This window comes from Podarcis liolepis, assembly GCF_965112155.1.
Source record: "Podarcis liolepis genome assembly, chromosome: 3".
NCBI classification, from domain to species: Eukaryota; Metazoa; Chordata; class Lepidosauria; order Squamata; family Lacertidae; genus Podarcis; species Podarcis liolepis.
The window spans coordinates 27130370-27201773 of NC_139557.1; the positions used below are offsets into that span (position 1 = coordinate 27130370).

Genomic DNA, 71404 nt, shown 5'->3' on the forward strand with positions numbered 1-71404 from the left:
AGCCTAGGACTTGCTGATCAGAAGGTTGTCAGTTCGAATCCCCACGACGGGGTGAGCTCCCGTTGCTCGGTCCCTGCTCCTGCCTACCTAGCAGTTCAAAAGCACGTCAAAGTGCAAGTAGATAAATAGGTACCGCTCTGGCAGGAAGTAAACGCCGTTTCTGTGCGCTGCTCTGGTTTGCCAGAAGTGGCTTAGTCATGCTGGCCACAAGTACACCGGCTCCCTCGGCCAATAAAGCAAGATGAGCACCGCAACCCCAGAGTCAGCTATGACTGGACCTAATGCTCAGGGGTCCCTTTACCTTTATCTTACAGAGAGGGAAAGGGAGATTTTGTGCTTACATGAGTCTCTACCGAACTAAGCCTAGGACCAGCATGGACTGCAATGTACAAAGATGAACTCCAGATTCATTTTACGGTAGCTTATATGTTCCTTTTGAAGCTGCTTTATATTGAATTACTGTGCTCTCCATTTTTGCTTTATAAACCATTTTATCCTAGAAGTCAGAATTGTTTCAAATAAATAAAACCTGCAGGTCTTCCCCAGCATGTTGTCTACATGGCTGGTTGTGCTCTATAGCTCATATAGCTCTTTATGGTTGACGGGGAAGAGTGGCAAGATGTAGGAGGGCAAAGCTACATAGCTCACCCTGAGTTCCCCAAGCTAGACTGCTGACCTCAGCTGCTGTGGAGGACACTGTCCCATTGCCAGTATTTAAATCAGACTCACTTGCCAATGTGAGTGGCTTTTGTACATGGAATGGAGGCAGAATTGTTCTTTGCTTCTAGCAGCAAAATGGCTCGGACTGGCCCGGAACCCAGACTGCGTCAGTCACACTTTAATCTGAGCAATCATATCTGCTGCTATGGAAGTATCCACTTGGGCGCCATTTTGTGGAATGTACCCACGGAACAAGGTGGGATTAGCTTCTAAGTAAATATGAGTAGAAAAGTAAAAAGTAGAGACATCACCTTGCCAACAAAGGTCCATATAGTAAAAGCTATGGTTTTCCCAGTAGTGATGTATGGAAGTGAAAGCTGGACCATAAAGAAGGCTGATCGCCAAAGAATTGATGCTTTTGAATTATGGTGCTGGAGGAGACTCTTGAGAGTCCCACATGGACTGCAAGAAGATCAAACCTCTCCATTCTTAAGGAAATCAGCCCTGAGTGCTCACTGGAAAGACAGATCCTGAAGCTGAGGCTCCAATACTTTGGCCACCTCACGAGAAGAGAAGACTCCCTGGAAAAGACCCTGATGCTGGGAAAGATGGAAGGCACAAGGAGAAGGGGACGACAGAGGACGAGATGGTTGGATAGTGTTCTCGAAGCTACCAGCATGAGTTTGACCAAACTGCAGAAGGCAGTGGAAGACAGAAGTGCCTGGAGTGCTCTGGTCCATGGGGTCATGAAGAGTTGGACACGACTAAACGACTAAACAACAACAAAATATGAGCGGGCTGTTAGTACGGATCCAACCCAGTGCGCTTATCCTCAGAAACCTCCAGGTAGAGACTGACGCACTAGAACGACACTTTGCTGCACTATCTCCATGACTGGTGAAGCTCTAGCATTAATAAACACAGATTCACCTAAAAATTAAGGACTTCACAGTTAAGGAGAAGGTGTACTCAAGCAGAATGTGCCATCAGTTGGGCGGAGGGAAGGATTGGTGTGAAAGAGATATTCCTCTCAAGGCATGCTGTCATTCCAGCACATGCATGGAAATGGCTACTTCCTGTTTAGCCATCCATGTTACAACAAAGCATACCTATGGTGTTTCATAGATAGCAGCCTGGTTCACACACCACAGTAATCCATACCTCGACTCAGCTGCCATGCTGGCCTAAAAGGAAAGTGGAAGAACAAATTTGTTTGCAACTATTTGGGAGTCAGCGCGGTCCTGGCACTCCATAATTTGGTTTACCATGCAGTTTGAATGAGACCAGATGAACCTCAAAACTGATTATTAACCCCTTAGCATTTATTTTTCTTAATGCAAAAGTGTTCCAAGGCAACAGAATTCTGCAGCAGTGCCACAGAGGGCCAAAAGTGAGCAAATAGCCTGTGATTCTCTAGCCTGGATTGCTCAGTTGGTTAGAGCGTGAGGCTGATAACAAGGTTGCAGGTTTGATCCCCGTATATTCCTGCATTGCAGATGATCCCCTTTCAACTCTACAATTCCATGATGCTATGAATGCCTCTCTTACTCTGTTACAGAGGACTGGTGCTATTTTAAAATCCTGCAGATAAAACAAAGGATGGTTTATCCCTTCAAACACCACACCGCTCACTTAAATATTATCTTCACTGCTGCCGCTGCTTCTGCAGATCAAGGACAATGCCTTTTGGAAAGCAACAACCAGTCATTTATATAACAACACTTGCTGAAAAGAATCCTTGGTCGACAAAAGAAGGCACACACTTGAGAATAAACTTTCCAGATGTCCACATCTTATAGCAAAAATCCGATGTGATGAAATGTATAAGAACTAAAACCCTGAGAGGCACAATCTAGCTAAACGAAGCACATGTTAGCAGGTGCCCAGACCTCTTTGAGAGAGCCTGTGTGGTAGGGCTAGGACTGGGGACAATTATGTTGTCATGAAGCTCCTTTGGTAACCTTGGGCCAGTCATTATCTCTGAACCTGGCCTCCCCTCTCAGGATTTTATGCAGGTGAGGATAAATTTGTGGAAAGAAGCATGTATGCAACCTTGTGGTCCTTGGAGAAGTAGGATATAAATGCAAATGTAATAAATAAAATAAAAATGGAAATCAGTGGGATTAACAGTGCTTCACTTTGGCTAGAGTATGGGACAGAGGAAGGAAGGGGGAATACATGTTTTTTTTGGGGGGAAGGGCAGGGTTGTTATTTTAGCAGGAACTCAGGGGAACTGAGTTCTCTTGCATTTTTTAAAATCAAATAATTTGGGTTTTTGTCTGGGTGTGTGTGTGTGCGTGTGCTGGAACAGATATAGTTACAGGGAACCAGGCAGAGGGCCTTCTCGGTAGTGGCACCCACCCTGTGGAACGCCCTCCCACCAGATGTCAAAGAGAAAAATAACTACCAAACTTTTAGAAGACATCTAAAGGCAGCCCTGTTTAGGGAAGCTTTTAATGTTTAATAGATTATTGTATTTTAGTGTTTTGTTGGAAGCCGCCCAGAGTGGCTGGGGAAACCCAGCCAGATGGGCGGGGTATAAATAATAAATTTTATTATTATTATTATTATTATTATTATTATTATTATTATTATTATATACACCCAGTGCCTGAGCCACCATATATATATATATATAATCAATAAAGTTGTGGCCCTTTCTAATTCATATCATTGTCTGCTTGAGTTTATTAAGCACATCTTACATTTAGCCACTGTCCAGGGAAGTGGGATGGCACTGTGACTGGGCCAGCAATAAATTAACTAACCAACTTCGTGGTGAGTTCCCCCTCCTTTTTCCAGAAGAAAAAAAAGCACTGGGAAAGAGTATGACATATCTGTCATTCAAAACTAAAAACCTTAGGCCTTATCTTAACGCCGTACAGAAGGGCAATAGCTCAGACAGGCTACTGGCACAGACAAAATGGTGACTTCTAACTTGAAAGCTAAAAGTCACCAGATGAACAGAATGCAAACGGTTACTTCAGGGATACAAAATGCTAGGAAATGAAACTTGGGTTATGGAGCTAACATATGCTGGCAAGGATTAGGTGTTCCGAGCATGAGAAATTTAAAAACCAAGCTAAACTTGACAAGGGGGTCAGTTACATGCGGATATCTGATGAGAAAGATCCTGTTACTACTAAAGCAAATGGTAACACCATCCATTGCTTTGGACACACGGAGACACTTTTTTGGACGTTAGTCCAAGGCCTAATGAAGCCAACAAAAAAGCCTTCAGAAAGGTCCCTTAAGGTTAGTGGATCCATGGCATCCTGTTTATAGCCCAAGGCAAACTCTTCTTGTTGTATGTAATACATGGATATTTGATGGCCCAGATTTGAAGTTAATTAAACACACATATACAAAGTAAATGACCCGCAACACTTAAGTAAGTGACCCGCAGAACTTTTGTCAAGCTTTTCTAGGTCTGTTTGTCAGAGCCTGATGGATGACAAGCAACCAATTAAGAGTTAAAAAATGATGGCTTGCATTTTGTAACGCAACGTGGGAGTTTGTTTTAGAAATCAAGTATGAGGGAAATAGATTAGGTGAACCAATGCACAAAGGATGTGCTAAAGAAATCAGTCTACATGTAACACGAGAATTGTGTGTGTGTGTGTATAATGGGACTATATTTCATTCAGGTTTTTTTTTTAAAAAAAAAAAACCCAACCACCACCAATGAAGCACATGCATTTAGTATTTTAAAGGGAGACCATTCTGAAACAAGCATTACAAGAAAAAGTTCTAATTCTGGATGGACTTGCTGACCAAACTTTCAAAACTGCACCACTTGCCATAGCAATGATGACACAAGCATAACTGGCCAAGGAAAAATGATGTATGTTCTTGTACCGCCCCACTTTAAAACACTGCTTTCTATTATTGTATTTTTAATACAGTGGTACCTCGGGCTAAGTACTTAATTCGTTCCGGAGGTCCGTACTTAACCTGAAACTGTTCTTAACCTGAGGTACCACTTTAGCTAATGGGGCCTCCCGCTGCTGCCGCGCCACCGGAGCACGATTTCTGTTCTCATCCTGAAGCAAAGTTCTTAACCTGAAGCACTATTTCTGGGTTAGTGGAGTCTGTAACCTGAAGCATATGTAACCTGAAGCGTATGTAACCCGAGGTACCACTGTAAGTCAATAACTTACCTTCTCTAGAAACCCTAACATTTGCCAAAATATTTGCCCCAAGGCTAGGCTGCAGTTGAAGCCATTTCCAAATCAGAGACTTCACAACACAAACTTTTCATGATTTACTCTCTCATTTCATTGTGTTTGAAGAATATGAAACAAAAGCTACCCAATTTTTACCCTGTTTACGTAGAGGAGCAAGCACTCGGACCCACACATGCAGACAAGCAGAACACATATTTAGGACTTTGATGAGCCTTTCCTTGCCTACGGAACACATGGTCCTCCTGGAGTAGCTATCACTAGTGATTAAATATATACATATACCCTGCAAGTATACAAAAACAAAAAAAAGGTTCACAATCCCCAAAGGAGATGGAGATGGGGCTCCATGACTTTTTTAACAGTTCAGTTGAAAGACCATCAACTTTGGGCTGCTGTTCTTCTCCTTGAAATATTTCAGTCCCTGCCGATCATTTACAATAATTCTTGTACATGAAACAGTGGCTGAATTTGCTTCTCCTCTTCCCTCCCAACTCCCTTTTCTTTTGTGTCATGTCTTTTACATTGTTAAGCTTGAGAGCTGGGACATTTGGAAGATTTTCCTGCAGCCTCTTTTAGTTGAAGAACGAGATAAAAAATGCTTTACAATAAGTAATAATAATGTACAAACTTACTAGTTAATCAAGTTTTTGTTCTACAGGAATGTATAATATCTATGGGCTTCTGGAAATACCCAAATTCCGAATTTTATAGCAATCAACACATCTCGGGTTCTTTGTGTGCTGAATTTCAACTTCCTGGGAGACTTGCATACCATAACCATTTGGGGATAACATTTTGGGTGTCCTGTTATAAGTGAGAGGTATATACAAGGGACTCATTCTTCTGGCAGTCAGGTAGCCAAAGAAAACCACTTGGGTCTAGTTTATTGGGATTTACTCTTAACAAGTTCAGTGCTCCTGTCAGTCAGCAAGTGGGATTCAGTCATATGCATGGAGAAATGAATTTAAAATAAAATTAAAAACCCTCCCCATTTACCCAATGGTAAAATGTGTAAATATATATTATTTATTCATTTAATAAATTTATACATTGCTTGAATGTAAAAAATCTCAAAGCAGTTTACAAAAAGATAAAAACATTATTTGTCTAGTGTTGCAGCTAATGTGGAAACTGCAGGGTGATATTCTGCTGAGCAGCAATATACAGAGCTGAACAACCTGCCCCACAGACACCCATAACATCCGAGCAAATCCTTTCCCAAGGAAAGCTTAAAACTTTGGCTGCCATTCACCTGTGAAAGGAAAAACTGAAACAACGAATGGTAAAGTAAACTACAATCGACAGGCTGATTCTGAATTGCATTATTAAAAGGAATATACAATTCCTTAATGTCCTCCCTCTGAGAATTTCTAAGGAAAAATAAAATATGATAAACACTTGGTTTATACTCAAAATATGCCTGAGTACTACCAGAGGAGGCAAAAAAAGGGGGGTCACACTATATAGAAGATGGGGAGTAAACAAGGCATTTATAGGAGTTAGAATGGGTCAAATAACCAGGGGTAACCAGTTCTACGGATAGGAAAAAAGACCACAAGTTTAATGATGCTTGTCTTTGGTATGTAATGAAAGCTAGACTTCTCCAGTGTGGTGTAGTGGTTAAGAGCGGTAGACTCGTAATCTGGTGAACCGGGTTCGTGTCTCCGCTCTTCCACATGCAGCTGCTGGGTGACCTTGGGCTAGTCACACTTCTCTGAAGTCTCTCAGTTACACTTCCCAGAAGTCTCTCAGTCTCACAGAGTGTTTGTTGTGGGGGAGGAAGGGAAAGGAGAATGTTAGCCGCTTTGAGACTCTTTCGGGTAATGATAAAGTGGGATATCAAATCCAAACTCCTCACATATTTTTCTAGTTACTGGTTAAGGTCCTCTTTGGATGGTATGAAAGAGGAGAAAACCAGGAGGCACAGCAGGACTTCACCACTTTGACTTATGGATCTTCAATTGTGTACTGGGGCTTCCAGTGGAACGTCAAACCTCTGGAATCCAAGGAGCCACCTATGCTCATGAAAGTGAGCAGCCTAAATACTTAGTTTGCCAAGGAACTGCTAACTTCAGGGCTAAGTCATCACACATGACAAAAAACCCTGCCCTCTCTCTCTCTCTCTCTCTCTCTCTTTATTCACCATGACTCTCCTGGAGCAAGTCACAGACAAGGGTGGTGATGGTGAAACAGCCAGAAGACAAATTCAAAACATGGAATGGCTTTGTAAACGTTGTGCACACTGTAAATGCTTGTTGGTTTTAAGAGAATGCCGAAGAATTCCAATTGGCAAGATTTTTATTTAAAGATTTTATTCGACATTATTAATGACAAGTGTTAAATACAAAGCACACAACATTCAATCTAGCATCCCTGATGCAGCTCGTTGCGATTAGGCTCCATGATTTCACCCATTTACAAATAAGTTACAAAAAAATATTAAAACACAATTTTTCTGAAAATATTAAATTAAAAACAAAATCTGTAAAAAATACAGGGCTTGATCCCGCAGAAAGAAGGCACACGCCCGCTCACAAGGAGGAGCTGAATAAGGCTCAACAGAACCAGAGGGTAAGGCAGGACAGTGAAGCACTGAAAGGAATGAGAAGCCCATGTGCACCTCCCTTATCCACAGCCTAGCCCAGGGGTCTGCAACCCGCGGCTCCGGAGCCGCATGTGGCTCTTTTACACCTTTGCCGCGGCTCTGGGGTGGATACTAGCGAGGGGAGGAGGCGCATTGTGCGCCCCGACACTCCCCACTGTGGCGGGCGCTGTACTGGCTGTGACGTCGCATGGGGGCGGTGCGTGCGTTAGTCCCGACGTCACCTTCCCGCCCGCTGTCAGATTGCAGCTCTGGAGATATATTTGTTTTAAATGTCGCAATGGTTTTGCGGCTCCCAGTTTTTTTTCCCTTCGGAAACGGGTCCAAGTGGCTCTTTTTGTCTTAAAGGTTGCAGACCCCTGGCCTAGCCCTTCCAAGGTGCATCAATGGGCAACAGAGATGGCACGCACAATTCTCTCATTCTCTGCAATATCTGCATGTACACCTGGGAGGGGAAGGGCAAGGACAGGTAAACAGGGCTCCCTATGGCATTTCTCTGCTTTGGCCAACACGCAACTGGATCAAGCCAAATATTTGTAAGTATTAATTTTTTGTTGCATATTTAAGAGCTAGTAGTTAAGACAAAAAGGGCAAGGCCGCCTGAATGTGCTTTAATTCATGGTCACATAATTAGCAGGGAAAATGCCAGTCCTGCCTTGCAAACTTCCTTCCCACCAATCAAACTGTGAATCAGTTTTCGTCGTGATCTTGATCCTATCGCCCGCGTTGAAAGTCAAGTCGCCTGGCTGCTGTCCTTCAAACGGATATAGCGCTGTAACAAATGTAGGACTGGTGGCCTTTGAGTTTCCTAAGAAACAGAAGAAGTAGAAGACGACAGTTCAGGACCTGGGTTTCATCTTGAACGATAAATTTCACAGAGTGCTGAAGTCCAGCTTGCCTTGACAACAAGTGAGCTGCCACAAAGTACAACATAAATCACCCCAAACCAAGACCAAATCCTGTTACGAGTTAAACAGGAAGTCAAGCGTTTTCATGCATGATTCTACTCCAAGCCTTCTGGTCCAACTTCATTGTACAAAGGACGGTCTACTCAGCATGTATAATATGTTGAAGATTGGAGCAACTGAGGGGAGGGAGAAAAGGGGAATGTGGCACAGAGTAAGATATGGGGGAAGGTCTACACAGATCTTACTATGTTGTTAGAGGTACACATCCAAGATCTGTTGAGTTTCGTAAAATTCCGATACATATTGCATAAGACACAGATACAGTTTACAGAGATGGAGAGAGATAAAGTGTTCAGAGGCCATGGAATGCGATAGGCAACCAATCCATAACTTGCTATCTGAACAACTACTAAAAGAGGATGGCGGCCCATTTTCTTCAATCCCTTCTTGTATTTGGCTGGCTATTTCTGGGCAAGGGGGACCTTTGGTCTGAACCAACACTATAAGACTCTTCTTGCATTCTCAAGATCTAGCAACATTTGTCTACCAAAATACTTCCTGTGAACAAAATATTCAAGGCACCTCCTATTGGCAGACTCAACATCTAAAAGAGGAAAATGTTGGCGTTGAATGGTTTGGGCAGTTCCTACTTGTGTTGCAGGCAAAAGGTGCTAAACAGTAAAAAAAAACAACCCCAAAAACCCACACTGAAGCACTAGAAAGTTGAAATCTAAAGTCCTGCAGGAACTTAGATCTGAGCTATCTACCAGCTCAAGCATAACCAAAATATTTTTTAATTGGTGTGCAAGTAAGCTGTGAGGTTTTCTTCACAGCTTGCAGGAGAGAAGATATTCAACCCATTTCGCTCATACGAGAGCTTACACACATCTTACCTTACAGTTGAGGAAGCCAGAGTGAAGGCAAAAACTAAATAAAATACTGCAAACTTACAGGGCAAATTAGCCAAAGAATTGTGCACCTTCAGTTCCAAACTAGAGTTGGTAAACCTATAGCTGGTTGTGTGTGGCATCTGTTTATATTTAAGAAATTTACAAAAGCAGCATCTCCCTTTTGAAAATACCCAACAACGATTTGTTTGCCTTTAGAGTATTTTAAGGAAGGTTTGTGGGAAACAAGGCCATGTAGTTGTTACGTAAGTTGTTACATTGCAACTGTATTTCAAAAAGATTTAAAAAATGCTCCATCTACACAAGATGGTGCTACAGTGCTACACTCAAATGACGAAAACGCTATTGAGCCCTGTTCATCTGTTAATAGCAAACTCGTAGACCAAACATTTGATGATAATCTTGTCTTGTGTTTTTGTTATGCTATATCCATGTAGAATGGAGGAAGATGTTTGCTACTGAGAAAGTTCCTGGGAGCTGGGAGGGGGTGGGAAGGCCTTCAACACATCTAGCAAATTTTTATCTTGGGAAACTGGCCAAGGTGCTTGCTCAAGAATGGCTATCCGTTCAACATTAAGCCACTTGTAGCTTAGTTTTGTAGGAGCGGGAAGCCCAGCAGATCAGCTTGTTGTGTTATGTGGCAATCCGAAATGACTGTTGCTCTGTTTGCTGCCTTGGGCACGTTGTGGGAAAATCCGATTTCTGGGCTTGGATCCATACAAAAAAGCCCTGCTGAATGATGCCAAGGTCCAGCACTCTCTTTTCACAGTGGCCAACCAGAGGCAACCACACCAATGTGAGCATTAAAGCTGTTGAGAAGGGGGGGGGGGGACGACGACGACGACCATCATCTGAGTTCACGTTCCTCATGCAGTGGGAGCCAAGGCAGAGAGAGAATTTCCCATGCAACCAGGAACCATGATTGTGCAGGTTCTCAACCATGTCCATTAGACATACAGGGGGCGGAGCTGGGGAAACTGTGTGGTGCGTTTGTGTGCAGGCACACAGGCTTCCTTGCATCCATGTATGTGCAAGTGTGTGAGAAAGGGGTGGGACACAGCTGTACTATCCCACAGGTATTCATGGACACCCCTTCATGAAACAACATAGGGGAGAGTTTTCATATTTTACTTCACTTCCATCAAAGGTGGAGATAGTTACCAGGTTTTTGCAACTACTGCTGAATTCTAAGAGAGCCCTGCACTTACAAAACAGAGAGCTACCCAGAGCTTTAAAGGCCCACTGTTTCCTGAGAAAGACGCGTACACCATCATTTGCTTGCCCGTTGCGGGTAGCGCTGTGGTCTAAACCACAGAGTCTAGGGCTTGCTGATCGGAAGGTCAGCGGTTCGAATCCCCGTGACGGGGTGAGCTCCCGTTGTTCAGTCCCAGCTCCTGCCCACCTAACAGTTTGAAAGCACCTCAAAATGCAAGTAGATAAATAGGTACCACTCCAGTGGGAAGGTAAACGGCGTTTCTGTGCGCTGCTTTGGTTTTGCCAGAAGTGGCTTAGTCATGCTGGCCACATGACCTGGAAGCTGTCTGTGGACAAACGCCAGCTCCCTCGACCTATAGAGCGAGATGAGCGCCGCAACCCCAGAGTCGTCTGCGACTGGACCTAACGGTCAGGGGTACCTTTACCCTTACACTCTTGTAGATTACTCTTTTAATGCAGCTCTGCAGTAGGGCAAGATTGCACATGACTTACGGAGAAGCATTGCAGAGAAGGGGTACGGTTGCGAAAGAAGCAAAATTCGCACTAACTAGTTTGGGGGTAAAGGCATCTATTATTAAGGGAGAGGCTCAAAGCACCAACATTGCCAATTACCCATTCCGCAGTTTCTATTAAGGAGACATGCCTAAATTTTTGTGGCTTGCTCTGCACAATGGGTTGGCTCAGTCTAACACATCTTCATGCATTTATTTACTAAGAAATGATTGTGAGAGTCAAGAACTAGAAGTGAGAGGTGCCCTTTCTCTATCCATTATTACTCATCCAGCTTTGGTAAGAACACTTTGCCTCTGTTTCAAGCAATGCAACATTATTTAGGGAAAACGGTGTTCTGAGGCTCCTATGCATGCCACAGACATTTTCCTGCGCCACACTACAACAAATGCTGATATAGCCTGCTTACGTTGAGAAGTGACCTATAGTAAACCCAAAACATAAGCTTTGTCAAAGACCACATTTCTCTCCCTTTACCCTCTTATGAAACAGATGTTCGGAGAGAGGTTTAAACGGCCAGCAACGGTGACCTGGCAACTCCATGGCTATTAATCCAATTCATATACAAAAGTATCATTTTTTTATTGCTGTCTGTACTGGGAAAGTCTTACAGCGTCTGCCATAACCGATCTGTCATAATCTCTAATCACGCTTCCCCCTCCGTCAGAGGGCTGGGGGGAAGGTTGTAGGGGTGGTAATATAATGCTCAGATCATCTCCCACAGGATATTCGCTCCACAATAATAGCCTGCAACAAGGGGCTATTAGACCAACTCTCCCAGATTGCAAAAGTTTGCTTATGGGCAGTTAATTATCCACCACTCTGTTAGATACCAAGGTATAGAATCAAGTTTTGAAACTAAAATTAGGATTGGGGCGGCAGCGGACTGCTTGCGTGCACCTAGAAGCAAGCAGTCCGCTGCCGCCGCAAGCCTCGCGCACCCGGTGGGACCTCCTGCCGGGTGCGCCAGGCTTGGGGCGGCAGCGGACTGCTTGCGCGCACCTAGAAGCAAGCAGTCCGCTGCCGCCGCAAGCCTCGCGCACCCGGTGGGACCTCCTGCCGGGTGCGCCAGGCTTAGGGCGGCAGCGGACTGCTAGCTTCTAGGTGCGCGCAAGCAGTCCGCTGCCGCCCCAAGCCTTGCTCACCCGGTGGGACCTCCTGCCGGGTGCGCCAGGCTTGGGGCGGCAGCGGACTGCTTGCGCGCACCTAGAAGCTAGCAGTCCGCTGCCGCCCCAAGCCTCGCGCACCCGGCGGGACCTCCTGCCGGGTGCGCCAGGCTTGGGGCGGCAGCGGACTGCTTGCGCGCACCTAGAAGCTTGGGGCGCGCTGAGCTCAGCACGCCCCAAGCTCCTGGTATAGCGCAGCGATCCGCTAGCCCTGGGAGAGCCGCGCGGCTCTCCCAGGGCTAGCGGACTGCTTGCCGGCACGCAGAAGCTTGGGGCGCGCTGACCTCAGCTTGCCCCAAGCTTCTGGATTAGCGCAGGAGTCCGCTAGCCCTGGGAGAGGCGCCCGGCTCTCCCACGCTAGCGGAGACCTTGCCTGCACGCAGAAGCTTGGGGCGCGCTGAGCTCCGCACGCCCCAAGCTCCTGGTGTAGCGCAGCGCACCTGGGGGGGAAATAAATTTTTTTTCCTTTATTTCCCCCCCAAAAATCTAGGTGCGTCTTATGGGCCGGTGCGTCTTATGGGGCGAAAAATACGGTAAATACAACTGGATTTTGTATAGATTGATTCTTCTTACAAGTTCTTTCCAAAAAGCAAAATGAATTATATGCCTTTGTTCCTTGCCTCAAGCCTGGGGTGCTATTGGATGGAGAAGGCTTAACTTTTTTTTATTAAAAAAATCAGCCTTTAATTACTGCCAAAAAACCTCCATTGTACACTAAATATCATTTGTTTCCTCTGTGAAAATGGCATAGTTGCCATGTTAAGGATACTAAAAAGGTAGACGCTCTTAGTGGCTGCCTATTACTCAAGTTAGTTTTTAACAAAATGGCATTGACCCAAAACACACATAAAACAAAGACCTCAATTTTCTAGTCCTAGCATGCACTGACCTCAATCTTTATGTGCCTTTGTAATCAGCTGGCTCAGCAGCAGGAGATGGAGGTCCCCCCCCCCTACAATCAGAATTCCACATAGTATTCTCTCTCTCTCTCTATTTTTGCTTGTTTCATGACAGTATAAGCCAAAAAAAGAAGTTCGATTTAAAATGATGGCACAAAAGTGCCAGAAATAATATTATAATAGCAGAGCAATTTCAGAAATAGGAATTGTTTCCTGGGATTTCCTGTTTAATGATGAGCATTAAGACAGTTTATAACAACAGAGGGAGGTAAGCTGCTAGATGGATGTTTATTTTAGATGGAAGTAAGCTACAAGCGTGACTAGAGAAAGAGAACCACAAAAATAGGACTATGCTGCCTTAAACCTTTTAAAAGGGAGAGAGAATTCACTCTAATGTTTCCAAAGTCTCATACGTCACCATGGCTTACGAATTTACAGAAACACATTATTCTCTTGCTTAAAGATCTGTTCATACAAATATCCATTAGTTAACCCTGATCTCATTTGCTGCTTTTTACAGTTTATAATCTGCTAAAGGTTTCTCTGTAGAGACCATTACACACTGCAGCTCAGCCTAGGCTCTTGCTGCCATTGCAGACATCTCCCTTCCCTGCTTAAAAAGAAAAAATACTTCAAGTCTTGCTTTAGTCTTGAGTTAACAACAACCAGCCATTACACATGCAAACGGTTTACATGCATGCTCATTATTATTTCTGTTACCAAAGAAATAGTCAAATATTCATTTCACTACTAAGTGGTGCTATCTCACCATCTACAATAATCTTTTCTGAAGTCTCTTGAGAAAACAATCAATGGTTTCAATTTTCTCCCGAGATATGCCATGCTATGTGCAGCAAGGCATTGCAATGCAGTCTTATCCATGTTTACTCATAAGTAGGCCCCATGGTGTTCAGTGGTTCTTAATTCCTAGTATACATGCACGTATGACTGCAGCCCAAATAGCAAATTCCATGCTAGGGACTATTAGGAAAGTAACTGAAAAGCTGATGTCGTATACAAATCCATGGTGCAATCACCTTCGGAATACAGTTCTGCTTGCCTCAATTCAAAAAGGTTATAGACTGTTAAGAAAGTTTCAGGAATGGCAACAAAAAATTAAAAAAGAAAGGGGGTGGAGCAACTCCGGTACGAGGAAAGATTGCAGCATTTGGCTTTTTTAAAAAATAAGTCAAGTAAGAGGAGACATGATAGAAATTTATAAAAAATTATGCACGGCGTGAAGAAAGCAAAAAGGAGAAAAGTTTTCTCTTGATCTTTCATAGCACTGGAACTCATGAACAGCAACAAAGCTGAAAGTTGAAAGATTAAAGGACAGTTTTAAAAGTACTTTTTTTGCGCAGTGTGCAGTCAAACTATGGAACTCGGTCCCATGGGAGGCAGTGATGGGCGCCATTTTGGATGGCTTAAAAAGAGGATCAGTAAAAGGCTATCAATGGCTACTAGCCACAATAGTTAAGTTGTGCCTTCACTGCTAAGAGGCGGTATGTCTCTGAATACCAGTCGCTGGGAATTGCAGGTGGGCAGAGTGCTAGTGCCCTGCTTGTGGTCATCCCATGGGCATCTGGTGTGAGAATAGGATGAGCCATTGGCTTGCTTCAGCAGACTCTTCTTGTTCTTCTGTTTTAGGACAAACTACCACATTACCATGGGGACGTGGGTGGCGCTGTGGGTTAAACCAGAGCCTACGGCTTGCCGATCAGAAGGTCGGCAGTTCGAATTCCTGCGACGGGTTGAGCTCCCGTTGCTCGGTCCCTCCTCCTGCCAACCTAGCAGTTTGAAAGCACATCAAAGTGCAAGTAGATAAATAGGTACCACTCCGGTGGGAAGGTAAATGGCATTTCTGTGCGCTGCTCTGGTTTGCCAGAAGCGGCTTAGTCATGCTGGCCACATGACCCAGAAGCTGTATGCCGGCTCCCTCGGCCAATAAAGCGAGATGAGCACCGCAACCCCAGAGTTGGTCACGACTGGACCTAATGGTCAGGGGTCCCTTTACCTTTACCACATTACCATTGCAGGGTAGGAGCCTGTTCCATGTGGTGAAGTCCTGTTTTGCCTCAGAATGTATAGACATTCGGGAACTAGCCATGCACATGCACACACAGCCATTCCTCACTCAGATCTGCAAAAGTGGAGATAATCTCCCTTGGAGCATTGACACTAATGGGATAATGTTCAAGTGTCTTCCTAACAAGTACTAGCAAGAACCACGATTGCTTAACTTGGTGTAGCTTGATCGGTGAGCTAACAAAACCCAGTGCAATGAATTTATCTTTTTTTGGATGCAGGACCTTTCAACAACAAGAAGTGAACACAACATTACATTAGCCTGTTTCTTGGAGCTGGCCTACAAAAGTTAAGTCTTGTAAGCTTTATTCAAGCCATGTTAGGTACACTGTAAATTCTCCCTAAACATCGGAACCAAAATCGGAACCAAAATAAGGAGAGATGGAAACTCGTGCATACTTTCAAGGAGGAGACATACTTTCAAGGAGTAGTGGCCCAATTTGGATTGTTAAGGATCAAGATTCAGTCTCATCAAGAGATTTTGTGAATTCTCAAATGCTACTTTGACATTGATGATGAATGATATTACAACAATATCAACACTCACCCACTGCGGCAGAATAGCTGGGAAGTTCAGGGTAAAGTCTGGTTGGTGTCGGTGTTCTTACAGCTGCAGAGGAATTCAGAATGTATTTTATTAGTTTAATATGGCCATTTACAGTGGTGCCCCGCAAAACGAATGCCTCGCAAGACGAAAAACTCGCTAGACGAAAGGGTTTTCTCTTTTTGCGTTGCTTCGCTAGACGAATTTCCCTATGGGCTTGCTTCGCAAGACGAAAACGTCTTGCGCTTTTTTTTAAAGCCGCTTGAAGAGGCGCAGTTGCGACGGACTGTGCTTCGCAAGACGAAAAACATCGCAAGACGAAAAGACTCGCGGAACGAATTCTTTTCGTCTTGCAAGGCACCACTGTAATATCTTCTTTAACAATCTCAGTTTGATTATCATGAAGCTATAGTTGCTTTTTCCAGAAATGACAGTCATAATTAAGCAGACCAAGAGAGAACAAATAATGACCAAAAAATCATAATAATAGTGAAAACAACACCGTATTTTTCCGTGTATAACACACACCCGTGTATAAGACGACCCCAATTTTTGGGGACCCCAAATTAAGGAAATGGGGGGAGATTGCCCAGAGTTGTCTGCCCGCTCGCCAATTGACCGCAAAATTGCAGCAGCCAATCACTACCACGCCTTGATGCAGTCAGAAATCATCCGCACAATTGCCGTTGCAGCAGCAAATTAGCACCACGCTTTGCCAATGCCAACAATCACCCGACCAATCACCACTGAATCTCCTGCTCGTGGCTGTCAACAATCACACGTCTCACCTCTGCACTATCCATGTATAAGATGACCCCCAATTTTTAACATTTTTCTACAATATAAAAAAGCTTGTCTCATACATGGAAAAATATGGTACCTCTGAGAAGACCTGCATAAGATCAGGGTTGAAGTGCCAGTGTTCAGCAGCGTGGCCCTTTCCCCTATGTATATCCCTTTATATACAGCTATGCCTCCCCAACCCTCCCCTCCTTGAAGTAAACAAGGAATGCACCATGGACAGAAGAGCTCTTTAGGTACAGGTGGCAGGTGATGCAACAATGAGACAACCCAAGAACAAGGCAAAATCCTACCTATACAAGACTTATCCACATACACAGAATCACACACACATCTCATGCTGGCAGTCAAGAAACTTACCAATTTATGGAGGAAAAACAGATCCCAGGGCACATAAAATCAGAATGTTTCGGGGGGGGGGGGTTACTGCAAAAAGATAAAGCTGATAGTTATACAATACCTTCCGGTGTGGTTTGCGCCGGAGTCCTGCGTGATTGTCGCTTCGACGGTTGCTCGTTAACCTGGCAGGGGAGGGGGAAGAGAGATGTCAATATTTTTTACCTTCTGTTACAAGTGCAAGAAACTCAAAGGTTGTGAGACTATTTCTTTTTTAAAAAACACACCTTCCATGTTGACTGAAGCACTCATATGCCGAACCATTCGGCTCAAAGCAGTGCCGTAATTGTTGTGCGTTGCTCTTCAAATGCCCACACCTGGCTGGAAAAGTGGTCCTGATCTGTGCAATTGCCCCTCGCATGTGAAGAAACCACCAGCTTGCATGTGGCTGGGATGCCATAGCGAGAATTGTCTCCATTGCCCCCCCCGCCACACTTTTTGCCTTTAGCCCTCCCCCCATGCCCCCCACTATTGCAAGGGCAAGGGTTCTTCCCCACTATATTGCAAGGGCAAGGGCGCCTTGTTCTTGGCTCTTCAGAAATACAGTGGTACCTTGGGTTACAAACGCTTCATGTTACAGACTCCACTAACCCAGAAATAGTACCTCGGATTAAGAACTTTGCTTCAGGATGAGAACAGAAATCGCGCGGCGGCAGCGGGAGGCCCCATTAGCTAAAGTGGTGCTTCAGGTTAAGAACAGTTTCAGGTTAAGAACAGACCTCCAGAACGAATTACTGTATTTTTCGCTCTACAACACACACCCGACCATAACACGCATGTAGTTTTTAGAGGAGGAAAATCCGTAGGCATGCCACCCATAGGCATTCCCTCCATAACACGCAGAGACATTTCCCCTTACTTTCTAGGAGGAAAAAAGTGAGTGTTATGGTGCAAAAAATACGGTAAGTTCTTATCCCGAGGTACCACTGTAGAGCCAAGCAGATTTCGCATGAGCCTGCCCCACACCTTCTTGGGTTCCCTTGTTACTGCCGTCCAGCTTCTCCCCTCCTGAGTTTCATACTGCAGAGTGAAAGACTCAAGGATGTCATAGAGGTCCTGCGCCAGAGGAGGAGGAGGGATGTCACCGTACAAAATGGCACTAGCACGGATGTCCCGACCGTAGAACCTGGGGAAAGATGTGTTTCATGTTTAGCCTGCTAGGCGGAGAAGAGGGATTTCATGCAGTACCCTCACCAGGGGTAGGCAACCGTCTTGAAGTTGAGGACTACCTACTAGCAGTAAAGGTAAAGGGACCCCTGACCATTAGGTCCGGTTGTGACCGACTCTGGGATTGCGGTGCTCATCTCGCTTTATTGGCCGAGGGAGCCGGCGTACAGCTTCCGGGTCATGTGGCCAGCATGACTAAGCCGCTTCTGGTGAACCAGAGCAGGCCACAGAAATGCCGTTTACCTTCCCGCCGGAGTGGTACCTATTTATCTACTTGCACTCTGAGGTGCTTTCGAACTGCTAGGTTGGCAGGAGCAGGGACTGAGCAATGGGAGCTCACCCCGTCGCGGGGATTCGAACCGCCGCAAGTCCTAGACTCTGTGGTTTAACCCACAGTGCCACCCACGTCCCCTACGTAGGTGAGGCCAAAGCCAAAAGTGGGTGGGGCATTCATTTCCCACCCCTCCACCCATTAATTCTCTTTTTCACAGACGCAGAACCACCCCACCCACCCTTCTACACACAAGCACATCTACTACACCCATCTATTATTATTAATTATTATTATTATCATTATCATTATTAATTCAATTTATATAACGCTCTTTTATCAGAAGAACCGAGGGCACTGCACAACATTTAAAACACATTACAGAAAATCAGTGATAAAAACCTAATAGAAACACAGTAAGAAACATACTGACAGACAGCCTAATAATAAAACAGTTATCATAATAACAGTCCACCCCCCCACACACACTTTCACAGGCCGTAGATGATTATAATAGGCCTGGGTAAAGACGAATGTTTTTGGCTGGCGACTAAAGACATGTAGTGATGGCGCCAGGCGAGCCTCTCTGGGGAGAGCATTCCACAATCGGGGAGCCACCACAGAAAAGGCCCATTCTCTATGTCTCTCTTCCTGGCCCACATATGCATGCAGAAATGTGTGTCTGCCTCTTCAGCTGTAGGAATAGTAGTAAGGAGCAGGAGATGCCCTGAACTAGAAAGCCATAGGCTGCTATCTCTATGCTCAGTTTTTATCTCTATGCTCTGAAGGCAATGTGTGCTTGATTCTCTTGCTTGCCAGACTGAGTGTGAAACATCCTTGCCTGAAATCCTGGAGGAAGATGGGGCCTTCCTATGTTCTACAAGGTGTTCTATGTTCTTTCTTCATTTACAGCATGCCTGTTATTCCAAAGAGCTTACGGGAGAGTCCACAGTTCCTCCTCCCTCTATTTTATCCTCACAAAGACCTTGTGTGGTAGGTTAGAGAGAGATCATGACCTGCCCAAGGTTAGGGCGAGCTCCCTGGACGGGTGGGAATTTGAACATGGGTCTGCCCTGTCTCAATCAGACACTCTAGCCACTACAACTCCAATTATATTATTTCATAAATGTATACCCTGCCCTGTCACAGTGTTCTGACAACAGGAGCTAAATTTTGAGAAGAATGATCTCAACTGCCCAGCTACTTACTTGCCGTTCGTCTCCTTCCTTTCAATTAAGCAGCTTCCTTCTAAAGACACCCCGGCAAACAGCCCTCGAGATTTGCAGTACGTATAGACAGCGGCAGAGCTTCTCAAGGCAACGTCACCTTCGAGATTTCTAAGTGGGAGGAAAAAGCAGAGGGTGGGATCCAGCTCAGGAGTCTCATCAGCGGAAGCCCTGTGCGAGGACTTGCGCTTGTGCAATGGGGCTTCCCCTTCTCTTCGGAGTGGGGGTGGGGCAGGAGAATCCCCGAGGGGTCCTCGCCACGGGATCACATTCACCCGGTGCTATACCAGCTGCACTGGCTCCCGGTGGAGTACAGGATCAGGTTTAAGGTACTGGTTTTAACCTTTAAAGTCCTATACGGCCTAGGATCCTTGTACCTACGGGACTGCCTCTCCTGGTATGTCCCACGGAAGACCTTACAGTCTTCAAACAAAAGCATCTTGGAGGTCCCGGGCCACAGAGAGGTTAGGCTGGCCTCAACCAGAGCCAGGGCTTTTTCGGATGTGGCCCCGATCTGGTGGAACGCTCTGTCACAAGAGACTAGGGCCCTGCGGGACTTGACATCTTTCCGCAGGGCCTGCAAGACAGAGCTGTTCCACCAGGCCTTTGGCCAAGGCACAGTCTGACCCCCTCCTTTGGTGATCCTCGTAGAACTCTGGCTCAGTGGTTGCCATTTGATTTTGAATTGATTTTAGAATGCTGTGTTTCTTTTATTGTTGTTAGCTGCTCTGAGCCCAGCTCTGGCTGGGGAGGGCAGGATATAAATAAATAAATAAATTATTATTATTATTATTATTATTATTATTATTATTATTATTATTAGGGCGGAGCTGGAAGGGAGAGAGAGGCAACTGTTCTGTCTGCCAAGCTGAAATGATTGCTCCAATGGAACAATTGCCTTAGTGCAACATAGAATTCCTCCTATAACCACAGAATCATAGACTTGGGAGAGTTGGAAGGGACCACGTGGGTAATCCAGTCCAACTCCCTGCAATGCAGGAATCTTTTTGCCCAACATAGGGCTTGAACTGAGACTGAGAGTCTCATCCTCTATCTGAGCTATCTCATCTCATGATCTGTTCTCAGCTTGGGATACGTTTCCACATTTCACCACTACTTGAGTTCGTGTGTGTGTGTGTGTGTGTGTGTGTGTTTGCATTTCCACATTTTCCCTCTTTTGAATAAGGCTGGCAGAACTGCCAGTGGTGCCCCACTCCTTGGTGGTAATAGTAAGTCAACTACTCTATATAAGAATAAACCACATAGTGCTATTAAGAATCTTTAGGGATTCTGCAAAACAGTGCAATCCCCATGAAACAACTCTTGCTAAACAGAGTGCGCGTCCCCTCTCTTTGCTTAGGAGCCAGGGAAGAAAGACCTGAAGGATCTCCAGCTGTTTTGGGACTACAACTCCCATCATCCCTAAACTAGCAGGCCCAGTGGTCAGGGATGATGGGAATTGTAGTCCCCAAAACAGCCGGAGACCCAGGTTTGGGAAACTCCACCCTAGAGAAAGCGTGCCCATGTATCCCTTTGAATTCTCTTTTTTTGGAACTAAAGGGAGAGAAAGGAAGTGGAAATCAGAGACATGAGTCACATAAGTGGGTGGAAAGCAACAATCTACAGGATCTGGCCCAAAGGCTTCCTTGCACAGCACCCATTATTGTCAGGAGCGCTTAGTGCTGTTCCTGACGTGCTGATGTTTTGTGTTAACTGTCTTGGAGAAAAGCCCTGCCAAAATCTTCCTGCCACTCTGCCAGTAGGCGGTCTCCAGAGACTGGTTTTGATATCAGGAAACAAACATTCAGACAGCTGACTCCTCGAGGCACCATGAACTAGAACAAGTCCCTGGAGACTCTCCCTCCACTCCACTCTTATTGGAGGATCAATAACACCGTTTTCAGCTTACTGAAGATAAATAAAGCTGTACGGTAACAGCTTTTGAGAGCTCAGTATCCTTTAGCATTTCAGTGACACTCACCTCCCCAAAGGCCCAATTGCTACTGTAAAATTTCCTCCCAGAGTAAGATTGCCACCTTTTGCAAAAGCTTCAACAGCTCTCTCATGGTTCAGTATTACCACAAGGTCTGACACCTGGAGAGAGAAAATTAAAAAGCAGAATGTTGAATCTATTTCCAGAAGGAAAGAACTCAAATTGTTTCATTTGCCTACAAGCAGGATAACATAGAAATAGAGGCCCCATCGAAAGACTACAAGCTGAACCAACAAATTTAGTAATCCCGGTGAATGTCTATCCTGGGGAACAAGAACTGAAGGTAGCTATTTATTTGTCTGACCAGGGCACACTGAAAGAGGTGGAAGGACAGCCTGCAGGCTGCCCATCACCCCATTGGTAGATTTTTATTTTAAATAAAGGTAAAAGGTAAAGGGACCCCTGACCGTTAGGTCCAGTCGTGGCCGACTCTGGGGTTGCGGCACTCATCTCGCTTTACTGGCCGAGGGAGCCAGTGTAAAGCTTCCGGGTCATGTGGCCACCATGACTAAGCCACTTCTGGCGAACCAGAGCAACGCACGGAAACGCCATTTACCTTCCCGCCGGAGCGGTACCTATTTATCTACTTGTACTTTGGTGTGCTTTTGAACTGCTAGGTTGGCAGCAGCAGGGACCGAGCAATGGGAGCTCACCCCGTTGCGGGGATTCAAACCGCCGACCTTCCGATCGGCAAGCCCTAGGCTCTGTGGTTTAACCCACAGCGCCACCCACTCTTTATTTTAAATAGGCAACTGTTTAATACACTCTTGCATGTGTACACAGGGCACCACAGTCACCCTCTTCTGAGCTATCCAAACAGATCAGCTCATGAGCGGGGAGTTATTGCCCAGCCACTGCTCATCAAATGATCAAACTGGGTATACTCCACGCCTTCTTCTTCTTTTTTGCTGCTGCAAAAACCAGTGGGATCTGGATAAATTGCTTTCAAGTCATGCTCAAGCCCCCAAACTTGGGTGTGGGTGAACCACACTTGAGCTACTATGCATAAGTTTTTTGGGTTTTTTTTTAAGTGCTCTTCCCCTCATTTAGCTTGATAAACCCCTTGATCATATGGGAGACTGAAGGGAGTTAAGTAGCTGTCATCTCAGAAGGAGCAAAAATGTAAACAAGCCCTTAGGAAAGAACTGGAATACAGATGTTCGTTCTGAAAGCATCCCTTTGTCACCTTGACTCGTGTTGGCACAACCAGAACTGAATTGAGTGCACTGTTTTCAAACAATGCCTAAGAAATGTAGCATTTGTTTGAGTGAAGGGAAGCAACCAGGGTGACTTGCTGTAGAATGAAAGAAAATCAGGATGTAATTATTTTGGGGTGGGATGGGGAGCAGGGGCGGAGGAAGGAGGGTGCAGTAACGGCGGGCTGCCCTGGGTGTCACTACTGAGGGGGGTGACAAAATGCTGGGCGGCACTCACCGTGGGGCCTGCAGCGCACCTGAGCCACTCATCTCTCCTGGGAATGATGAGGTGGCTTGGGCATCCGCAGGCTCCGCTTTGCTCCAAACAATCTGGCCACCGCATCCCCCTCAGCTGTAGGGTGGCTGAGTGGGAGAAGGCAGGTAGACTCCGCAGAGGCCTCGCAAAGCATCATACCCCGACTGGCCCTGCCCTGCAGGTAGCTGGCCCCGCCCCTGGGCGCAGGGCACGTGCGCTGCCCCAGGCGCCAAATTGGCTTGCTGCACTGCTGGGGGAGGGGGAGAACATTAGGCTGAGAAAACTCTCCACACAAGCTTCTTGACATTTCATCATTTCACGTTACCGGGGAGGGTGACAATCCAGACCACGATCATTGAGCCAGTCCTTGGTGAAGTGTAATTGGAAGTCCAAGTGACAATTGTTTTGCCCTAGTTATGCCTGCTGTACAACACAGGTAGCTGCATTGCTCCCAACTCATAGACAAGTAGGTGGGAGGAAGGAAGCTGGCTTTCCAGTTTGACTTCTGTGGTTGCACCCTCACATGGCAGCTGCTTCCAACTTCTTTCCAAGTTGAAGTAGCTTTCAACAGAATGGGCAGCTGCAAGAATGGATCAGCTACTACACCAACCACTCCACCAGGGTTTTGCTTAGATTTCTTTTGGCTAGCGACAACGGGCGGTATTCACCGCTAGTACTATTCAGAGTAGACCCACTGGAGTTAGTGGACTTGGGTTCATTATTTTCACCAGGTCTACTCCAAGTAGGATTTAGCTGCACAACCCTCTGCTCTAGTTTTTTTTTTAACCTGCTTGGGCAAGAACTGGTTGGCAGTCAACAAAGCATGCACAGAAGAGATCAAGGTTATACAACACTCGCTGGCAGCATCTCAGGGCTCCGTAGCCATGCCAGTTATCCATCATCAGGAGTGGGCAGCGCTTTACTTACTTTATAGAAAAGCAAACAAATGGCATGCTTCCTGTTCAAGTTTCCTCTCTGGACGTAATTCTCAAGGAAAAGCATTATAGCTGTGCTTTAGTTTGGCAAATGAATGTACAAGATAGGCAAGCAAGTTCTAACTAACACTTGAAAGACACAGGATAGGATACAAATGTCCCTGCTAAGTTACCATATCATAGGACTTTGACTCTCTAGCTCAGTGTTTCCCAACTAAGGTCTTGAGCTGTTTTTGGACTACAACTCCCATCACCCCCAGGGGTGGGTGGGAACTGTAGCCCCAGCTGGAGACCCAAGTTTGGGGAACACTGCTGTAGATGTTCACAGAATCGTAGATTGGAGAGTTGGAAGGGACCCTGAGAATCATCCAGTCCAACCCCCTGCAATGGAGGAACAAGCAGCTGATCGCCCATATGGCGATCAAACTTGTAACCTGGGGATTATCAGCACCATGCTCTAACCAATGGAGCTATTCAGGCTACAACTCCAATCATTCCTAAGCATTGGTTATGCTAGCTGAAACTGATACGGGTTGCAAATACGGCATCATCTGGAAGTGCATGGGATCTCCATTCCTGACTACAAAAGAGCCTCTTGCAGTCTAGCTACCATAAAGAAGTACAGTGGTGCCTCGCAAGACGAAAATAATCCGTTCCGCGAGTCTCTTCGTCTAGTGGTTTTTTCGTCTTGCGAAGCAACCCTATTAGTGGCTTAGCGGATTAGTGCCATTAGCGGTTTAGTGGCTAAAAGGCTATTAGCGGCTTAGCGGCTTAGAAAAAGGGGGGGGAGCAAAAAAAATCGCAAGACTTGCAAGACGTTTTCGTCTTGCGAAGCAAGCCTATAGGGAAATTTGTCTTGCGAAGCGCATCGAAAAACGGAAAACCCTTTCGTCTAGCGGGTTTTTTGTCTTGCGAGGCATTCGTCTTGCAGGGCACCACTGTACAGTCAAACCTTGGAAGTCGAACGGAATCTGTTCCAAAAGTCTGATTAAAACGTTCAGAAACCAAAGCGCGGCTTCTGATTGGCTGCAGGACGTTTGGTTTCCAAAAATAGTTTGCAAATCAGAACAGTCCCTTCCAGGGTTGCGGCATTCGGGAGCCAAAACGTTCGAGAACTAGGCTGTTTGAAAACCAAGGTACAACTGTATCATAAATGTGAATGCAAATATGAATGCTTTAAAAAGAACTCTTGCCCAATATAAAGAAAATCTTATTGAACCATACAGTCATACCTCTTCTTGCGAACACTTCATGTTGTGTTTTTTCGGGCTAAGAACACGGCAAACCCAGAAGTGTTTACTTCCGGGTTTCGCTGCGCACATGCGCAGAAGCATTCTGTGCAGTTCGTGCATGCACAGAAGCACTCTATAGCACTTCGCACATGCGCAGAAGTGCCGCTTTGGTTATGGACTTTTCGGGGTGCTAACTGCACCCCGGAACGGATCGTGTCCTCAACCAAAGTTACCACTGTTTATGAGTTTTAGTCAATCACGTTCCAAATCTGCCTAAGTTTGCATGCAAGAGGGAAAAAATAGTCCTACAGGAGGAAGACATGCTCTCTGTGTTACTGTGTGATAAATACAACTGTTGCAGCAGGCACTGTCGTAAAAGAGAACCATTCTGCCCCTTTCCACACACAGGATCCTCATCTGTAATTTTTACTGCGTATATCATCATAATTTAAAAACTCTGCCCAATTAATTAGAGACATGGTTTTAGGAGTCAATCAAAATGTGTGTGCGTGTTTTCTAACCAACTAACTAAACATTGCAGCATTAACTTACCTCGATTCCGATTTCAAATCCGCCACCAAGGCCAGCTATCCCGATGGCAGATGGAGCTGACCAGACTAGAAGAAGAGAAACAGAAACACATTGTGAACATGCAGAGCATTTTACTTTAGAACTGAATGAGATAGGCAGGTGCAACAGGGAAAGAGGATGCCGCTGCATTAGACTCTCGTATTTGAAGTTCATTTGCAAATAATCCAATGCCATTCTGCAACGCTTTATTCACAAAGAAAAAGAACTTCGAAGGAAATCGCTTCATACAGTTCAGGCATTTCTACAACGCTGAATTTTTTGTTCCAATACTGACTTGCAAATGAAAGACTGCACGTTCAAACAAAATATGTATGTAATACAATACGTAGGTCGTTTTGAAAAGCATGATACAAATGTATATGTCAAAGTGTGCCAAGGAAAGCTGGAAGCTGTTCTTCAAAATGTTTTATTTTGCTCCCAGTTTTGAATCTCATGCACAGCTGTAGAAACTACAAAATCCAGACAGTTTTGGTAAAATTTAGAAGGCTCGAGTAAGGCAAGTCACATCATGTGCTACATACACCACTGAAAAATAAACAAGCCACAAACTATTGTTTGGGAATCTTAACAGGAACTAAATTCCTTTCAAACCCTCCATTAGCTTCTGCCAGCCACTAATTGTCAGACTATCTGCCGTGTCAATAGAAGGAAGTGTGGCAAGTGGAGAGATGCTACTGTCTCATTCTCTAATGTCCTATTATTCTTTGTATAATGTGTCCATGCTGGTTTTTGCGACTGAGGTCCTGTGTTTATGTCTTAGGGGCTGGCCACTGAGAGAATGGGATGCTGGACTCAGGCCTGCCCCAAGACATTTTGGCACCTGGTAAAGGGTAAAGGGACCCCTGACCATTAGGTCCAGTCGTGACTGACTCTGGGGTTGCGTCGCTCATCTCGCTTTATTGGCAGAGGGAGCCGGCGTACAGCTTCCGGGTCATGTGGCCAGCATGACTAAGCCGCTTCTGGCGAACCAAAGCAGTGCACCTTCCCGCCGGAGTGGTACCTATTTATCTACTTGCACTTTTATGTGCTTTCGAACCGCTAGGTTGGCAGGAACAGGGACTGAGCGGGGATTCGAACCGCGACCTTCTGATCAGCAAGTCCTGGGCTCTGTGGGCCACAAAACAGCACCCTCCACCAGGGAAGAAGGGGTGAGTGAAGATCTACCCATCAAGAGCAAGGAGAGGAATAAACATCTAAATTGGGAACAAGGGTGGGAGGAGACCAGCAGCCTCTCCTATTCACCAAGAGGCCGTTGCAGAGGTGGCATTTGGGCTGCCAATGACAGAGCAGATCTGGCCTCAAAGGAGAGCACCACAGATGTCGCTGCAACTGCGGCAACAGGTGATGCATTCCTACTCCCCTTGGCATCCTGCCACCTGAGGCGATTGCCTCGCCTTGCCTCATGGGCCCTACCTGGACTAGATGAGCCATTGGTTTGATCCAGTAGGAACTTCTTATGTTCTTAAGACAGTTCCAAGGATGTCACAAGGCATCTATTACAGGAAGAGGGAACTTGTAGCCCCTCTAGATGTTGTTAGATTACAACTCCTATCCTCTCTCACCACAGCTTATGTGACCTGGGAACCGAAGCCTATCATCTGGAGAGCCACAGGTAAATATACTTCTTCTAAAAGAAACATGGAGCTGCTCATTTTTAGTCATTGGAACTAACCGAACAGGACTCTCATGTACAGGAATGCTCCCATTATGTAATCTGCAGTGTTTTCAAAACAGCAAACTGCAAGCTGCTTTTTATGGCCAAGTATAAACTCAAGACAAAGGGAACATTTGTTTGCGAGCTATTCTTCGGAGATTACGGAAGCGCTCAGTGCCTGCCAGCAAAAGGACACAGATATGTGCCTTTGAAACATGCCTCCACCAGCAAGACAATTCTGTCTCAGTTTTAGGAATTTTGTTTTCAACGAGAGCCTTCACACAAACTGATTTCCTGGAGGATTCTTTGTGTGAATGGGTGTCAAGGTGCTTGTTGACCAGAGAAGCCTTTTCCAACCTGGTGCCCGTACTATGTTGCTAAGGCTACAGCTCCCACTATCCCTGACAATTGGCCAAGAGGGCTAAACAGATAGAATCATAGAGCTGGAAGGGACCACAAGGGTCATCTAGTCCAACCCCCTGTAATGCAGGGATATTTTGCCCAATGCGGGCATTGAACTTGACCCTGAAATTAAGAGACACATGCTCTACGAACTGTGCTGATTGGAAGGAGGCAAGTGAGATGTGTGTTAAGACTCCAGTAATATCTGGAGGGCACCAGGTTGGAAAATCTGGTCTAGGGAATAGCACCCAGTTCTGTACTTTAACTTCACTATTATGCTCCTGGACATCATGAGACTGATTTCTTTTTGTACAACTGAATAAACCCTGATAGAATGATCTAAACTTCTCTGCCTACCCCCTATCTTTCCATTTTTATAATGCATAAATATACTCGGCCAGATAATCAGATGAACAGACACATACTTCAAAGTAGTGAAATTTGTGATGGGGGCCTAAGACTCAACATCCTCTACATTCAGCTGGGAGGGTAGTTGCCAGATACGCCCAATTCACAATAGCTCACAATTTCATCCCAATGGACATGCAGGCCCTGTTGAAGCTTGAAAAACTCTCGGCATCTCTTTTTGCATGCAGAAGCATTTGGACTGCTTTAAAAGGAGGAAAGGGCAAACTTACTTCCGTTCGGGAGGCGAGCCAGAACGATCCCACTGCCTCCTCGAGCTGTGACCAAAAACCCAGCTTTGATTACAGACAAGACTGCAAGACCTTTTGCTTTGGCAATTACATGGGCTGCAAATAATGAAATTAAACAGTTAGATATTATGGAGGCAAAGAACCAATACTAGGGTTGCTGTATTTCCAGAGGTAAAAATCTGGGCAAAAAAAGAAAAAGTTGTTGAGCCACCAAAAAGAGGACATGTCCAGGATTTCCTGGACATATGGCAACCCTCACCACTCCGAATTAGGGGGGGGAGAGCTTTTTTCATTTAATTAAGCTATTATGCAGAGACTTGACCCTTTGAGGCAAAATTTTGCTTTGATACTCTTGATCAAGGAAGTCAATGAAGTCTGAGGGACAGACTTTAGTTTCACTTTCAAATCTGGGACCAATGGGCAAGTTAGTTTTGAAGCTTGCCCTTCTGTGTGTGACGCTGATTACTAAAAGCAGAGAGGCAGGAAAGGAATAACCAGATTGCCATTTAACTGGCATTTTACGGGGACCAAAATGTTCGAAAACCAAATCGCTGTTTCTGATTGGCTGCAGGAAGCCCTGTCGGACGTTCAGGTTCCAAATGAACGTTCGCAAACCGAACAATCACTTCCGGGTTTGCGGCATTCGGGAGCCAAAAGATCTGAGTTTCAGGGTGTTCAGGGTGTGCAAGGTACGACTGTACATTGCAAATGAATTTGCAGGACATGCCTTGGACCACTGCTTTTTCCTAGACTGCGATACCAGCTTCTTTCCGGGAAACAGTTTATAGAAAGCTGGGAATGCAAAATGTAACAGGGGCTTTAAAAAAGAACAAATCTGCACACAATCCATTTCATGTTACCAAATGCAAATGTTACCAAATACCAAATGTTACCCAGGTCTTTAATCAGGTGAACTCACAAAGACAAGACTAGAGGGGAAACTTAGCTCTAGAAAGAACAAACAAACTGAAGTTGTGATCAACAAGATGAAAAACTCTCTTTTACTAACCAGGTATGATCTTGTCAGGGCCATTTCTAGAAGTGATTTCTGTAAATTCTCTTAAAATCTTAGCTGCCTTCTTTGCTTCTGACTTCAAATTGGAAGGTATAGGGTTATTCACTGAAAAGGAGGGGAGATATAAAGGAGTATTGTAAACAAAACATGAATACTTCAAAAGGGGGTAAGAATCATCTGTTAGTTCCAAGAGCTGGTAACATTTGTTGCATCCCTAACAATCTGGTACAAATGTCTTGCTTAGTAACACCATATAATGCTACCACTATCTCCTCCATTATCAGCATAAAGACATGATGGTGGAGAATCATTCCACAGTACAATTTGCTATTTTTGAGTATTGAGCCTATGGAGAAATGACACATTCTTTCACCAGTAGCTCTGAAGCATGTGTCAAGCTAAATAAAAAATTGATCCAATTTCATTCCACCAATGAGCAACCCAGAGCTGCAGCAGGCAACGTTAAAATGCAGATAAGTTCCAGCAAAGGGACTTACTAGCTGATGGCTTTGGAGTGATTATGCCACAGCTGATTCAAGAATGATGACATCAAACCCTACGTGAGTCAGGCATATGACAGAACAGGAAAACAGGCAGGTTTCTAAAAGAAGCTTGAAGTCTGTAATTAGAATTCTGACTAACACCGCTGTGTTGGTTGAATATCTCTGCAAAGTAGAGGCTCTCACTGTATATCAAGATGGTTTAAATAAATAAGGTTCCACTGCAATCTCCATTAGCCCAAGGGGGGAAAATCATATTCTTTTGGGTCCTCTTGCAATCCTTTATAAATACCTGTCCTTCATTGCCGTCACAAGAATAAAAATGTAAACCATGATGCCTATGGAGCACAAAACCTATTGTTAGTAGCCAAATTGTTTACATTCCATTCATCCATCCACACTGGACCTAAGTATTATTAAACATTAAGCCACTTAAAAGCATGGGCACTTAGGCTGAGCTATAAAGGTTAAAACATTTTATCTGTATTACTGAGTTGTTAAAAGTTACTGAGGAGCAAAAGTAAATATGTGAATAGCTTAGGTGGCAGAACAATTAGATTTTTTGGCGTAGCCTTGAAATACTTTTCACCTAAGGAATGGTTGCAGAAACTTTATTCATTTAACACAGTGCCATCATTGTGTATTGCGCTTGCAGCATAGGAAAGGACAGGAGTATTTCTTGAGGAGCTTACAATCTAACAAGATACACAGCAGAGAGGCCACAGGGGGAGAGTGTGCTATCATGAAGTTGCATGCATTTAAGGCTTAGTTTTAGTCTCACTAATGCAAGAGCAGATTGCAACGAAGACTTCACCAAGGTGGCAGGTTTTGCAGGAGGGATTTGAAGAGAAAGAGGTGACCTCACAGAGAATAGTTTGTCATCAATACAACGCAAACATCTGTCTTAGTTTTAGTCCTCAAGAGAAGTTAAAAGGAATGACTGATGGCAGCAGGATAATACAGGCAGTGCACATGAGAGCTGGTAAAGATTTTTCAAGTATTAACAGAAGCCCTGTTGAGCATAGGATTGCAGTCACAGAATGTGAAATAGTTGGGGATTTTTTAAACTCCTCTGACTTAGATCCAAATGAGAAACTCAAAACACTGCCAACCCTATACAATGGAGTAATCAATCCATAAACAAATACTGTGTAAGATATTATGAGTTAACAAAGATCCACCCGGTAAGATAACAGAAGGCAAAACTAATCTGCTCATAATTTCTCAGGTGAAATATTTCTCAAAATTAATATACAAACAGCTATTAGATACAAGGTCAGCTGTGTCCAAAATAAGGAGCCAGAAAGATAGGAGAGCATGAGATATCAAGAATGGAGAAAACTCCCTCCAATGAAATTGCTCAGTACAACTAAATCTGGAGCAAGGATTGGGTGGAAGATAGTCTTGTGAACGCACTGTGCCAATCACGTTATCCTTCGAGTACCTCTGAGGTCTCCCTTCTTTTGTTCATGAAGAAGGAGGGTGTCATCAAGAAGTCTTGCACAAAAACATGAACACAGCAGGTGGAAAGAATTTATACCCCAGCGCAACAAACCTGACTTGCAAAACTTTCTTATCAGCAATAGAGAGAGTGCGCGCGATGGTTTGTTGGAAATCTGGCTGCACATGGTTATCAGAGTTTAATTACATTTCCAATTATACTTTCAAACTGTACAACGCCACAATCATAGTACAGTGGTACCTCGGGTTACATACGCTTCAGGTTACAGACTCTGCTAACCCAGAAATATTACATCGGGTTAAGAACTTTGCTTCAGGATGAGAACAGAAATCATGAAGCAGCGGCACAGCGGCAGCAGGAGGCCCCATTAGCTAAAGTGGTGCTTCAGGTTAAGAACAGAACTCCAGAACGAATTAAGTTCTTGACCCGAGGTACCACTGTACTGAGTAAATACCCGCCTTTTTAAAACATCACCTACAAGGTACACAAAAGGCACATGTTTTAATCAGTTGTTATAAGTTCAGTTTTATGTTTGCTATGGGAACGGTGCAACCTTATCATTGGACACACACAGTGATATACAGAGGCAAAACAGTAATGAAATGCAGCCCTGAATCTCTTTTCAGGCAAGTCCTTAGGGAATCTAACAATCCTACCTACAATTACTCAGAAAAAGTCACGTTAAGTTCAGTGGGGCTTGCTCCTAGGTAAGTGGGTACAGGATTTCAGCCCAAATGACAAAACATTATCAGAAGGATTTTATGAATCTCACGGCAAATTACCATCATATTTGAAACAGCTTGAAATGAGCCTCTAAGTACGCACAGACTGAACTCCCCATCCTCCCCCTAAGCAGGATAATCTTGCTGAATGAAAGCTAAAGGGTAAAATAATATGACAGCAGCTGAGCAGAAGAGGAAAATGAAAATATTTGCTTGAATTTACCTCTTTTAAAGTGGCTGCATAGATACAGAGATATTAGATGACTGCAATATTTTGGAGAAGCAAAACCAAAAAGGAAAGCAATGCTAAGAAGCATGAAACTTTCATGTAATTCAAGCTTTCAGACAATGTTTTTGTAGCAGTCAGGTGTCCACATATGCAACAGAGGACAGCTGTGGTCCTAGCTTCTGGTATCTCCAGGTAAACTGGGGGGGAAAACCTTTCCTGAAACCGTAGACAACTGCTGCTAGTCAGTGTAGACAATACTGAGTTAGACAAAGCCAAAGGCCTGACTTGGTAAAATACGCTTTCTCTTCTTAAATTGCTTTTTATCGATTTGCTAAACAGTTATCAAGGCGGAATGCAGAGCTTGGTAAGTGAGAAAAATATATACCAGCTAAAGACTGCAGTCACTTTTGTTCCAACATCGGCAGTCAACTAAAGGTGTTGCTCCATAGTGTTGCATGTGATATAACGTATGGAAACAATGATCAACCGATTTTACCAAGCCAATAAAGGCACACCATGCTTTATAGAAAGTGTCTGGCGTTTTTGTTTTGTTTTGGATGCAATGCCCCTTTTGTATATGGTTAATTTGTCTCTAAGAATGATGTCCCATACTTGTGATATCCAAGCTTTGAAGAGGTTTGTATTTAGAGATTTCGAATACAGTGATACCTCAGGTTACATACACTTCAGGTTACATACGCTTCAGGTTACAGACTCAGAAATAGTGCTTCAGGATGAGAACAGACAGCACCACGGCACAACAGCAGCAGGAGGCCCTATTAGCTAAAGTGGTGCTTCAGGTTAAGAACAGTTTCGGGTTAAGTACAGACCTCCAGAACGAATTAAGTACTTAACCCGAGGTACCACTGTAGTTTGCTATCACTAATTTAGTTCTGCAAATGCAAAATAAGATGCTTATTAGTTATATCTTGGTTCTGTAGAGTAAAATAAGATACCAAAGCCTATTTTGGGTCTTGTTGCATGGACTGCCTAGTATGGATACAAATATTATTAGGTGTAGCTGAAACCATTACAAAACAAAATGCACAAAACAAAACAAAATAAAATACATTACACAATTATCAATAATTATTATAACCAGGCATTCTGTCAGATAAGAGTAGATGGTGGTGAGAAGGCTTGTTTTGAGCTCGATTATTTTAAAAACTGCAGTTCCAGCTGTTTTTTGTTAACTGCTTTGAGGTTTTCTTCTACAACCAAGATACAGTATAAATATATTTTATGAAATAAATAAATAAAATTGCATGGCCTCCCTATTTAAGGGGAAATGAATGTGGAAATACAACTTTAGCATTATAAAACAGCATACTAACATTTAAAAAGCCCAGGTAGTATGTTTCCTGTGCTGCAGGAAGATGGGAGGTCAGGAAAAACGAGACAAGCACCTCAGAACAAATATTTGCATGATACTCCAACTCAAGGTTAGCTTTATCTGAAAACAGATCACAGGCATTTTAGCAAGTAGTGAAGATATAAGTGACCTACTCTGCAGAAAACAAGGACATGAGAAATGTCATATCTGACTGCTTTTAGTTCTCTTAACCTTGTAGGCTGCATATCATACTTTGGGAGGGCAACTGATGCAAGTGTTGCCAATAGGATTTCACATGCAAAAGCCCTTATTTGTATTCAGAATACACACATTTCAGTTTAATCAATGGAGTCAACATTATTACATTCCCTCTGCTCTCTTAGACTGAGAGTTTGAGGGCATAGCCTGTCTTCTCAACAAAGTTTGTAAACCACTCTGCAATACTTACTCACTTATTCCATTTGTGCCCTGCTCTTCAGCCAAAAAGCCTCCAAGAGAGGCTTACATTGAAACATTCTGAATTGCAATATTAAAGCCACAGATTTCAGAGAAAAGGAGAGAACATTGACCACAGCTAGACGTGTTGGCTTTTGTAGGTTTATGATGGATACTTAGGATAAATTGATTTTTATTATTTTTTTAAAACTAACAGCCAAGAACAACAATTACCAAAATTCACCAAGCAACAGTTCTTCACCATCACCCTTCTAGGTCCCAAGGTACATGCAGAGGAAAATAAGTGAGTGCAGGCACAGTGATTTAGAATACTTCCTTTGGATTGGATTTCCTGGTTACTTTTGACACCATGGCAAACTCTTTTGTCACTGGCAAAAAAAACCCCTATAGCTGGTCACAGCAGATGGAGAAATTCATGACTTTATTGTAGCAGTGATTTAACCCTCCATTAGCTTCTGCTAGCCACTAATTGTCAGACTATCTGCCATGTCAATAGAAGGAAGTGTGGCAAGTGGAGAGATGCTACTGTCTCATTATCTAATGTCCTATTATTCTTCGTATAATGTGTCCACGCTGGTTTTTGCGACCGAGGTCCTGTGTTTATGTCTTAGGGGCTGGCCACTGAGAGAATGGGATGCTGAAATCAGGCCTGCCCCAAAACGTTTTGGCACCTGAGTGGGCCACAAAACACAAAACAGCAATAAGGGGTGAGTGAAGATCTACCCATCAGGAACGAGCAGAAGAATAAAGATCTACATCGGTAACAAAGGTGGGAGGAGACCAGCAGTCCCTCCTATTCAACAAGAGGCCGTTGCAGAGGTGTCCAATAATAATAATAATAATAATAATAATAATAATAATAATATTTGTATCCCACCCATCTGACTGAGAATAAAAATAGGAATATAATAACACACATTAATAAAACATAAATGGGGATTTTGGCTAGCTTGCACCTATTCAGTCCAACAACAACAACAACATTATTTGTAACCCACCCATCTAACCGGGAATAAAAATAGGACTATAATAACACACATGTTAATACAACATAAATGGGAATTTTGGCTAGTTTGCACCTATTTATTATTATGATAATAATAATAATGCAGTACCCTGCCCACCTGACTGGGATTTCTGGACCACTTCCTGTGTGTGTCTGTGTGTGTGTGTGTGTGTGTGTGTGTGTGTGTGTGTGTATGGGACTATATTCCATATAAATATACCATTACACATTACAATCATATTTTGACTGAACAAGAAACATAAAACAAACATAAAACAAGAACCGGACTCCGAGTCTGTGATTCTAAAAGTGACTTACACTAGGGCAGTCCTATTAATTTATCAGTGGACTTGTTTCACTCTTTTTAAATAATGATTTATTATTTATACCCCGTGCATCTGGCTAGGTTTCCCCAGCCACTCTTTTAAAGATTTGCAAGCCCCTCATGTGGGGGGAAAAACTGGACTTAGAAAACTAGACAGGGATGAACTAGGGAAACTTGGGGAATAAATATGGGCAAGACTTTTTCCAAAAACTCAATTTCCTCTCTCCCCCACCACCTTCCAAATTCCCACCTCCCTCATATCCACACCAAGCAAGCATACTTACTGCTTCCAGGAAGGTACCATCCACTCCCACCCCTGGCTTGGGAAAGCCTCGGGAGTATCTACAGCAATGCAGCCAACCACTCGCGACAGAAACTATCCCTGCGTTCCACTCCCAAGACCCCGCCTTGTAAGAGGCAGCAGCCGCTGCTGCTGCTGCTCACCTGGAGCAGGTGCATGGGCGGGCGTGAGGCGCGATAGTCGTCTAAACCACGCGCCTGATTTTCTTTATCTAACATTGGAATCGAAGCCGCGAAAGAGAGCTCGGGGGCGTTAACTCCTGAAAGGGAATTTAAAAAATAAAAATGATTTCAACTTTATTTCGTATCCTTCACATTTCGCCGCCCCCCCGCCCCGCCACTCAGGCATTATACGAAGACGACCGTCGGCTGCCGTAAAGCGGGAAGGGCGGCTTTTCGCGACAGTTGCGAGGGCCTCCGAACTGCCTCTTTCGCTGCTCGGTCCTGTTGGCGGTTCCTGAAAGAAAGAGAGAGAAAGAAAGAGAGAGAGAGAGAGCATGGCGGCCGGGGAAGCTAAGTCCGTTTTATTCGTTTGCCTGGGTGAGTGGAAAGTGGTGGTGGAGAATGGGGGAGGTAAAAATAAAAATGCATGGGGTTTCATTATTATGCTTTTCTATGTGTTGGAAACCGCCCAGAGTGGGTAGCTGTAGTAGTGGTAATAGTAATAAGAACAAGAAGAAAATAATAATAATAATAATAATAATAAGAAGAAGAAGAAGAAGAAGAAGTGTTATGCAAGCTAACAAAATATGTTCATGGACTTGGAATACAAAAATGTGCTGCACATTCATATTATTCAGTTCTCTATCTTTAAGTTGTCCTGTTTCCTCCCCCAATTACAGTGGTACCTCGGGTTACATACGCTTCAGGTTACAGACTCCGCTAACCCAGAAATAGTACCTCGGGTTAAGAACTTTGCTTCAGGATGAAAACAGAAATTGCGCAGCAGCGGCAGCAGGAGGCCCCATTAGCTAAAGCTTCAGGTTAAGAACAGTTTCAGGTTAAGAACGGACCTCCGGAACAAATTAAGTACTTAACCCGAGGTACCACTGTATATCAGAAGAGCTAAGCCAGGAGCAGCTAGAAGAGCCACGGCATTCTTACTTGTGAAGAAAGAGATGGGCAGCCAGAGTGGAATCCAGTGTTACCACTAAATCTCTTAAAACCTGTACATACAAGAGCTGCCTAGAAGCGAGAAACATTTACATTTGGAGTAGGACAGAAGCTGCCGTGCTCTCTGTGGTGATGGAAGGAGACTGTTTTACATAACACCACCTTCCCCCTGGCTTTATAATACAGTGGTAATCTATTACTCATGCGTTTGGAGGGGGTCTGTAACTTGGCAGACAGAGAGAGAAGGCCTGAAATACAGGACAAATCTGTCAATACAGGACTCAGCATTTTACACTGAAATGCGGAACAATCCTGTATTATACAGGACAGGTGGCAAACCTACTTTCTGATGATCTCCTGGTTCAGATCTTCCACCTTCCTTTGTGGCACTGGCAGAACTATGTTTATCCTAGTAATGGGAAGGGGCATTGGTGAGTTTAGTGGTTTCCCACCACCATCACCTCCCCTGAGGAATGGCTGAGTTGGGAAGGTAAGATACAACTTGGATACTAGGGCTGGGTGATACCTTGTTTTCAACATCACAATATATCACCAGCTAAATATGATATCTTGATATATCACGATATATATCTGCGGTGGCGGAGGGCCTTGCTGCCCACCACGAGGGCAGAGGGTCCCACCATACCTCCCTCAGTGGTGGAGGGTGCATCACATTTCCTCGCAGCAGCAGAGAGCCTTGCCAGGCCTCCTCATGGCAGCAGAGGGTGCCACCCTACATCCCTGTGGTAGCAGTGGGCCCAAGTGTGTGAGGGCTTATCTTCATTTCTTATTGGTTAGGACAGAGGAGGGAGAGAGCAAACAAAGCTGGAGACACCAGTGCCTGCATAGTATGTGCCTGCAATTTATCTGCAAAGTATCGTTCCACTGAGGAATGGGAAGTTATTAAGTCTTCAGCTTTTATTTCACCGGTACATGTCCTATGTTTACATTGATTTGCAAAATATAAAGCTGGTCAAATATCACTTAGCCTCTGCTTTTGGTTTGTAATAGGAGTAGTGGATATTCTTTACATAGCAGACTATAAGTTACTTAATACTTGAAGAGTAACATGTCTGTGGATCTCTTGTGGTGTACAGTACATGTGAGAAAGAAATGGGAAGGGTAACAACAGAAATGAAGGCTGTATGCTGCTACATTTGCTCAGAAGTACCACTGAATTATGGGGCTTACTCCAAAGTGGATAGCTTTGCTTTAATATTCCTGTTGGTCCCTAGGGCATCACTGGTGTAGGAAGGACTCCATCTTCCCTAGTGCTGCCCTGGCAAGCAAAAATAAAGCATCTCTTTATCTTGGCAAAAAATTCTCCCACAGGCATGCTGTCATTAGAAGGTCTTAGAGAGAGAAGAACTCTCTCTCTCTCTCTCTCTCTCTCTCTCTCGTGCGGCATAGTTTTGAGAACATCCTGTTTCCTAAGTCCCTGGTGCTTTTCTAGAAACGGTGCCATGCCAGATAGAGAGAGAAAGAGAGATTATTTTACAAAGGTAAAAAAAGAGGTGACATTAGCCCTTCACCCTGTTTCTTAGATTGGTGGACAAGTTGAAACCTCTCCATTTAACCAGTGTAGTCCTGGGGTTCAAAAGTGTCACCTGCTGAGAACAATATTTAAAGAATAATACTTCAATTTTAAAAAGGGAAGCCAAATCATTTGGGGTTTTAGGGGCCACCAGATGTTGATAGGAGCCGAGTACAGCTCAGGTTGCCTGCTCCTGGTATTCAGTCAAAAAATCCTCTGGAAGAAATGGATGAACCTTTCCCTGATAGCCGGCACTGAAACTACCCTGCAGAGTGAAAGCAGGAGAGGAATTTTATGGAAGCTGCAGCCTGCTTATTAAATTGCTGTTACTCTGTCCAGCCTCATTGCTTCTGGGGCAAAAGAAACATGAAATGACTATTGTGAAACTTGTATCAATTGGTAAAAATCAAATAGATGCATCTAAACATGGGCCCTGTCCATAGTTGTGCAGTCTGGACTATGTTTCAGTGAGGCATGCACAGCAATCATTCAGTGGATTATGCCTGATATATCTCATTCCTTTGCCCACATGTGAAGTAGAAGATGAGATATCACTTTATGAAACCTTTTTGCTTGATTAAATTGTGATGATGGAGGTGCTGCAGCTGAGAGAGCGGATGACGTCTCTTAAAATCTCTAAACAAATGATAGTGATACAGTTTTTCTCTGTCTACATTTAGAAATCCTGCTTTTAATCCTGGCTGGTTGCTTTTGGAAACAGTGTTCAACTAGGATTAGACTACGGTCTGGCAGCATGGTGTGGAGACTGTAGATAGAGCTCTCTCTCTCTCTCTCTCCTTCAACACTTAGAAGCAGTGTTAGAAACTGAGATATGAAAATTAGGAGCTAAATGGCACCTTAAACCCAGGTTATGGGTGCAACAACAGAATGTCTAGGCACACTTCTTTAATAACAAGGAGACAAAACTGAAAATGAATGAACTGCAGCTAAAATATTATGCTCATTTTCCACATGGTCTTGTCCTTCCCCTGCCCAACCACCTAATATTCTTAAGAGGGTCTCTTCTCCAGTCTTCAGAGAGTAGCTGGAAGTGGAGAGACAGAAAAAGGTCCTCCTTTCCTTACACTCTGCAGTTTTAATCTGAAATCATGGGTGCAGTACTGCGCCTAGAGCTCAGAAGCTGCTCACGCTAATGAAATTCCCTGTCGCAAAATGCATCTAGAGCTATGGGAGTTTCGAACACTGCTTGGAAGTTGGGTGTTACTCAATTAAATTGATTGGCAGTAGATTGGACATAGTTAGAAGACAATACCTATTTGTGCGACTCATAGTTAACTTACTTTGCTGCCACAATGTGTGGTTTTGGCCATTGGACAGGGATAACTTTAAAAGGAGATCAGACATATTCATGAAGGATTGGTTCATCAACAGCTTCAGCCATGACTGGACATGGAGGACGCATCTAGAGCTGAACTAAAACTCCTGACCGGCAACAGCAAGAGTTGATGCAGCAGTGTGTACACCACTGCATCCACAGCCCCACCACTCACACTGGGGCAACATGAAAAAGTCCCTAGTATCTACACCAGATACTAGGCTGAGCCCATGGCCATCAACTGATGACATCAGAGCCAGCTGAAGAGCCAGTGAATCCTGCACTGGCACACATTTTGTGAGTTCCTGCTGGCAGTAGCCTCTATCTTCCATTTGAGGATCAGTATTGAAATTTGGCTGTGAACACCCCACCAACACTCTTTGCTGGTGGGGTTCTCCCTTCTCTGCCTCATCTATTCCTCTTCTAGCACAGGAGAGCGAAGCTGTTAGTGTATCTCTAAATACCGTACTAGCAGCAGGAGGAGGCAGAATACTGGAGAGGGAAGGTGCTGTCAAGTCCTGCTTATGTGCTTCCTGGGAACATTTGATTGGCTGCTGTGTGAAAAGGATGCTGGATAGATAGACACTCACTCTTGGTCTAATTTGGATCCCAGTAGATAGTTATTACAGTGGTATCTCGGGTTACATACGCTTCAGGTTACAGACTCCACTAACCCAGAAATAGTGCTTCGGGTTAAGAACTTTGCTTCAGGATGAGAACAGAAATCATGCTCCAGCGGCATGGCGGCAGCAGGAGGCCCCATTAGCTAAAGTGGTGCTTCAGGTTAAGAACAGTTTCAGGTTAGGCACGGACCTCCGGAACGAATTATGTACTTAACCCGAGGTACCACTGTATTTGCTTAGTAGCTACGTTAAAGTTGCACTGTAGACCATTGTCAGCCAAAATGAGAATGTGTGCATGTTGTCATTGGAAGTTGCATTGCTGCAGAGTGATGAACAGACTGAAACCAAATAGTAATCCTACCTTTACTATTTTAGTATCAGAAGAGGGATTATCCATTAATGACCCCCTTCCCAATGCAAACACTGAGTCAGGCAACCCCACTTTTATACCCATTATGTTGAGGTGCAAGGAGAAGGTTGGCCTGTAGTTCGTCTTGTAGCACAATTCTATCTGTGTCTACTCAGGGGAACAAATCATATTAAACAAAATATGACTTACTCCTAAGTAAACAACTCCATGGTTTCAGATATAAGATTTATTTTGTAGGGAAAGGAGATGGGGCAGAAATGAGTTAATACCTCCCCCATGTAATTCCTTGTATCTCCTTGTTGAGGCCCAGCTTGTATTTTACTAGTATGAAGTTAAAGACTGCATTACAGTGTACTTGTAGCTTGAGTCAAAGCAGGTAGTTGTTACTCAGTGGGAAAGTCTGCAGGTCATAGGCTGTGATTTCACTAGGTTTCTTAGGAACTAGGCTTAAAATCTGGAAATGCTGTTGATTTCAGTGGAATGTGTTGGTGAAATTGTAAATTGTCTTTTGGGGATGTAGAATTCAATCTGTCACAATACATTGTCAGCAATGCTACTGAAAACCAATAAAGCCCATAGAATACTGGTGTGTAATGACTTGCAACAATCCACCTCTGCTAAAAGTTGGTTGCTGTTGGTGAACAATAATGGGCTTCTCACAAGCCAGATGTGGAAGTCAGGAAGTGAACACTGATGAGAAACTGCATAGAACGGGGAGCAGATGAACTCTGTGGCTTTCTTCAGTACTTCACATGTACCTCCACAGGTTCTGGAATGTTTCACCTTAAGAACACAGGTGTGAGAGATTACATTTTAAAGTCACTGGATCAAATCTTTATTTCCACAGGGAACATTTGCCGCTCTCCCATAGCCGAAGCTGTTTTTAGGAAACTTGTGACTGAGGGAAACATTGAAAACAAGGTAAGTTTTATTTTAGCCGCCAAAGCCGCCATTCTGTTAGCATGATATAAATATTTTGACCTTACCTGCATCTGTCTGTACCAATTTATCAGCGTTTCTTTACCAAAGCCAGATTAAATGTATTTCCATCAGAAGTGCTAAATGGCAGACTGAGGGGCATCCCTTATCAGAATAGGCTCTGTGTATGCTCTCAGGACATCAGTTGTATGAGGCATATGCTACTGCATTGCGGACAATATGAGCAAGCTAGGGATCTATTGATTAAACCCCTACTGGCAAATCGGCTGGGTAAATCTGAAACCTAGTATACTAAATATCTTCTGGACAAGTATAATGGTATCACAGTGGCCGTGGCAAAGTTTCTTTCGGTAGTCATACGTATCAAAGATCATCATACGTAAGACTAAACAAATATCGTCTCAGTCTCCCTCTGCCGGGGGGTTGTCTGTATGAATCTGCATTTTATTCTGAATCTGTGTTATGGATTTTTGGACTGCAATAAAGATTATTATTATATTTTGACTTGTTTTTCTGTAGTGGAGGATAGACAGTGCAGCAACATCTACGTATGAAGTAGGAAATCCTCCAGATTATCGAGGCCAGAATTGCATGAGGAAACATGGTGTTACCATGAATCATATTGCCAGGCAGGTACTGTACCCATATTGCTTTCACTGTCTGTATGCATATGTTCTTGTTGTTCACAGTGGGTGATAGACAGCGGTGCTGTTTCTGACTGGAATGTGGGGCGCTCCCCAGATGCGAGGGCTTTAAGTTGTCTGAGAAATCATGACATTCAGACGGGCCATAAAGCACGACAGGTAGAAAGAGTCTGTTTGTTGTTTTCTGGAAACTATGAGTGGTGCAAAAGTCTTGGTAACTGCTGTAGGTTGGATTGCGCATGGAGATTGGCAAAGTATTAAATGTTTAACTACTCAGTGTCGTCGTGGTTAGAGCAGTGGAAATTCTAACAGCATCTGCGTAAAGTGGTTGGATGAAGCCGTGTTCCAGAGCCTGTTAACACTGTTCCCTGACTGAAATGATTTCAGTGGTTAGGAATATTACTATTTTATTTCTTTGCTAGCCAAGGTGAATCACTTGCCATGAACCTAGTTTGCCATTTTGTTGCCCATTCCTCCAGTTTAAAGAGATCCTTTTGCGTCATAGTGCATTTGGCTTTTCATAGTACAGTGGTATCTCTGGTTACAGACGCTTCAGGTTACAGACTCCGCTAACCCTGAAATTAGTACCTTGGGTTAAGAACTTTGCTTCAGGATGAGAACAGAAATCGTGCCGTGGCGGCAGTGGGAGGCCCCATTAGCTAAAGTGGTACCTCGGGTTAAGAACAGTTTCAGGTTAAGAACAGACCTCCAGATCGAATTAAATTCTTAACCCGAGGTACCACTGTACTAAAGAATTTGGTGTTGATTGCAGGCTTGGACTTCTCACCCCTGGCTGCAGTTCATTAATAAGCAAGTTAAATCACACCAATCCCAATAGAGACTCACTGTTAGCTTCCCTCCATTGTGACAACTGTTCCTGGTTCAGAGCTTAAGCAACTCTGCTCCAGTAGACAATTGTAGGATATAAGAGATGGCTAAATGATATTGATTTCAATCTCTCAGTTAAAATAAATGCACATAATTTATCAAAATTCCTTTAAGGCCTGACCTTCTTTAGATGGATTCATAACTGCAGCATTTCTGTTAGACAAAGGATGTGTCACATATTCCCTTCTGACTTTTCCTTTCCTTTCGTGAGAACTTGCTTTAGTTGTCTTCCCCATTTACAGATCTTTTTTATTATTGTTCCTTTAGCTTCACTGGTGCCCTTTTTGACCTTAAACTCCCTTTGGTCCACTTAATGTAAAACCCATAGAACTCAGCATAGATTAGAGCCTCTCAACACTCAAACAGTTCTGCCTGCCTTCTACTTGTTCTTCTATTTATCTTGATTCCCCCCCCCCCCCGCCAATATTTAAAAGCTTAACAAGGAAAGCTTAAATGGTATAGTTCACATCTGTTGTTTTCAACACATCAAAATGTGCTCTGAATGTTATCACAGTTCAAAAGAAGAACTGATGGCATCTTTGGAAGAGCGCATTGTTGAACAATACTTTTACGTCGTAATCATTACAGCCCTATCCCAGAATTTTTGAACAGTGTTTGATTTTTGAGAGATAATATAAGCAATAACTTGTGTAAATGTTCCCTGGCCAAATGCTAAAACACTAATTGTTCTGTCTCCAGTTTTATTTTTCGACAATTGATTTCTGAGCTGCTTACTTTGCAGCTGTCAGTTAGCATACATAAATGTCGTTTGGCTTTAGAATTTTAAATATGTATTGCTAACTGCCATCACTGCAACACTGGCTTAACCTTATTTTGCATTTTTTTTTATTAAGAATTGTTGTGACATGGATCTCTGTTAACAGTGTTTAAACATATTTGTTAAATTCTAGGTTACAAAAGATGATTTCCTGACGTTTGATTATATGCTTTGTATGGATGAAAGTAACTTACGGTAAGTTGTGAAAACTATGTGCTTTTTGCTTATAGATGATGATAGTTCTGATTATTCTAGCCTAAATGAGTTGTTTGCTACATTTAGTGCCTCCTAATAGACACTAAAGCCCTTAAAGAGTATTCTAATAGACACTAAAGCCCTTGAAGAGTATTCCCTAATAGACACTAAAGCCCTTAAAGAGTATTCCCACTACACCCTTTATCTAAAACATGGGGAGGGAAACAGATTAAATTCCAGATGTTATTGAACTACCCTCAGCTCTGGCCAGCATGGTCAATGCATAGAGATGATGGGGGGTTAATTCAAACACAGCTGGAGGACCACAGGTTCCCCGTTCTGGATTGGAGTAGCATTGTACCTTTTGCATTATAGTAATCTATTCTGCATTTGAGCAAATGATTGCCAGGATTACTCTGCAAGAGGAGAACAGGCTGCTGTATGAAATCTATATTTCTGGTGGATCCAGGTGTTATTTCAAGTCAATGTTCTGAAACTGTTGCATATATTTCCTGAGCCTCTCATTGGTATTTTTGGCTCCATAGTGTTGGTATTCCATAACATACACTTATACTTGGGTACAACATTACATAAAGATATGTGTGTTAGATGCTGCATACTAAATCACATCACACTGTTAAAAGTGTGTGGGGTTTTTCCTTTATACACTGTGATTTTTGTTTCCTTTATGCACTGCAAACTCTAAGGACATCTTAGTGTCAAAGGAAAAAAAGAAAGAAAGACATGCCGCACTTAATGACAAAAAGTTGCCTAAATTTTTGTCTTGTAGAGATCTGAAAAGAAAAAGCAATAGTGTTCAAAACTGCAAATCTCAGATTGAGCTGCTTGGGAGCTATGATCCACAAAATCAGCTTATTATTGAAGATCCGTACTATGTAAGTATTCAATTTTATTAGTCCTTTTTAACTCAAAACCAGTGTTGTAGCAATCAGTGTTGCAATAAAGAAATATGTTTAACTTAAATTGGTTCATTTTATTTTTTGTCTCTGCTTCTTTCTATAGGGGACTGATGAAGATTTTGAAACTGTTTATCAACAGTGCCTTAGATGCTGTAAAGCATTTTTGGAGAAACCTCATTAATGGGACAAGTGTTTCTGAAAGCAAATAATATTTAGCTGTTCTGTAAAATTATTCTCAATTGATATTAAATTGTAAAGATTCTAAAAATAAGTCCTTTTTTTAGCATACTTAATTTCATGATGTGCACTGCACCTTGTACTTGAGAAATGGTAGGCTTATAAAATTAATATTGACCTTGATCAAGCATCTATATAAGAGGGGAAGCATCCAGTTCTGACAAAATAAATGTGTGTGATTCTTGGTATACATATTCCACATAATATGTAAAAGAATTCCTGTATGCATACTCTAAATATGATACACCTATGTCTGTTTTCTATTGCTACTTGTATGTATGGTACTTTCTAACCTTAAACATCTTTCTTAGAAGTATCTTTTGGATATTTTGTCACATGATTAAGAACTGAAGACTTAACAAAACAGTCTCTCTCTACTTTTTCCATTATTTGTGATTTGAAAGAGAGAGAGACTTACAGCCATATGGAGTTGTTGAGCTGTATGAATTTCACAAGTCTGCATAACCACAGAATAAGTTCATTGTGTGGTGTCACCTAGAGTCTTGGTCTCTCTTTTTTTCTAATTATTCAAACAAAATCTAGCCTTCAGTAGCTGCTGAGATGATGCTTGAAAGAGGATAAATACAGCCTTGTGAAGTCTTGGAGCAGTGTGCATGGCACAAAGTGTTATTTGCAGATCATGTGTACTAACGGAAGCCGAGTAAATTAATTAAATATTCTTCACTTGCCCTAACATATACAAACTACAACTGTGTTAATTTCCACACAACAGAATTTAGGCATTACCTTCTTTTTAATCATAAGTATACACAGCCCTGCTTTTGAATTATGGTCTAGAGGAGACTCTTGAGAGTCCCATGGACTGCAAGAAGATCAAACCTATCCATTCTTAAGGAAATCAGCCCTGAGCGCTTACTGGAAGGACAGATCCTGAAGCTGAGGCTCCAATACTTTGGCCACCTCATGAGAAGAGAAGACTCCCTGGAAAAGACCCTGATGGTGGGAAAGATGGAGGGCACAAGGAGAAGGGGACGACAGAGGACGAGATGCTTGGACAGTGTTCTCGAAGCTACTAACATGAGTTTGACCAAACTGCGGGAGGCAGTGGAAGACAGGAGTGCCTGGCGTGCTCTGGTCCATGGGGTCACGAAGAGTCGGACACGACTAAACAACAACATACATAGCCCTGGCTATAGATGAGAAATGTCTGAAGAGAAGAGTTAAAAGGCCAGTAATTGCCTCATTGAGAACTAGGACTGCTCTCTTCTGCTTCATGGGCATTCCCTTATAGGTCTATAAGCAAGATTTCCTTTTGACATTTTCATTTAACATTATCATGGTAATCATAATCATTATAATGTTATAATTTTACACCGCCCATCTGGCTGGGTTTCCCCAGCCACTGGTAAACATTCTGTAGATCATAACCACATTCGCCACTTTTTAAAAAGTGATATATGTTTAGTGCCTACACCCTCCTGTCTCTTATAGCTGTGATGCCTTTCCTGAATATCCTCATGCTGCAACTTCTTTGTGCCTCCATCATATTTTTTCTTTCCCATCATATCAAACACATCCTCCTTGCTGGTTTGCTTTCAAGTCGCTTCACCAGTTACTGATACTCCTCGGAGCTTCTCTTCCTAAATTGTTTAAAGGATGCTTTTACTACTCTTCTCCCATCTCCTTTCTTGTAAATAAGCTGTCTTTCATGACTGTGCCAGTTCGAAAGCATGCCAGTGCAAGTAGATAAATAGGTACCACTGCAGCGGGAAGGTAAATGGTGTTTCCATGCACTTTGGCACTCATCACAGTCCTCTGTGCGCCAGTAGCAGTTTAATCATGCTGGCCACTTGACCCGGAAAACTGTCTGTGGACAAACGCCGGCTCCCTCTGCCTGAAAGCGAGATGAGCGCCACAACCCCATAGTCGCCTTTGACTGGACTTAACCGTCCATGGGACCTTTACCTTCTTATCACCTCTTTGAGGTTCAGTTCCTCACGATGCAGAGCAGTACAGAGAGCACATGGGTAGAATCCTTTTATGTGGTGCCATACCTTTCCCTGAGTTGATTGCAACTTGGCTTAGAAGAGCTAGATAGACCATGGGATTTGAAAAAATCACTAAATCCTTGATCCCAGCCTATTCCTTAAAATGTCTGGGCATGATGACAATATGTGACTCCCGAGTTGGCATTGCTTAGCTTCTCTCTTGCCCCACCTCTCTTTCTTGGAAGAGCATTTCATTATTGCTGCTTCAAAACTGAGCCAAAGAAAAGCTGCTGCTACCCAGAAGCAAACAGCAAAATTCATAGCGTGCCACAAATGTGCTTTACTGCTACTAGTAAAGGACACTACTGAGTGCAAAACTCCTCCGGGCAATAAATAGCTCAACATATAACATGAAGCACATGCTGAAGGGCGTTGACATGAATAAATGTCTATTTGTAAATAGTTGAATGTGTGAGCTATTCCTGGTCTACTGCTTGGTGTCAAGCCATGCCGCGTAATAATGCATGGTAGGCTGTCTTATCTTTTAAACAGCCAATTATAAAAAATGTTTGCCAAGATCTTTATCTTCCCACTTAGAGAATTAATAAATACAAGCTGCAGACAAGAAAATAGGAAGTTGTCATAATAATTCCTTTGGCTGAGTGTTGCTATAAACAGTTGTTATTGGAGTATTTTGCACTGTGTGTACACATTAAGACGCTAACATTTCCCCTCTTGCCTACTGCTTCATGTCCCAAGCACATTTGCAACATTTAGTAGTTTATATTATTTATTAGATTTATATACCACCCGGCATCATAAGATTTCAGGGCTGTTCATGAGATTAAAACGCAAATAAATAGAAACAACAAAACAATACCCCCCTCCCACAGACACATTTAAAAGGCTGTGGAATATTAAACAGCCAAAGGCCTGATTGAAGAGGAACGTTTTTCGCCTGGCACTTAAAGATATACAGTGGTGCCCCGCAAGACGAATGCCTCGCAAGACGGAAAACTCGCTAGACGAAAGAATTTTCCGTTTTGGAGGTGCTTCGCAAAACGAATCTCCTATGGGCTTGCTTTGCAAGACGACAATGTCTTGCGAGTTCCTGCTGGTTCCCCCCCCCCTTTTGCTAAGCCGCTAAGCCGCTTATCAGCTGATCCGATCAGCAGATAAGCCGCTAATAGTGCTAATAGCGCTAAGCCACTTATCAGCTGATCCGATCAGCAGCTAAGCCGCTAAAAGCCTCTAAAAGCCGCTAATCCGCTAATCCTTCAATGGGCTTGCTTCGCAAGACGAAAAAACCGCTAGACGAAGAGAATCACAGAACAGATTCTTTTCGTCTTGCGAGGCACCACTGTATAAAGAAGGCGCCAGACAAACCTCCCTGGGGAGAACATTTCACAAACAGGGAACCACTGCAGAAAAGGCCAGTTCTCATGTTGCCACCCTCTGGACCTCATGTGGAGACGGCACATCCTGTTGATGCTGCTGGACTGGCATGTCCCTGGTTAAGGACTAGCATGGGCAGGGAGGTGCTACTAGAAAATATTACACGTTTACTGAATGTTGAGGGCAAACTTTCTTTAAAGCATCTAGATTCAGGTAGGTAGCCGTGTTGGTCTGATGCAGTCGAAATAAATAAATAAAATGTCCAGTAGCTACTGGACAATTTTTTAATTTTTTTTCTTTAAAGCAGAAATAGCGGTCTTCGAGATTAGATCCATATTTTGGGTACCTTTCCCATTCCCCCCAAATAACAACCCTGCTGGATTTAAAATACACCCAGAGCTGAATTTCATTGCATGCAAAACTCCATAGCTATTGATTTAAAATGTCATAGGAAATTCAGAGGCAAATAGCTATAATTTATTTTAATAGGCTATGTTCAAGTGCTGCTAGGAATATATTTTTGTTTTAATAAAAATGTTAAGTTTTATTCCTGTAAAATTTACAGCCATACTAAAGTTAACTGTCATACCAATTGACTTGAAAATACAAGAGCAAATAAAATAGGAAAAAGATCAGCTTAGCTGCATTGATCCTTGTAATGTTTTCATTGCTTTAGTTTTATAATGTAGCTAATCACTTTGAATACACCTTGGTTGTTGTTTTTTTAAACCTGCATGAAATACAAGTGAACATCTGAATCTCCGATCCTGATACACATGGAACACTTTTCTGTGGTTGCTTTCAAACTTCCATTTAAGGGAAAAACCTTCAGGTGTTGCAGGTATATGGAAATGAATGTTTCATATTGATTGGGCCCCAAGGCAACACTTAGAGGGGAGGGACAAGAGCAACATTTACCTTACTTCCATTAATTATAGCTACAGTATTGAATTGGATAGAGATGGCTATTTTAAGAAGCCCTGATAATGGTGATTTGGCAGGATGGGAAAGGTGGTTGCACAGGCAAGTAGAGTCATGGGTGGGTTACCATTCTGAATGAACTGTTTGCAAGGATGCTGTTAGCCCACATGAAGCCCACCTCGGGGCGTGTTCCATCTCTCATCACACGAAACACCCCCACTTTGAAAAGGAATTTGATGTCTTTGGTCTAGTGTAGTTCTTTCCCATCTTAAGTACTATAAGTAGGAAGAAGAAGAATGATGAAGAGCCAAGTTATAAACCCAACACTTTATTATGTATGTTATTTACAGTATTCACATATTGCACATTTAGCTGGAATGTTCATACCTCTATTGTACAGGAAACAGATGGCATTTTAGTGGATGCAGAATCCAAGTTTTACTTAAAACATGTTTGTCTCTTCCACGTGGCATGCAGTTTGCACTCAGTAAGAGTACACCATAACAGATTTATGAAACATTTGTAACCAAACAGTTTGAATTCCATAAGCAAGAAAGGTAACCTTCTCCACAGGAAGGCTTCCTTGAAAGTGTCCCATGACGTCTCTAAATGAAACATGTTCTTACTTGGGAGGTTGATAATTCACTGAATTTTTTGGCAATGCAACACTTCTGATATAGGGTGGCCTTAAAGTATGAAACATTTTAAATTGTTATGGTAGAAAAACTACCAGAAAAAAATGTGTATCTGTAAACAGTGGTGACAGAATAGAAAACACATGTTTTAAAGATTTTATGGGAAGTAGTCTATCAACTTGCAAAAATAAATCTCTTGTTCACAATGGAATATGTTACAAAGATGGTAAGTTCAATTTCCCTGTTGGTTTCCAAGGCACTTCTCTTGGTTCTTGATAATAGCTTTTTCCCTTGATAGTAGTAACATCTGAAGCAAAGACAAGACAACACCGCCCACCACAAAATATTAGTTTCTCGGTTTTCAAGTGAGCAAAATATTTCACTTTTGTTTGTGCTGCACAATCTGGCATGCAAAACTCTTAGTCGGTTACCATTTGCTGTCAAGGGATAGGGATTTAGGTAAGTGAGATAAAGCCTTCACAGTTCATGAGACCAGCTCTTGGATACTCCAAGGCCTACGCTATATTTTTACTTCTTCTTAAATACACTGATTTCCCTACTTGTGACAATCATTCTTATGTGACAGGCACCCCCAAACTCGGCCCTCCATATGTTTTGGGACTACAATTCCCATCATCCCTGACCACAAGGGCTGAAAAGGTTCTCAATCTCAGTGTTGATTCCAAGAGAAATGAATTGGGTTTTGATTCTTGATATTGCTTACTGTTGTTAAGTTGGTATTTCAGTGAAATATAAATGTGCAGTTTTGGAGACAGATTCAGCTGAATGCACATAACGTTTGTTCATGCTTCAACTACATTATAACTGTATTATAGATAGATTAATCGCTCCTACATGTATATTTTTAAGCTGCATTCAAATATGGCATAATCAACCTGTAACTTTAAATAGAGACCCAGTGTCAATACATAGAAACGGATGCTGACTCAGCCCCTGAAAATTAGCTGTGCCTGGATGTGCTTTGTTTCACTATCTGCTAACTGCATACAGCTATGAATTCACCCTTGATGTCTGAGAGTCTTTATGCTGCTTTCCGGTAGGGGGTATCCTTTTATTTATGGCTGGTATTTTGCCGAGTGAAGGGTGTTGTGTCATTCTCTCTGAAAGGGGAATACCTTCTCCAAAGAGCTATTGCGCAATGCTCATTAATTGTATCAAATCCACAATGGTGATGTTGCTATGCATATACAGGCAGTGTGCAATTGGTCCTTTCAAAAAGCTTACCTTATCCTTCCGTGCACATTGGACTTACTGCCAACCGAGTAAGAAGCCTGGCACATCTTTTATAGTCTAGTGAAAAGATCATAAATAGAAGTTAACAAACAACCCGGTATAACTTGAGGGTTTGATTTTTTTTTTTTTAAGTTCCTTATTGTAAGGTTATACAAGGAACTGCAAGCCTGTTGCAATTCATTTTGAAACCATTTATTTTTAAGTTATAAGTTTGAATTCTTTGCTTAGAAATCTGGCTGTATAAATGAGATTTTTTTTTTAGTTTTTAAAGGGATTTTATATGCTTTTGCGTGTATAATGCTATGCAGACTGGCCTGGAAGAAAGCACCTCTCAAGAAGAAACAGACGTGCACATGTAAACAGTTCGCTCCCATGGCTATGAACATGCACAGGAGAAATAGCTGCAGTGCATGCCTGGACAGCTTAGGTATGCAGGATAGCAAATAAAATTGTGGTGTTCGTTCCATAAAATGAAAATTCTCATTTTCTACTACAATGAACTAGCAAAGACTGATAATAATCTGAAACCGAAAACTCAAAGGGGATAAAAACTAGAGCACTGTTCATCTTCAGTTTGAATTTCTTGCCCTTTATTTGAGCCACAGATTACATTTTAGTTGTGTGTACAAAAATGTAATAATGTGAATATTGCCAACTTGTATCTGCTACTGTATATACATCAGTCAGGATTGGTCCCAGCTCATATAACATGTACACTTGGTGGAAAGCTTGAATATGGGACAATGAAATGTTCACAGTAAGATAATCATATCTCTAGGTTAATAAATCAAGATATGAGCAAGGATTTGATCTATGCATACAGGCCCTTTGCTCCTCCATTTCTGATGTGAGCAAGCCAATCAGAAAGTCTTCAGTTAACTGCAGTTTCTCATTTCTTCTGAGCTAGGATAGTATCTCAGCTTCAAACCATGGCTTAATATCATGACTTGTTCCAAAGTTGGTGAGCATAGTATGAAATGGAAAACTGCTTAATTAGAGCCTTGCATACAGACTGCATGTGCAGAGAAAGGGCTTGTTCATATTACTGTCTGAAGGTGAGCAATTTGTGAAACCTCTAGACTTCATAAAATCTAATGGCAAGGATCAAACTTTTAGGCTGCTTATCAAACTACTAAGCTTATGAAAGATGCATACCTGCAAAATTCATTCAGGTAATCAATTTTATGTGAGCTACAGCCTGAAAAGAAACTATTTTGGGAGCCTTCACATTTGATTTAAATCGTTCTGCAACCTACTTTGAAGGCCAAAACATTAATGTGTGTGTAAAAGCCCCGCTGTTACGGTTTTTGGATACTACAAAAACACAGTTAATCTAGTAAGGGAATTAATTCTTCTGTGATTGGCAGTAGAATTAGTAATTTTCTCTAATACAGCAAATGACATGTGTCTGACTTGCACATGCAAGTAGTTTTTTTTATGCACAGTTGCCAAGAATAAACAATCAAAATGTGAGTCAAGGTATTTAAATGGCTGCCAAGTCAGGCTAAGGCTACTGGGGGAACAGACATTAAAGATGCACCATTAAGTACTCCTCCCTAGATCACACTCATATAATCTATCAGCTATCTGTTGAGAAACTAATCAGCAGCCCAAGCAGTGATGTGCAACAGGGTAAAACCAGCTGGATGGGAACTGTTCAATTAGTGCTACCTCATAACTATATAATATATTTTCCCCCAAAATGGTGTGCATAGGTTGGGGGGGAGAAGAACCCAAACGCAATACTTAAGAGTCATAGTTATCATTCCTAGGCTCTTGGATTATGGGTGTACAGTAAGCCCGCAATTTACAGGCATTTAACTTGTGCACATTCAGCTTTACATGCATGACGAAAAATAAAAAGGGGCCAGGGCTCTTGGAGAAATGACTTTGGCAATCCCACCCACCATTGAACCCAGTGTGTTTTGACTATATGCGATTTTGGCTTTGGGCAATCCCCGGAATGTAAGGAAATGCATCATTTTAATAAGTGTGGCATTGCTGTTAGCTGTGACTTCTGCCAGTTAAACAACTTCTTAACTGCTTGTGCATCTCTCTCTCTCTCTCTCTCTATATATATATATCCCAGTGTTGCAAACCCAGATTTTATTCTTTAATGTCTGTTATCTGATGTACTATTAAGTTCCAAGTTACTATATTGCAAACCAAAGGCAAAGGAGTTGACAGATAATTGGCATACAAATTTGAGCTGCCTGCGGAAAGTACGTTTTAAGTTGATAGTTAAAGCCATGAGACCTCTTGCAGGAGTCACAGCAATAGCACTTAAAATATTGTCCCGTGGGTTGCAACTCTGTGGGTGAAATCCAACAGTGTCTGTCTACCAGCAGAATGACTGCTGTTGACAGAATGGGTTCTCCCACTTGCAAACTCCCAACATCTGCCCTGGGTGGTTGGAAGACCCTATGAAGCAGATCTGTAGGGAGACGTCTGCTCACATGATGCTGGATGTTGCCCTATGCTTAAGAAATTTAAGATGAAACTCATAGTTCACACTTATAGGTACTGCTGGTTGTCTTCAACTAACCCACTGAAATTAATAACCATGACTAGCTTATGTCCATTGCTTCACTGCATATACTCTTGTGTAAAAGCGAGTTGAATACATCCCTGAATATTGACATTTGAGTCTCACTATACAGCAGTCTCTTTAATTACTGTAATTCCACAAACTCCTTAAATAAACCGAATAATAATTGCATTGAAAGACAGCTCTTTATTAAATGCAACTAAATTAAATGTCTGGCAATGGATTCTTGGGTGATAGCACTTACATGCAGGAATGGTGCAGTCTCTTGTATGATGGTAAAGTCTATGAAAGTGTTTAGTGCATTTTGGACCAAAATAAAGATGACCTGGGGGAGAAAAGAATTAGCGGATCAGTTGAATTAGTACCATATGAGGATAATTACAGACAAAAGTACCATGATAGAATGTTAAATTCTGCTTACCTGTTAAATGGTTTAAAAACTTGTCTTTCATTCTCAGATCTCTAGGAACTATTTCTGTTAAAAGGAATGAAGGACATTGTAACAGAATCGTCATTCATGTTCTGTACATTTATATACAGGGGTAATAATAATAATAATAATAATAATAATAATAATAATAATTACATTTAGCTTCCAGAGGTTTTTCATTTTAAGATGTTAAACTGGTTGAAAAAGGCAGTGGCATTTTCATGGATCTTAAAAACCAATTGTAGGCTCATTATTTGCCCTTTGTAAAATTCTCATTTTCTAAAAAAAAACCCCACCTAGATACACCTAGCCAAGTGTTAATAGCATTTAACACCTACTAAAATCAGTAATATTTTGAGTTAAAGACAGCTGGGATTGAATTTAATTTTGTTCACAATTCTGGGGAGCAAGTGCCATTGAAATCAAGTGGGATGGCTTTTGAGCAAAAGCAGTCAGCTTCTGTCCTACTCCAAATGTAAATGTTTCTTGCTTCTAGGCAGCTCTTGTATGTACAAGTTTTAAGAGATTTAGTGGTACATTGGATTCCACTCTGGCTGCCCATCTCTTTCTTCACAAGTAAGAATGCCATGGCTCTTCTAGCTGCTCCTGGCTTAGCTCTTCTGATGTAATTGGGGGAGGAAACAGGACACCTTAACTGAACAATATGAATGTGCCCTACATTTTGGAATTCCAAGTCCATGAACATCTTTTGTTAGTTTGCATAACACCTAATATTATCATTATGATTCTTCCACCCAGCTGACTGGGTTGCCCCAGCCAATCTGGGCAGCAGAATATAAAAACACAATAAAACACCAAATATTTAAAACTTCCCTATACCGGGCTGCCTTCAGATGTGTTCTAAAAAATCATATAGTTGTTTATCTGTTTGACATCTGACAGGAGGGAGTTCCACAGGGCGAGTGCCACTACTGAGAAGGCCTTCCGCCTGGTTCCCTGTAACTTCATTCTTGCAGTGAGGGAACCGCCATAAGGTCCTTGGAGCTAGACAGTGGGAGTGGAGACGCTCCCTCAGGTGTACAGGGCTGAGACCATGTAGGGCTTTAAAGGTCTGCACCAACACTTGGAATTGTGCTCGGAAACATACTGGGAGCCAATGAAGATCCTTTAGGACCTGTGTGATATGGTCCTGGCGGCCACTCCCTGTCATCAGTCTAGATGCCGCATTCTGGACTAGTAGTTTCCGAGTCACCTTTCTAGACATTCAGACTGCACCATGTTTGTGCATCTGAGTTGAGCTGTTGAAACACAGGTGCCACTGCTTGGGTATGTGATGATTAATGGGAGTGTCAGTAAAACATGCAAATCTGCTGACATGTCAGAGACCAGCTGTTGCTCCATGTTCATGTTAACAAAGAAATTTGTATCATGTGGTTTTACACATACAGGGTTGCGAACGTGATCTGTGCGGGAGGCGTGTTCGCAACCCACAGCGAACAACCCACAGACCCACAGTCTGCGCATGCGCAGATCGCAATTTGGGGCTTCTGCGCATGTGCGAGCACCGAAACCTGGAAGTAACCCATTCTAGTACTTCCGGGTTCGGCGCAGTGCACAACCCGAAAACACGCAACCTGAAGCATCTGTAACCCGAGGTATGACTGTACACTTACTGATACAAAGGTATAGACACCCATAATGAAGAACCTGGAGTTTGGCATAACAGAATCTGCAGTGTCCTATTTAGTTCCTAAGCTCAATTCCTCTCAAATAATTGCATTTTGTTATCCAGGACAAATGTTCATCAAGCACGGTCTGAGAAACTGACTGAATAGGAGCATATTTTCAGGAAATGTAACCACAGTATTGTAAGGGAGAACAACATAATTTACTTGCTTCTTACTCATGTGGTTTGCTTTCCCACATCCTGTGTTAAATGGAGGGGAATGCAACTAGTTCGTTGAAATCCTCTTTAGCTCCTTGTGGCTGTCTCCTTGATTTACTGTCACATTTTATTGCTTTTTGTTACTTACATTAAGACATCCGTGTTGATTGCACATGAAATGCTACACTTGTCTTTTTTTTACCATAAATGAATGCCTAAGTGGCCTTTGAATTCTCCTGGGACCTCTTTATTGCATTTAAAGTCAGAACTACTTCCAACCAGATCTGATTCACTGGTAAGTTTTAGACATTCTCGAAATTCACCATTTATTTACAGTACTTCTAAGCATAGTCAAGCTCAGTTGAATTGACCTTATAATATTTGACCTAATTGTGTCATGCGCCACCTTAAATGCTTAGACGTTTCTTTCAAAAGTCCCTCCGGGGACCGTCAGGCTTTAGATGATTGATAGGTAGAGTTCTGGCTAGTAGTTCCTTGCAATGATAGCGAGACTGCTGGGGAAAAGCCTTTCAGAAGTTGGCAAGTTGCTTCAGCACAGTTTTATTTTGATTAGAACAGGTTCTACTTCAGCTGTTGTGCTCCAGTTAAGTGCTGCACAGTGGTTCTACATCAAGCTCAAGCCGTTAGTTAAGCAGGTTTTCAGTGTGAAATCTGTTTCTAACACATTCCTCACGAAAGTTGCCCAAAACATGAATAACACCATGTTAGGGAAGGCTGATGCAGACTGTGGTGGATTCTATGATTTCAAACTGCAGCTGGAGTCATATTTTTGAGTGCTCCTCTCTTTATATATATATTTAAAACCATTCATCCGCCTGCCTGACAAACAAAAAATAAAATCTTGTACAGGGAGAAATTTAGATGATTGTTCTTAATGTGCCAGTTTACTGTGTGAAGGGGTGTTTTCCATGTAGCAGAGAGACCAACACTCTGACCTATATCCAGCACAATAAACAACAAATTCTATAATTTTACAGGCTTCTTCTACATAATAGGCCGGATTCAACTAACAAATTCAATTAACAAGTCAACATCCAGCACACTTGGGCAGAGACTGGGGGTTATACACTCTGGAAGAGACCAGTGGTGCTGATGTTTACCTTGCCTGGACCTCCTGCTATACATGTCACCGATTAGTGCCAATGCCACTTAAGCGATTGTATTGGTGATGGTGGGTTTCCTAGAAGAGGTGGGCATTTGTTTGATTCTGATCAGTACTGGACAGCTGCCATTTTATATTTCTCATAACGCAATGGTGCAGAATTTGCCAGGTGCTCTGGAGCATTGCAGTGTAGGGAATTTTAAATGGTGACCACCAGGCACAAATTCAAACTAGTAGCCACTTTTGCTCCCCAAGTAAGAGTGTTGGTGCTGTTGGGTAAGCCCACAGGGGTGGGCCAATTGGCAGCACCTCTGCCATTCACCGGTGCCAGAAGGACCCAATCCGAGCACAAGACAGGGAATCTGCATCAGCACCATGGCTGTCCATCAACATCACCAATGGGTCACCCAAGCCTGGTACCTGACCTAGATTTCAGGGTCTTGCAAAGTTTCTTGCTTTCCCTGTGACTAGCTGAATTGTGTATATTGCACATATATTGTGGAAAATTGTGGAAATTTATAAAGTAATTCAGCATTTTAAGTCAGAGAATGCACAGTATTGTATACAACCCAAAGCTGCAATCCCAAGCAACCTTATTACTTTGAGAATTTACTTTGAAATGAGCTTGTTTAGATCTGGATGCAAATCTTATTAAACATTAGCTGATATTAGCATATTATAGTGGCTGACAGGAGCGGGAGGGAGGATCTTCATCTTATTAGAATAACTGTTGGGTCTCTGGACTGTAATAAAGATTGTTGTTGTTGTATTAGAATAACTACAGATAGAGTGAATCTACAAAGGCATGTGGAACCCTTGCAAGTGAAATTTCACTCTCTGAAAATTTTAGCACCCACTGCCTGGTTATTGTTGCTCAATAGCAATGGTATACTTGAGTACTGTGTTTATTGAGAACTCTCTGTAGGAACTCTCACTTTGTCAACAACAATTACTCTTTCAAGGAAAACCTCCCAAGTTCTAGATGCATCAGAATTTTGGGTGTTTTTCAGTATATAACTTTTTTCAGCCTTTTGGAATCTCCCCTTTTCTTTTCCTGTTGTGCTTTATTGCCATTTACTTGCAGAGGGGGAGCAATTCAGTGCCACCCATGGGGTGTGGTCTAAATCTTCCCCATTCCTCTAAGGTGCCTCCTAAGCAATATAATATATGATTAAGTACTACTCAAACAGGACCCAGCAGATCAACTATATTTGCTCTAATTGACAAGTATTTATGATAAGCCTAAATTCCCATTTTCAAGGGACTTGCAAGTGTAGTCTGCAAATCTTTTATTATTATACGTAAGATTTGACAGTGCAATCCTGTGAATTCAATGGCGCTTACCCCCAGGAAAGTACACACAGAATTGTAGTCTAATTGTCTAAAGCCAAATTTCTGAAATAATTTACAGCAGAATTAAGCCCCAACAAAGAAATGCTGTTTCAGAGTAACTAATGGCCAGTTAAGCCAAATAGTATGATTTTAAAGAATTAAAGTTCCAGTGATATAAGCACGACTAAAATTGGCTATTTTTTTAGTCTGCAACTAGTTCTGATTTCTGGTCCAGGAAACAGACAGTTCTTAAACTGAAAATTTGCCATTGGTAAGACTTCTTTCCAGAAACATGTTTATGGTGTCAAAAACACAGGCATAGAAATATAATTATAGCATTTCTCAATACATAACAGAGACAAACCCAGCCAGTACAAGCACTATTATTGATTTCTGAAGAGTAGCAGGAAAGAGAGAGAACTGCTTACATTTCAGCAATGAGTATGCTGCCACATTTTCTGCATACCTTATGGATATACACAGCCTTGTTTGGAGAATTGGGGCGGGATAGCTGCTGCTCTGGTTGGGGGCTGAAATCAGTTTTGGACAGCACTGATGGGCTGGCCCTTGTATCAGTCATGAAGCACCTCCCTCTTAAGGGCTGGACTATGTGCAATGCTGATTGGTTTGCCCTTGTGCCAGTCACAAAGCTATCTCCCCTATCTGAGCAGATTTCAAAGTTAAACAATGTACAACCACAGCAAATGAACAAGTTGGATACCTAGAGGGGACTAAAAAAAAATGTTGGCTGTCTCAACCTCTTGCAAGCTGGAGGTTGTTTTCTGGTTGATAAAGTGTGAGGAGTGGAGTAAAGCTTGCATTGCAGCTGAAAAACCTGCCATGCTACTCTTTCAAGGTATGACTACAAGTAGCCTTAATAAGTTTACAGAAAATGACAGAATATCATTCCAGTTCCAAAGTGTTCATTTCCGTGAAGCTTGCAAACAATAGCATAGCTCAAACATTGTTGTACTGAAGACTGCTCTAAACAGCTGATAGCAGACCTGCTTCAAAGATCTTCTTCAGATAACTTTTTTAAAAAACACATTCCATATGAGAAACTGAAAAATATTCATTCAACCAATGCAATTTAGTTGCTAAGGGAGGTTTCCAGGTGTCAACCAAAAACTCGCCTGCAGCCAACTGCTTAGAACATTCTTCAATACAATACTTTGCACTTGTAATTATATTTTTCCTGCTTTGTTCTAAATTTCTCCTCATCAGTATATTGTCACAGCCCTGGGCTTTTCAGGCCCCTTATACAGAACTGTATAACTACTTCACTCATCTATTAAAATCAGTGCAATTTAAATTTGCTTAACCTTCAAGATAAAATCTAGAAAAAAAGAAACTTTAAAGAAGCAGAAAACCTGTGGGAGATATCCGAGTGACTAGCAGTAATCAAATGTAGATTTGCACACGAAGTTGCCTTATACTGATGCAAACCAGTCTATTGGGACGGGAACCCTCGAACTATGGAAAACTTTTAAAAAGAAACAGAGTTTCAGATTTGCAATTGACTAGACTAGAGTATCAGACAAGGAACTGTTAGCGAGCCTCGGAGCACATACATCGCAAAGTGATCTCCTTTAGATGATGCTTCTCGGATTTCAACCTATTAATTTGCTCTTCAGCGCCATCGATCGCTGAAGGAGGGCGTAGCATGGTTATTCCTCGTTCAACGCGAGGGGAGCTTTGCTAGTCTGGCGTTTGCCTTCAGAGCGGTTATTGAGGAATCCGCTGCACAATTAAGGACTGGAGCAATTTGCAAGCCTCCCCCCACCCCCGAGATTTCTCAGATGCAAACTGGCAGCTTGATGACCGAGCTCCCCGTTTTGTAAAGTTTAACGCAAAAAGAAAAATGAACGTAACAGGTTGCAGTGTCTCCTCTAACACAATGTAGTATTATTTGACTTACCAACTCTCTGTTCTTCTGAGTAAGATCCATAATCGGGTACTACTTCCCTTCTCCGGTCCAAAAGATAGTCTTGTTTGTACTGAACCCCGTTCTCCTCGTCCTCCTCCAGGTGGTATTTTTTCAGTTCCTGAATGATCTCCATGATCAGGTTTAAGAGGTTCTGCCTTTCCTTCAGCCCTGCGCTAGATTCGGGTCTCTCTTCGCAATGTCCCGCTGAAAGCATCGCCAGCACCAGCCCCACCAACGCAGGAGATCTCAGGAATCGGCCCATGGCGCTTCCGAGGTCAAACGAGGGATAGATGGAGCCACTTTCCGAGTCCACTCCCTGAAACCAGCTGTGGAGGAGAGATAAGTGTCACTGCCGGGTGTCACATCAACGCGAACAGTGAGTGGCAAGTTAAAGCAATTATTCTCCCTTCAAGGTGAGAGTGCCCAGATTTTCCAACCTCTGCCTTCTCTCCCTCTCTCTCTTACTTAAAAGAGGGGGAGGACCTAGACAATCAGCTGGCAGCTCTCTCTGCTCTTTAGCCAAGTAGGATCTAGCAGCAAGAAGAAGGCAATTGAATTCCCCAGCGGCATTCGCGTCTCACTCGCTTGGTCCTGAACTCACTGCTTTTGCTCTTGGTGCCACGGAGTTAAAGAACGCTTGCTTAGGACAGGAAGATGGATATCGAATACTTTTAACACATGGTGTTTGGGTTTTGTTTTGGTTTTAAAAAGCAGTGGGTGGGACCTGGAGATCAATCAATCAATAAACTTTTCACTTCGAAAACAAGGAAGAAGCATAACCCTATCCCTCATTGAGTCCACAAGCAGCAGAGGGCTAGGAGATATTTATTTGCAGAGGAGCTGCTTTCTGGAGTATTCAGATCAGCTTGGCAGAAGACACCCTTCTGAGCGCACGGCTTCCAAAGCAGGGCCTGAGCGCCAGCGATGAAACTCCTCCTTGCTTGTTTGGCACGCGAGGGAGCCTTGCACGAAGGGAAGGGCTTACTCACCCCTCTCGCTTAACTGGGAAGCCCCAAGAGTGGGAATCAATGCTTCTCAGCCAGAGGCAGTGCCACCGAGTGGTGAAAGGGCGCCTTGAGACGCCACTTTACTCCGGAGATGAGGTCCAGCGTGGACCCTCGAGATGCTGTCGGATTCCAACTCCCATCAGTCACAGACAGCATGTCCAATGGTCAGGGGGTGATGGGAGATGAAGTCCAGCAACTGGGACCGCACGGGTTCCTCCCGCCCGCCTCGCACCAAAGGCACCCCGCCTCTCCCAACTCAGCAGCCTGTCCCACAGCCTTGCTTGTCCCCCCCCCTTCCTATGGGAGATCAGCATGGCTTTATATGAAAAGCAAACTCTAGGGGAAGCAAAGGACCTGAGGGATTCCGCGCCCCCCTTTCCCCCTCCTCTTTTTCCTTTTGGAAACCTGGAGACCTGTTTTTGCGTAAGGAGAGGCAGGCCGAGGGAGGGGGAACGCAAGAAGCTAGTGCAAAATGCCAGGCAGGTAAATAGAATCTTGCCTGGAAAAGTTTGGCAAGCTTTCACGGCATTCTGCAAGGGGGTGGGGGGGCGCGCAAGTGACGCTGTCTTTCAAGTCTACTCGCTCCCTAAGCGCTTGGCTAGCCAGCAGGATGCCTTGATCCGAGAAGAACTTGGCCGCTTTTTTGCTCCCCCTAATTTGTAATCTGATGAGGAAATGTGGCGGGGTTTCCCCTCTTCGCTCGGCAGGTAATTTATCAAGTGGTTACATGCTTACATCCGAGGGCATACACAGAGAATCCAAAGTGACGCGCGCAGGCTCAGATGCTCTGGTCCAGCGGAGTGGGAACTTGTGGTCCTCCAGATGTTGCTGAACCCTCGACCTATCATCCCTGACCGGTGGGCTGGGGCTAATAGGAGCTGGAGTGCAACATCCGGAGGGCCGCAGGTCCCCCAGTCTAAACCCCCTCTCTCCACCGACGCCAAACCCTACGCAGGCACATCGGCGGGTCTGGGAAGCCCTTCGGCCCTCCCATGTCCAGCGCGCCTTCCTCCTCCTCCTCCACGTGGCTTGCGGATGCTCGAGGAAGAGCAGCCTTCGCTAGCTTGGTGCCTCCCAGATGTCTGAGGTCTGCGACTCTCCGCAGCCAGCGCATCTGGGAGGCACCAGGCTGAGCAAGTCCGGCGTGAAGAGAGCGAGAGAGAGGTATGAACATCTGGCTGGCTGAGAGCGACCCATTCATTCGAAAAAGGCGGCTCGGTCCAGCCAGAGCTGTCTCTGCACTTCTCAGCCTCGTCGATTTCGCGAAGAGAAGAGCCGAGATTCCACCCGTCGAAATCAAGGCGATTTCAACGAAGCGCTTTAACTTTGGCTTTAACTGCTCTCGGCTTCTCCTCTTCCTCCTCCCTTCCCCACCAGCGAGAAAGACTCGGGAGGCAAACGGGGCGAGCGGGGCGCCCGTGCCACAGCCCTCTCAGCTCGACCCTCCTCCTTGCCGGGCGGCGGCTTGGTGCCTCGGGCTCCCTCCCCTCGCTGCTCAGCAAGTGAATCGGCTGGCCGTGCCGGCGAGTCGAGCCAGTCGAGCGACACCTTCCGGAGGTGCCCGAGCGCAAGTACGCCACCGCCGCCTTCTCTGGCCAGAGAGCGGCTGAATTTGGCGAGAGGCGCGCGGTGGATCCCGCCGTCCGGGCGCGTCCGCCCTGTCGTCTCCTGCTCCTTGAGCGCTCGGGAGCATTACCTGCCTCCGTTCGCCCTTTGAGGCGGTGTGTGTGACGGGGCGTCCCTCCCTCGCCGGCCGGAGCCTCGCTTCTCTCGCCGCGCTCTGTCTCCTTTCCCCGGCGCGCACGCCGTCCGCTCTCCCGCCACCTACTCCATGTCCGCGCTTTTATAGAGGCTTATATAGGGTATCCGCGAGGTGGCCGCCGCCGCCGCCGCCGCCTCAGACGGTATCGACTTGCAAGTGGGTGGACGGCCGGCTCTCCCCCAAGTCCCGCTCTGCAGCCCCTCGAGTCGCCTCGCAGCCACTGAAGTTCTTCCCTCGCGGCTCCCCCGCCCCGGTCCCTTCTTATGCTGCCTCCCCGCAGACGTAAAACGAGCAGTCCCGGCTCAAGGGGGGGGGGGAGGAGGGAGGAAGGAAAAGGGGGGGGGGGCTCAGCAGCCCGAGTTTCTTTAATTAGAAACTCCGCCTGAAATATTCATTTCGCCCCCCTTCCCAACCACCCACCCCCACCCCGGCCCGCTCGCTCGCTTCCCGCCGTTTCCTCGGGGCGCGCAGCCTCCCTCGCGCACTTCTCGTCTCGGCCCGCCCGGCGGGCTGCATCTCTCTGGCATCACTGCCCGCCAGCTGAGGGGGGGGGGATTACCAGCAGCGGCTCGTGGGCTTGGCCGCTCGCCCCGGCCTGGCGCGCTTAGTGTTCGGTGGGGCGGGAAAGGGCGGGGTGCGAAGACGAGGAGCCGGGGTTTGGTTTACATTATCTAATCTTCCGGAGCGAGAAGCGGCAGATCGATGCCCTTCCCAGTCGTCGGAGAGAAGAAGAGAGCCTTTCCCATCCTTCCTTCCTTCCCCTACTTGTGGAGGAGCTGTAAGGCGGGCGGATGTGGGGTTGGGGGTCCCTCACAGCCGACGGATGGGACGAGGACCCCACGCGAGAGAGCCTTTGCCACTTATAATGTTCTGACTGGATTTTCCCAAGCAGAGGAGCCAACTCCTAGGGGCAGAGGTCCCTGCAGCCCCCCCAAAAAAACATTTGAGGGAGCCACCGCCCACCCACCCCCAGTTGATGGGCGTTGCCATTTCAATGGCATTTGTGCAAAGTTTCATGGATCAATTATGTGGGGTGGGGCTTACCTGCCCCCCCTCACCCCAGTATTTTATTCAAGTTGGCACCCCCTGCCACCAAGGGACCCTGCTAGCCCATCTTTAGAAGTGACAGGCCAGACTGGGCTTGGTTCTGGGAATCCCCAAGCAGGGCACACAAACCCCAGCAGTTGTGTTCAGTGGCTGCTATCAGTTGGAAACGTAAGACAATAATCCAGAAACAAGTGAAGTAATAATCAACCAAAGTGCTTCAGAGCATTTGCAGAGTGCCTATCTCTCTTCAAATCACAGCAGGCCAGTCTCAGACAATAGGGTACTATTAGAAGATAGCAATTCCTTCATTGGTATTGCCCTCCTGCCTCCTCAGGGTACCATTTGGATGGCTATTGTTATTTTTTGCCTCAGGCTCCCAATTATTTCGTGTTGTCCTCGACCCACACACCTGTCCACACAACCTAATGGTAAAAAGAAGAGGTTAGAGGACTTTGAAACCCGACACGCATTTTCTTTTCTAAAAAATTAAGCACTATCTTTGGATGAAGGGTGGCGTAGAAATTCCATGAATAGTAATAGTAGTAGTAGTAGTAATATATAATGGTTTAGGCTCAATGCTTTGGCACGATGGCACCACAGGTGCAAGACCTGAGAAAACTAGCACCTCATAGTTTGGGACACATGCTGACTAAACTACGGTATATGAAAATCTTCACTTCTCTCACAAGCATTTATTTATACTCTACTTTTTAGGAGAATCTCGCAAAGCAGAAGTCATGGCATAGGATACCAATAGAAAACCCAGTTTTAAAAGTTGAAATTCAAAACACCACAAAATTTTAAGACAGTTTTAAAAAGCAACCGTTTGCACAGCGGACCATAAAACACAAACGTAAACAGAATGAAACAGTATAAAAAGGCTGGCCTTGTTTATTGACTTGATTACAAGTGAATTAAGATGGCTGAAGGGTATGGAATATGTAACTCCCCCCCTTTTTTTTTTACCTTCAGAAGAACCCTACAAAATAAGTTAAAGTGAGAGAGGCTGAACGGCTTAAGGTCACCCAGTGAGCTCTTCCCAAGCCTAGTCCTATTTCATATCAGCTGTAGTCTGTATTGGGCAACCACAGTCATTGCTCTGTGTGTGTGTACAGACATGCATGGGTCCTTTAAATGTGAGGTGTACACTCAAGGTGTGAAGTGGATGTCAAATCAAGTACTAGGTTTGAATCTGAACAGGTGACTTGCTCAGAACTAGCTTACAGTCACTTGGAACTATTAGACAGTGGCAAGCTTTTTTAAAAAGAAAACTGCTTACATGAATGGTCCATTCACCTGTACAGTTAAACATTCACACAGGATTACAGTTCTTCAATGAAATGAAATAAGCAGCGCCACCTCAATGGGGACTCACAGGATTCTCCTAATTATTTCATTTGCTTCCAGGCTCATTTTGCCACTTGTAAAATGGGACTAGCAGGTATTCCACACACCCACCCACAGACATAAAGGAATGTTAAAGTGTTTTGTGCTCAAAACCATATTATCATGATTAATAATAAAGAACAATGGTTGTGTTTGTATGTTTGTTGTAAAAAAAACCAACAACCCCTGTCTCCATGAAATCCATTAATTTTCCTACAGGAAAAAAAAAGATTTCCTTGAAGGTGCCTCCTAAGCAATATAATATGTGACTAAATGCTACTGAAACAGGATCCAGCGGAACAACTCTATTTGCTCTAATTGTGTGTATATAAACCTCTCCCTTTTCTGCTAATAAAGTAAATAGAAAGTTGGATCAGACGATGTGACCCTTTCCCAACCTGCGTGAAATGGATAGGGAGGGGGAAGAAGCAGTAGAGATAATCAAGATGCACTCTGGTTGACTTAGGTAAATAATCAAGTACTTACCAATGCAAATAATGTTTCAGGTGCAAAGGACAAGATATTTAGAAGCACCATGTCCAGGTGAGGAGAGCAGCAACCCACAGTGCTGCTGCTGCTGAAGTCCAGCATTGACAGCATTGGCTGAGATGAGCAAGAAAAAAGGAAACAGGAAAGAAAAGGAAGTATGCAGTGCCTCCCTTTAGGAAACAGCAAGCCACTGAACCCACTGCTAAGCTTAAATTCCTAACTCATGTGCTTAATCTTGTGCAAAAGTTTAAAGAAGCAGTAGAGATTTGTTGCTCTTAGCCAGGGGTCGGCAACCTAAGGCCCATGGGCCACAAGCGGCCCATGGGGGTCGTTTAACTGGCCCCCGAGCTGCCCCCGAACTGAGCCGCCTGTTCGGCGAGCCTTTGCGCACTGTGCTAAACCAGCACAGCACAGCACAGCACGGCATGGCAACTCACTTCCACTGTGCCGGAAATCACGTCTGCAGAGACGCAGGTGCTAGAAATCGCAATCCAGCCCACAGAGGGATCTCCACTGGAGTGAACTGGTCCAGGCGAGGTAAACCTTGCTGACCCCTGCTCTTAGCCATTGTTTTCAAGAGCCAGCTCACTTTGGGGGGGAACTTTGCAGCCTGTTAGCGATGGTCTTTCCAAGCTAGCAAATTGACAGATCGTACACATTGTTAGATCCAAGTATACATAAAAACTCATTCTGAGCTATACAATGAAATCAGGACTAGATGTCTATTTCAAACAAACACATGTGGGTATTTCCCTGTTTTGTGTCATCTGTCTGTACGATGGAGGCACACAGCTTGTGTTCTGCAAGTTGATATATATTCCTGGCTCTCCCTGGGAATTATTTCTCTCCCAGTGCCAAGATTGTTAAAGCAAGTGAAGGGGGAAGTGTCACACTGTTGCATTAAGTGACATGTATGGGTTGTCCCGTTTTCAGACTTGCATTCCTGCCTGCCACTGCAAATTTCTTTCCTCCCAATCCGAGGCTGTTTTGGAACTCCTGCAGCCCAGCATTCAGCCCCATGTATGGCTTGACTTGCTCCGTGTTGGAGGGCTAGCTGTTATTATGAGCTAAAAACTGTTGTGCATTTCAACTTGTAGACATAAAAATGCCGTGTTTTCAGAACTGCTTAATCAGGGTTTCTTGGACTATGTGTGAGCCAAATTTCAGCTTTCCAGCTGTTGGGGAAGTTCCTCAACAAATCTGATACTTCTCTCAGTGATGTTCAAGTAATGTGTCCACAACGTATCATTGCAGTGAAGCACAAAGATTTTACCAGCATGCCTCTCTGCACGTAAAAGGGCAGTTTGAACCATGGTTATAGAAGACTTAACATTTTTCAAGTCCTGGGCAAACGTCTACTGGCAAGTCTGTTGATGATGGAGTTGGTGGTAATGGTGGATCCTCAGGCAGATGGAAAGACAGACAGATGGCTAAAAAGTTGTTTCATGTACTATTGGAGGTTGCTTCATAATCTAGGACTGAAGCTGAAGTAAGCCTAGGTCTGTCTAAAGACAATAGCTAAGCATTCAAAATTCCTATAAGTGTATTCTATGTTCTTGTGGAGGTTTGGGACACACTGGTTTTGATCAACTCAACCTGATATTCTTATACATCAGCTATCGTAAGACAACTGTATTGCCTGCCAAGTAATTTCAGGACCTAATTTAAGATGCTACTTTTGACCTTTAAACCCTCAAACCATCTGGGTTCCAATGATCTCAGAGGACATTTCCTCCCAGTATGCATTGAAGATTCACTGAGGACCTTTTTGAAGATTCCAACATGCATATGGAAGCTAGATTGAGGCCCAGCAAAGCATTTCAGTCATCTTGAGTGACTGCAAGCCAGGAGGGATTGCAGTATAACATGTAGTCCTTTAGATATCTATGCACCTGAAGAAGAAAAGGAAAAAGGATAGGTAGGTTGGAAAGAGGTCACTCTTTGATTTATGAACAAAACTCATTTGTTTCAAAAAGGACTTACAGAAATTGGAGACAGAAAAACATAGTCTTCATCTGTCCCTCTGGTAGGGGCTAGATATTTTACATCTAGAATAATATGAAAAATGTGCTTATGAGGAACTCCAGATACTACTTGTAGGGCACCTCATTGTTGTAGATGCTGCTTCTGACCCTACTGTGCTAATGCACAGTACCAACAGCATTTCAATATAGTGGACACACCTTTAGGTTAGGAAATAAATAAATCCTAAGTTGTGATATTTTCTTTTCTGGAAATTTTTGAGGAAAGGCTGGTTAAACGCCTGTCAGAGATGGTTTAGTGCAAGGGAAGTTGTTATTATGCCGAGGAGGGAAAAGGGCCAATTTGCACTTTCTGAAATAATATGTAAATAGAAATGCAGCTACCCTTCAAAATTTGCACGGCTCTGAATTTTGTAATGCAGTTCTCCCATTAAGTAACGTGTACAAAGTGCCCTCCATTTTTAAGCAAGCCCACCTAATTCATACCTCACAGAGAAGATACCTATGTTAAGCTTCAGATTTCCCACATCAGCAAATGATGCGGTAGAATTCTTCGCTCAGAAGATGTACCAAAACGGGCTTAAAATTTACATATTCAAATACTAGTTTTGTACAGCTTAGAAGCAAAACAAACAAGCAACCCACAGCTTACTGCAGGAATGGGATTGAACAGACTTCTGAAGGAACACATGCAAAGCTGACATGGACCCAAAGTAGAGGCGCCATTCCATTCATACCTGCCAATAAATAAATAAAAATAAATAATCAGTAGAGAAGTCACTCCTCAAACAAAAGGCTACCTAAGTTAATTCACAGCCAGCAATGAGAGTTTTGTCAAGAGCTACTGCTCATGCGCCTCCAAAGCAGCTGCCTTTGTAGTTTGCAGAGCAACCAATAGTTTTGATGAAGGGGGTTGACAGACATTAAAGTACTTTTGCACTACCTGCAAATCAGCTGGTTTGGAGCAGCTGGTCTGCTCAATGATGACAGATTTTGCTTTGAAGCTAGAGAAAACTGGGCTAAGGAAACTCAGGGAGCATGGGGATAGCCAGGATTTTTTTTGGGGGGGGAGGAGTGACTTTGTTGGGGGGCAGGACTTTTGTTGGGTGGGGGCAGAACTGATGTGATTGGTCAGTTAAGTATTTCTGTTGTTTTATGTGATGGGGGGGGGGGACGGATGGGACCCTTGGTTACATCCATGCAGGGAAGTGGTACTTGATTTGTAATACAGCTGAACATCACAAGGAGACAAAGTTGATACCAAACTAGGGGCAAAAGCTCTCGACATCACTCCTCCAAACTATTTCTAGTTTCTGTTCTTGACTGGAATATAGGTACACAACAATGGGCTTGATAGATCTCATCAGTACTGGAGACTTCTCAGTTTCACTGATTAAAGACAAGAATAAATGCTCTCACATTGGAAGAATCAATAGGATATAAAAGTGCTTAACAGTGACAGGTCGTGCCTAAGATCAATAGCAAAAAGACAGTAATCATTTGAAATTATAAAACTTTCTCTGCCTAAACATAGTCCTGATAGCCATAGATTCACTCTGTGGGTACCACTTCAAAGGTAATGATGTTTTGACTTGAAGATTTAGTTGGCCTATATAAAAACAATGACAAAACATGCTCCATTTGAGTCTGCCCACGGAAGATTGGTGAAATTTTCATGCTAAGAGGCTCAGTGCTTCAATTGCACTCTTGTTTTGGCTGATTAAAACAGACATAGGATTCCCATCTATATTTAATAAAAGGAAGTACTATAACTTTCTTCAGTTGTGGAACAGAGTTGACTGTTTAAGTGTAACTGCAATGCAAACAACATCCAGACAGCATCTAGGCTTGGGGAAAAAGATTGCTGACAACAATCCTGAATGTGGATGATTAAAAAAAGTATTATTGGATCAAATATTTTTTATTTTAAAACCCACAGATCTTCAAACAATATTTTATTTGAATCTTCTTTTCCTAAAACATCAGAATGGAACAGGAGATTTTATTTTTAAGACCAAAACAGAAAAGCGTACTTCCTCCAAGCAAATGAGAAGCACTGTGTGAAACTCTCAGACTGACTGAGACAAGAGGTGCTGGTAATTCTGTCTGGTTCATTGAATGGATATCAGCTGGCTGACAGGACAACTGGACTTGCCAATCAGTGCCCCCATCTATCATTCTAAAGGACCGACAGAGGTACATTATAAAAATCAAATTTCAAGTCAAATATAAAACTTAACCATTAAAGAATATCTCCACTGGTGAAATCTGTTGTTTTCTGTTGTCTATGCAATGCAGTTCATTCATATGTATTGCATTGTTAGACACAAGTAATACAGTTTTGTATTTTTTTGTATATAATTTTATTAAGTTTTCTGTTTTACAATTTAAAATATTCATATCCTTAAGATAGCAAAGACTTCCCTTTCCATGGTTCATTTTACATATCCTAAATCCCTGCATATTTTACAAAAACTATACTATTCAGTATTCCGTTATTTCATCCATTAAAACTTGTTTACACTGTTGAATTTATCTTAATGCTGCCAGCGTTTTCAGCTGTACACAATTATTTCCCATATATTCAATAAACCTTTTCCAATCTAATTTAAACATATGTTCTTCTTCCTCTCTTATTCTACATGTTAAGTATGTGAGTTGTGCATATTCTGTCAATTTAAGTTGCCGTTCTTCTTTAGTTGGGACTTCGCTCGTTTCCCATTTTTGGGCAGTAATACAGTTTTGTAGCTCAGATTTGACATCCAATGAGTGTAGCCACTCCACCTTACACAACTGCAAAGTTGCATGGTATGTTCCCAGCAGGATTCATTTTGCATAAGTGTAAAATAATATTTGTATGCCGAGCTCATCTCACGGAGCACTTGACTCCCAAGCTAACGTTTGCTGCAACAACAGCTGCTGGCGAGGGCAAAGAACTGAGAATTCCTCCAGAGCTGAAGTCAGCTGGGGAACATTTACGACTCCA

General features: G+C 43.5%; 3 protein-coding genes across 4 annotated transcripts; 1 reads left to right on the forward strand and 2 right to left on the reverse strand.

The window, feature by feature from the left end:
• Positions 1 to 7142: 7142 nt before the first annotated feature.
• SH3YL1 (SH3 and SYLF domain containing 1) lies at positions 7143 to 35986 on the reverse strand. Its single transcript, XM_083495710.1, has 11 exons — positions 35793 to 35986; positions 29470 to 29580; positions 28443 to 28556; positions 25710 to 25774; positions 21527 to 21639; positions 19528 to 19656; positions 17848 to 18007; positions 16946 to 17006; positions 15688 to 15750; positions 7814 to 8257; positions 7143 to 7483 (listed from the first exon to the last, which is right to left on the reverse strand). Coding segments are annotated over exons 1-10 (1014 nt in total). The 5' UTR covers positions 35794 to 35986; the 3' UTR covers positions 7143 to 7483; positions 7814 to 8060.
• Positions 35987 to 36181: 195 nt separating this feature from the next.
• ACP1 (acid phosphatase 1) lies at positions 36182 to 46079 on the forward strand. Of its 2 annotated transcripts, none has more exons than XM_083495786.1 (6): positions 36182 to 36348; positions 41632 to 41705; positions 42413 to 42526; positions 44167 to 44228; positions 45019 to 45124; positions 45252 to 46079. In XM_083495786.1, exons 1-6 carry the CDS (start codon positions 36306 to 36308, stop codon positions 45327 to 45329), a joined length of 477 nt encoding a protein of 158 aa, XP_083351912.1. In that variant the 5' UTR covers positions 36182 to 36305; the 3' UTR covers positions 45330 to 46079. The 2 variants fall into 2 exon arrangements, with proteins under 2 accessions (XP_083351912.1, XP_083351911.1); XM_083495785.1 differs by lacking the exon at positions 42413 to 42526 and adding an exon at positions 42243 to 42356 and having other exon boundaries at positions 36185 to 36348; positions 45252 to 45419.
• Positions 46080 to 49962: 3883 nt separating this feature from the next.
• Positions 49963 to 63974, reverse strand: ALKAL2 (ALK and LTK ligand 2). The gene is made up of 6 exons (XM_083495787.1): positions 63449 to 63974; positions 60737 to 61071; positions 54509 to 54562; positions 54332 to 54412; positions 51531 to 51596; positions 49963 to 50592 (listed from the first exon to the last, which is right to left on the reverse strand). The coding sequence occupies exons 2-5, from the start codon at positions 61005 to 61007 to the stop codon at positions 51532 to 51534; spliced, it is 471 nt and encodes a 156-aa protein (XP_083351913.1). The 5' UTR covers positions 61008 to 61071; positions 63449 to 63974; the 3' UTR covers positions 49963 to 50592; position 51531.
• Positions 63975 to 71404: the final 7430 nt, after the last annotated feature.

Bases quoted from the DNA above. Each gene is read 5' to 3' on its own strand.
- SH3YL1 (XM_083495710.1), bottom strand. The intron at 28,557-29,469 runs GTTAGTAAAAGA...CATTATTTGCAG, and splicing joins CCCTGACAAGATCATACCTG to CCCATGTAATTGCCAAAGCA. The intron at 19,657-21,526 runs GTGAGTGTCACT...CCTCCCACTTAG, and splicing joins GCAATTGGGCCTTTGGGGAG to AAATCTCGAAGGTGACGTTG.
- ACP1 (XM_083495786.1), top strand. From the start codon at position 36,306: ATGGCGGCCGGGGAAGCTAAGTCCGTTTTATTCGTTTGCCTGG. The intron at 36,349-41,631 runs GTGAGTGGAAAG...TTATTTCCACAG, and splicing joins CGTTTTATTCGTTTGCCTGG to GGAACATTTGCCGCTCTCCC. The intron at 41,706-42,412 runs GTAAGTTTTATT...TGTTGTTCACAG, and splicing joins AGGGAAACATTGAAAACAAG to TGGGTGATAGACAGCGGTGC.
- ALKAL2 (XM_083495787.1), bottom strand. From the start codon at position 61,007: ATGGGCCGATTCCTGAGATCTCCTGCGTTGGTGGGGCTGGTGCTGGCG. The intron at 54,563-60,736 runs GTAAGTCAAATA...TCCTTTTAACAG, and splicing joins CTCAGAAGAACAGAGAGTTG to AAATAGTTCCTAGAGATCTG. The intron at 54,413-54,508 runs GTAAGCAGAATT...TTTCTCCCCCAG, and splicing joins GTTTTTAAACCATTTAACAG to GTCATCTTTATTTTGGTCCA.